The sequence below is a fragment of the Notolepis coatsorum genome (genome assembly GCF_963971535.1).
Source record: "Notolepis coatsorum genome assembly, chromosome: 1".
NCBI classification, from domain to species: Eukaryota; Metazoa; Chordata; class Actinopteri; order Aulopiformes; family Paralepididae; genus Notolepis; species Notolepis coatsorum.
The window spans coordinates 85,198,549-85,270,637 of record NC_140165.1 but is presented as its reverse complement, the minus strand read 5'-3'; the positions used below and the strand labels follow the sequence as shown (position 1 = coordinate 85,270,637).

At 44.7% G+C, this 72,089-nt stretch overlaps 1 long non-coding RNA gene across 1 annotated transcript; it reads right to left on the bottom strand.

Annotated features, from left to right (window-relative positions):
- Positions 1-15,466: 15,466 nt before the first annotated feature.
- On the bottom strand, positions 15,467-41,561 carry LOC311234328. Its single transcript, XR_014620091.1, has 3 exons — positions 41,443-41,561; positions 15,664-15,818; positions 15,467-15,565 (listed from the first exon to the last, which is right to left on the bottom strand). It is a non-coding gene; the product is annotated as an uncharacterized lncRNA (long non-coding RNA).
- Between the last annotated feature and the right edge of the window lie 30,528 nt (positions 41,562-72,089).

Here is a 72,089-nt window from a genome sequence, read left to right as displayed (position 1 = left end):
TCTGAAAAATATATTCTCTCATTTCCTGATCAGCGCGCACACACACACACATGGGGCACACGCTGATATATAGGTCAAAACAGATCAGATTACCCCAAGACTGGTAAAATAAATTGCTTACCTCAGATCAGATGTTATCCAAAAAGACGCTATATAGTGTTGCTGGCACTCAACTGGCGGCATGAACTAACGGCAAAACACGTCCGTATTTGCATCAACCAAATATTCAGAGAAAATCTTTTAAAACATCCTATTGGAAACCTATTCAATCAATTCACATCTAGACAAGTGAGGTGAGAAGGAACTAGACTCTTGTGAATATGATCACACGTTCCATGTTTCACATCGCTACACTGCAAGAAGCACAAATGTACAAATTTAGGCTTAGGTATTAAATAAAACAAGTCTGATACACATTATTAATGACTATAGAAAAGTATTTTTTGTTAAACCCAGACAAAACAAATTAACAGACACGCATCCAATTGTATGACATTTGAATGCTGAACGTGACTTATCCTTCCCTGTCCAATCACATACTAAGGGCTAGATACACAAAGAATGGATTGCACAGAGCAAGTTGCAAAACTTTCAATCAATCAATCTGAATGGGTACAATACAGTACGGCTCAATACACACAATTGTTAAGGGGATGCAGACCAGAGAAAGACTTTCGTCTCGTTTACATCAGGGTCCCCCATTTTCAATTCATAATGAATTGTAAGTAAGGGTGCAACTTGCTCCATGCAATCCATTCTTTGTGGATGTAGCCCTAAGGGTCCCAATTCCTATTAACGGGAAACAATATATAGAAATTATGTACACCTTATTGCCATTATTAATTATAAGAGTGATCTGCCTCTCATAGAACTTTATGTACATTTTTTAAATGCTTCTTTAAGTGACCCGACTGTGAAAACTTCTTGGAGCATTCCGGGCAGGAGTGGGGTTTCTCCCCTGTATGTGTGTATGTGTGCCTTTTCAAATTATTAAAGTCTAGAAAGCCTTTCGGGCAGTATAAGCACCAATGCCTCTTCTCCCCGTTATGCCACCTCAGGTGTACATTAAGTTCCACTCTCCTCTTGAAGGCTTTGGGGCAGAGGTTGCAGTGGAATGGTTTCTCCCCTGTGTGCACTCTAATGTGGGATTCCACGTCGCGTTGGGTGAAGAAGCCCTTGTCACATATTTGGCAGATGAAAGGTTTGACTCTGCCGTGGACCATCTGGATATGTTTGGTGAGGCCAAAGAGGTAGACGAAGCCCTTGTCGCACACGGAGCATATGTGGATCCTCCCATTGCGGTGCACCCTGCCGTGACGCGCAAGACACTTGGCGTCGGGGAAGTTCTTCCCGCAAAGTGTGCAAAAGAAAGGACGGCGGATGTCATGGAGGCTGACGTGGCTTTGTAAGGCAGCCTGGTTGCTGAGCACACAGCCGCACGTGCCGCATTGGTTCTTGAGGAGATGTTTACCAATAACGGCCAACGGCTCCATCGGTGATTGCATTGGTGGCGCGCGGTAGACAGTGGGGTGCCAGGGAGAACCATGACTTTGGGTAACTGCCAGGGATAGTTTTTTTGGGGTGGAGGGAGATAGATTAAAGGGTATACCCATCAGAGGGCTGGAACTTTGGGGACGCCATTGGGGAGTTGTGGATGCCTGGGCTTGGGATCCTTTACCTGGCTTTGGTGATATGAGAGATGTGCTCTTTCCTCTAGTCGTTGGTGATCTACTGGATGCCAGCCTGGGCGGGGTCCACACAACACCAGTCTTAGTTTTCTTCAGTACCTCACAGCTAGCACCATTCTTTGCCGCATCGGCAGCTCCAGCGCGATTTTGTGTCGGCTTTGGCTGGTCGACATTCTTTGTTTTAGCCAATTTCTTAACACTTGCCGCTTTTGCCAACTTCTTTGCCTTAGTCGCTATGGGTGATGTCTTAGCACTGGCCACTCTGACAGACTTTCTAGGACTAGCAACATCTTTAGCTAACCTGTTTCTTTCACTAGGAGTCTTTTTAGAATTAGAACTCGCTTTAGCCAATCTGGGTTTTTTAGCACTGGCAGGAGTGTGTTCCCTAGTATTGTTCTTGGGACTAGAGTCTTTTTTAGCTAATCTAGGCTTCTTTGCACTGACAACACACTCACGAGTAGCCTTTTTAAGACTAGAGTTTTCTTCGTCTAATCTGGGATTCTTAGGGTTGACATGAGTGTGCTTACTAGTAGTCGTTTTAGGACTAGAGGTTTCTTCATCTAATCTGGGTTTTTTAGGGTTGACATGAGTGTGCTTACTAGTAGTCGTTTTAGGACTAGAGTTTTCTTCATCTAATCTGCGTTTCTTAGGGATGCCAGGAGTGTGTTGACTAGTAATCGTTTTAGGACTAGAACCCTCTTCATCTAATCTGGGTTTTTTAGGGTTGACATGAGTGTGCTTACTAGTAGTCTTTTTAGGACTCAAGCTTTCTTGATCTATTCTGGGATTCTTGGAGCTGTCAGGGGTGGGTTTACTAGTAGTCTTTTTAGGACTAGAGCTTCCTTGATCTAATCTGGGATTCTTGGAGCTGTCAAGGGTGGGTTTACTAGTAGTCTTTTTAGGACTAGAGCTTTCTTGATCTATTCTGGGATTCTTGGAGCCGTCAGGGGTGGGTTTACTAGTAGTCTTTTTAGGACTCGAGCTTTCTTGATCTATTCTGCGATTCTTGGAGCTGTCAGGGGTGGGTTCACTAGTAGTCTCTTTAGGACTAGAACTTCCTTGATCTAATCTGGGATTCTTGGAGCTGTCAGGGGTGGGTTTACTAGTAGTCTTTTTAGGATTTGAGCTTTCTTGATCTATTCTGGGATTCTTGGAGCCGTCAGGGGTGGGTTCACTAGTAGTCTTTTTAGGACTCGAGCTTTCTTGATCTATTCTGGGATTCTTGGAGCTGTCAGGGGTGGGTTTACTAGTAGTCTTTTTAGGACTCGAGCTTTCTTGATCTATTCTGCGATTCTTGGAGCTGTCAGGGGTGGGTTCACTAGTAGTCTCTTTAGGACTAGAACTTCCTTGATCTAATCTGGGATTCTTAGAGCTGTCAGGGGTGGGTTTACTAGTAGTCTTTTTAGGACTTGAGCTTTCTTGATCTATTCTGGGATTCTTGGAGCTGTCAGGGGTGGGTTCACTAGTAGTCTCTTTAGGACTAGAACTTCCTCGATCTAATCTGGGATTCTTGGAGCTGTCAGGGGTTGGTTTACTAGTAGTCTTTTTAGGACTCGAGCTTTCTTGATCCATTCTGCGATTCTTGGAGCTGTCAGGGGTGGGTTCACTAGTAGTCTTTTTAGGACTTAAGCTTTCTTGATCAATTCTGGGATTCTTGGAGCCGTCAGGGGTGGGTTCACTCGTAGTCTTTTTAGGACTCAAGCTTTCTTGATCTAATCTGGGATTCTTGGAGCTGTCAGGGGTGGGTTCAATAGTAGTCTTTTTAGGACTTGAGCTTTCTTGATCTATTCTGGGATTCTTGGAGCCGTCAGGGGTGGGTTTACTAGTTGTTTTTTTGGGACTAGAGCTTTCTTGATCTATTCTGGGATTCTTGGAGCTGTCAGGGGTGGGTTCACTAGCAGTCTTTTTAGGACTAGAGCTTTCTTGATCTAATGTGGGATTATTGGAGCCGTCAGGGGTGGGTTCACTAGTAGTCTTTTTAGGACTCAAGCTTTCTTGATCCATTCTGCGATTCTTGGAGCCGTCAGGGGTGGGTTCACTCGTAGTCTTTTTAGGACTCAAGCTTTCTTGATCTAATCTGGGATTCTTGGAGCTGTCAGGGGTGGGTTCAATAGTAGTCTTTTTAGGACTTGAGCTTTCTTGATCTATTCTGGGATTCTTGGAGCTGTCAGGGGTGGGTTCACTAGTAGTCTTTTTAGCACTAGAGCTTTCTTGATCTAATCTGGGATTCTTAGAGCCGTCAGGAGTGGGTTCACTAGTAGTCTTTTTAGAACTAGAGCTTTCTTGATCTAATCTGGGATTCTTGGAGCCGTCAGTGGTGGGTTCACTAGTAGTCTTTTTAGGACTAGAGCTTTCTTGATCTAATCTGGGATTCTTAGAGCTGTCAGGGGTTGGTCCACTAGTAGTCTTTTTAGGACTAGAGCTTTCTTGATCTAATCTGGGATTCTTAGAGCTGTCAGGGGTGGGTTCACTAGTAGTCTTTTTAGAACTAGAGCTTTCTTGATCTAATGTGGGATTTTTAGAGTTGACAGGAGTGGGTTTACTAGTAGTTGTTTTAGGACTAGAGCTTTCTTTATCTAATCTGGAATTATTGGGGTTCACAGGAGTGGGTTCACTAGTAGTCTTTTTGGGACTACAGCTTTCTTTATCGAATTTGGGTTTCTTAAGGTTGACAGGGGTGCTTTTAGTGCTAAGATTGCTTTTAGGGCTAGAGTAATTCTTAGCCAATCTGGGTCTCTTTGCAACGACAGGGGTGGGCTCACTAGGAGTGCTTTTAGGGCTAGAGTCATTTTTAGCCAATCTGGGTCTCTTTGCAGGGGTGGGCTCACTAGCAGTCTTTTTAGGACTAGAGCTTTCTTGATCTAATGTGGGATTCTTGGAGCCGTCAGGGGTGGGTTCACTAGTAGTCTTTTTAAGAATAGAGCTTTCTTGATCTATTCTGGGATTCTTGGACCCGTCAGGGGTGGGTTCACTCGTAGTCTTCTTAGGACTCGAGCTTTCTTGATCTATTCTGGGATTCTTGGAGCTGTCAGGGGTGGGTTTACTAGTAGTCTTTTTGGGACTAGAGTTTTCTTGATCTATTCTGGGATTCTTGGAGCTGTCAGGGGTGGGTTCACTAGCAGTCTTTTTAGGACTAGAGCTTTCTTGATCTAATGTGGGATTCTTGGAGCCGTCAGGGGTGGGTTCACTAGTAGTCTTTTTAGGACTTGAGCTTTCTTGATCTATTCTGGGATTCTTGGACCCGTCAGGGGTGGGTTCACGCGTAGTCTTCTTAGGACTCAAGCTTTCTTTATCTATTCTGGGATTCTTGGACCCGTCAGGGGTGGGTTCACACGTAGTCTTCTTAGGACTCGAGCTTTCTTTATCTATTCTGAGATTCTTGGAGCTGTCAGGGGTGGGTTTACTAGTAGTCTTTTTGGGACTAGAGTTTTCTTGATCTATTCTGGGATTCTTGGAGCCGTCAGGGGTGGGTTCACTAGTAGTATTTTTAGGACTAGAGCTTTCTTGATCTAATGTGGGATTATTGGAGCTGTCAGGGGTGGGTTCACTAGTAGTATTTTTAGGACTCAAGCTTTCTTGATCTATTCTGGGATTCTTGGAGCCGTCAGGGGTGGGTTCACTAGTAGTCTTTTTATGACTAGAGCTTTCTTGATCTAATGTGGGATTATTGGAGCTGTCAGGGGTGGGTTCACTGGTAGTCTTTTTATGACTAGAGCTTTCTTGATCTAATGTGGGATTCTTGGAGCTGTCAGGGGTTGGTCCACTAGTAGTCTTTTTAGGACTAGAGCTTTCTTGATCTAATGTGGGATTCTTGGAGCCGTCAGGGGTGGGTTCACTAGTAGTCTTTTTATGACTAGAGCTTTCTTGATCTATTCTGCGATTCTTGGAGCTGTCAGGGGTGGGTTCACTAGTAGTCTTTTTATGACTAGAGCTTTCTTGATCTAATGTGTGATTCTTGGAGCTGTCAGGGGTTGGTCCACTAGTAGTCTTTTTAGGACTAGAGCTTTCTTGATCTAATGTGGGATTCTTGGAGCCGTCAGGGGTGGGTTCACTAGTAGTATTTTTAGGACTAGAGCTTTCTTGATCTAATCTGGGATTCTTGGAGCCGTCAGGGGTGGGTTCACTAGTAGTCTTTTTAGGACTAGAGCTTTCTTGATCTATTCTGGGATTCTTGGAGCTGTCAGGGGTGGGTTTACCAGTAGTCTTTTTAGGACTAGAGCTTTCTTGATCTATTCTGGGATTCTTGGAGCTGTCAGGGGTGGGTTCACTAGTAGTCTTTTTAGCACTAGAGCTTTCTTGATCTAATCTGGGATTCTTAGAGCCGTCAGGAGTGGGTTCACTAGTAGTCTTTTTAGAACTAGAGCTTTCTTGATCTAATCTGGGATTCTTGGAGCCGTCAGTGGTGGGTTCACTAGTAGTCTTTTTAGGACTAGAGCTTTCTTGATCTAATCTGGGATTCTTAGAGCTGTCAGGGGTGGGTTCACTAGTAGTCTTTTTAGAACTAGAGCTTTCTTGATCTAATGTGGGATTTTTAGAGTTGACAGGAGTGGGTTTACTAGTAGTTGTTTTAGGACTAGAGCTTTCTTTATCTAATCTGGAATTATTGGGGTTCACAGGAGTGGGTTCACTAGTAGTCTTTTTGGGACTACAGCTTTCTTTATCGAATTTGGGTTTCTTAAGGTTGACAGGGGTGCTTTTAGTGCTAGGATTGCTTTTAGGGCTAGAGTAATTCTTAGCCAATCTGGGTCTCTTTGCAACGACAGGGGTGGGCTCACTAGGAGTGCTTTTAGGGCTAGAGTCATTTTTAGCCAATCTGGGTCTCTTTGCAGGGGTGGGCTCACTAGGAGTGCTTTTAGGGCTAGAGTCATCTTTAGCCAATCTGGGTCTCTTTGCAACGACAGGGGTGGGGTCAGGAGTTTTGGTGCGTTGTAAGAGTGGTCTGAGGCGATTACGGAGTCGGTCGACAAAGCTTTTCTTGTCGTCGATGTTAGTCTCTGTACCAACATTATCCTTGGATGAAGCCTGAAATGAAAAAGAAAAAGTAAATAATCAAACAAGAAAAACAGAAACATGCTAAAGTGGCACACATGGTCACACAGATTTTAGCCATAAATTGGTTTGATTCCAATAGCTTTTCGTGTATTTTGAAGATGTAATTGAAAAAGGTATGTGATGAAACTGTTGGTAAGTGTACAGAATTTTACAGAGTTATTGGTCCACAGCATTATTTCTTATAAATGACTTCCATGAACAAAATGTTCTATGAATTTTGTTTCCAATTTTACAGAAATTATATGAAATACCTGCTGTTGGGGTGTTGGCTGAACTACAGGTGACACTGCCAACTGCGCCAAGAACTGGGTTTTTGTCATTTGTGAGCGAGGATCAGATGTTCTGTCCTGGGAGACCACGGCAGTCAGCCGTAGAGGTGCTTCGGCTGGTTTCTTTGTGGTGGTAGATGGCACAGCAGTTTGCACAACTCTGGTGATTGGTGACTCTTTCAAGGTGGAGGATGATTCGGTGGTTAAATTGGCCATCTTAGAGACTGTAGCATTTTCTTTTGTACATACAGCTGCTGATGGTTTCTCTTGGCCAGATGCTGGAATCTTTGTTGGTGAAGTGATTGGCAAACATATAGGCGACTCTTTCAAACTGGAGTGAGCTTCAGTGGATGAGGTCTTAGTAATTGTGGGGTTTTCTTTTATAGAAGCTGGCGGAGTGGATTTTACTGCCGTTGATGGTTTCTCTTGGCCAGATGCTGGAATCTTTGTTGGTGAAGTGATTGGCAAACATATAGGCGACTCTTTCAAACTGGAGTGAGCTTCAGTGGATGAGGTCTTAGTAATTGTGGGGTTTTCTTTTATAGAAGCTGGCGGAGTGGATTGTACTGCCGTTGATGGTTTCTCCGGGACAGCTATTGTCACCCTTGGTGGCAAAGACACTTGCAAACGCCTGGTGATGGGTGACTCTTTCAAACTGGAGCGAGTTTCAGAGGATAATGCATTAGAAACTGGAGCATTTTGTTTTGTGGATGCAGCCATGGATGGCTTGGTTGTTATAACTGCAGATGATGGTTTCTCTTTCACAGAAATTTGCATCTTTAGTGGTAAAGAGATGGGTGACGTTTTCAAACTGGAGTGAGATTGAGTGGATAAAGTTGATGTCTTAGAAACTGGGGAACTTCCTTTTGTAGAAGCAGGTGAAGGTGTCTGAGTCGATTGGACTGCTGCTGGTGGTTTCTCCGGGACAGAAATCACCACCCTGGGTGGCAAAGATACTTGCAAACGCCTTGTGATAGGAGACACTTTCAAACTGGATTGAGCTTCAGAGGAAGGAGCAGCAGATGCATTCGAAACTGGGGCATTTTGTTTTGTGGATACAGCCAAGGTTGGCTGAATTGATACGACTGCAGATGATGGTTTCTCTATCACAGAAACTGGCAACTTGAAACTTAATTGAGTGGATAAAGTTGATGTCTTAGAAACTGGGGCACTTCCTTTTATAATGTGTGATGATGGTTTCTCTCTCACAGAAACTGGTACCTTTGGTGGTACCAAACTGGAGTGAGATGCAGTGGATAAAGTTGGAGTCTTAGAAACCGAGGGACTTGCAACTGAAGATGGCTGAGATGCATTAGAAACTGGCATATTTTGTTTGGTGGATGCAGCCATGGTTGAATGAATTGATATGACTGCAGATGACGGTTTCTCTTTCACAGAAACTGGCAACTTTAGTGGTAACGAGATGGATGTTTTCAAACTGGAGTGAGATTGAGTGGATACAGTTGCTGTCTTAGAAACTGGGGAACTTCCTTTTGTAGAAGCAGATGAAGGTGTCTGAGTCGATTGGACTGCTGCTGGTGGTTTCTCCGGGACAGAAACTGCCACCCTTGATGGCAAAGATACTTGCAAACGCCTTGTGATAGGAGACACTTTCAAACTGGAGCAAGCTTCAGAGGAAGGAGCAGCAGATGCATTCGAAACTGGGGCATTTTGTTTTGTGGATACAGCCAAGGTTGGCTGAATTGATACGACTGCAGATAATGGTTTCTCTATCACAGAAACTGGCAACTTGAAACTTAATTGAGTGGATAAAGTTGATGTCTTAGAAACTGGGGCACTTCCTTTTGTAGTGTGTGATGATGGTTTCTCTTTCACAGAAACTGGTACCTTTGGTGGTACCAAACTGGAGTGAGATGCAGTGGATAAAGTTGGAGTCTTAGAAACCGAGGGACTTGCAACTGAAGATGGCTGAGCCAATTTGACAACTAATGCCGATTTTTCTTGGACAGCAGCCGGCACCTTTGGGCGCAAAGAGACTTGAACATGACTGGCAATAGATGACTCTTTTGGACTGGAGTGAGTTTCAGTTGACATCTGAGACACTGGGTAATATTCTGAAGACTGTAGAGTTGAACTTGAACTAACCACACATAATGCTTCCTCTTGGACAACAGCTGCCACACCAGATGGCAGAACGCACACAATAATAGGCAAATCTTGCAAACTACAGAAAGAGTCGGTAGATGAAGTTGATGCCTTAGAAACTGGGGCTTTTTCATTTGTAGCCATCGCGGACTGCTGATTTGCTTTGATAGCAGACGATGGTTTATCTTGAACAGCAACCATAACTTTTGATGGCACACTCGCTGCAATTGATGACTCTTTCAGACTTGATAGTGTGTCTGGTGATACGGTTAATATCTTAGAAACTGTGGCATTTTCATTTGTGTCTAGAACTGGTGTTTGAGCAGACTTAATTGTTGCAGCCGGTATAGTCGCGGTAACCACCAACCGTTGTAATGGCGAAAGAGGTGGCTGGGTTGTCGACACTGCTACAGTTTGAGGTAGTTGTGCCGACTGAAACACAAGCGTCTGTGGAGCTCCAGTGGACTGCCATGGCGCCACCGGCCTCGGGACTAGAATTGTTATTTTAGGGCGAGCTAAGGTCACTGGCAGCTGGTCGGTCGAGGTGGTGGAGGTGTTGGCGGACTGCCTGGCCATAACAACCGTTGCTACTGGAGGAGCCTGGTGTAAGCCTGTAGCTGTAGAGGCAGGTGGTAATCCGCTTCGCTGTGCAGATACGACTGTCGATACAACGTTAGAGAGCTGTGCTGGGGACAACATTGTCACTGTGTGGGGAGTGGAGAACATTGATCGGGGCACAACAATGAATTTCTGATGGGTCAGACTGGTTGACCGTTTTGCTACCACTGATATTCGAGGTGGTAAAAGGTGCTGCTGTAGAGACTGCATGCTTGTTTGAGGTACTGAAGATCCAATGATTCTGGGAGGGATAACAGAATATTGTAGTTTTGTCAGAGAAATCGTCGTAATCTCAGCCTGAGCTACAGTAGACTTCTGGTGCTTCGGAGTCACAACTGTAGTTTGAGAACTGACCGGCTGTACTAATGATGTAGCTGGTGAGCGATTCAGATGTACAGAATGCTCTCCTGAAGGCAGGCTGACGGTTGTTTGGTCAGATACTGTAGGAGGCTGTGGCGTTGCTGCCAATGCTGAAGCAAGAGATACAGGAATAAGTTGTTGACCCGAGGCCAGAGTAATAATGTGGGAAATAAGCAGAGGTGGTGGTGACTGCCGTGTTTGTGGTCGTATTGCAGTTGTTGATTGCTGAGAGTATGACGTGTTTTCCATTTCTGTCTGGTGTTCAGACGTTTGAGCATTTACGGCATCGATTAGCAGCATTGCATCCTGAAGAGTCGGATGTGAAGTGTGGCCTTCCCGAGGAGGAACTGATGACGGTTGCTTTGGTAACTTTGTTGAAGGAACATTGCGTGTCTCGACCACTGAAGAAACTTCAACAGGTGGACGTTGCATTTCCTCTTTAGCCACTTTCACTGGAAGCTGTAAAGATTTTTCTGCAGATCGTCCTTTTCTGGGAGGTGTGGTTGGAACAGACAAAGAACTGACCCCAATCTCCGTTGTGCTGATTAAAGAGGCATTCACTGACTGAGAGTTAGAAGACATAGAAGTTTGTTTCTTTGGTGGTCGTCCTCTTCTGGGGAGTGCTGCTGGAGGAGACTGAGAACAAACCTCAGTCTTCACCTTTCCTATTGGACTGGTGTTGACCGTCTTCTCCTTTCCTATTGGACTTGTGTTGACCGTCTTCTCCTTTCCTATTGGACTTATGTTGACCGTCTTCTCCTTTCCTATTGGACTGGTGTTGACCGTCTTCTCCTTTCCTATTGGACTGGTGCTGACAGTCTTCAGATTTCCTATTGGACTGGTGTTGACCGTCTTCTCCTTTCCTATTGGACTGGTGTTGACCGTCTTCTCCTTTCCTATTGGACTGGTGCTGACCATCATCTCCTTTCCTATTGGACTGGTGCTGACCGTCTTCAGCTTTCCTATTGGACTGGGGTTGACCGTCTTCTCCTTTCCTATTGGACTGGGGTTGACAGTCTTCTCCTTTCCTATTGGACTGGTGTTGACCGTCTTTGGTGGCCGTCCGCTTCTTCTAGGGGATGCGACTGCAACGGGCAGAGAACTAACCGTAATCTTCTCTGCTCCCGTTGATGTTTTGACTGTCTCCTGGGCTGCAGGTTTAGCACTCGACAGGGATCGTTTTTTCTCTTGCTGTTTTTGATAGATTTGTTCATAGAGTATTGATCTCATTGGTGGACGTCCTCTTCTACGACGTATCGATGAAACGGGCTGGGAACTAACCTCTATCTCTGCCACGGCAATTACGGGCTGGGAACTAACCTCTATCTCTGCCACGCCAATTTCTATTTCTTGAGGCGCTATAGATGGTTCCGCCTTTGTAACAGGTGTTCCTTTCGTTTGCTCTTCAGTTGCGGAGGGTACAACCTTCACCGTGCTGGTTTCTAATCCTCGAGGACATACAGATGGCTTCTCTTTTGTCAGGGGTGTTACCTCCGATGGCTGTTCATGTGCGGCGGGGACGACTGCAGGTGGTTTCATGGTAGCACCAAGGTGTTCATTTATATGGGCATCATCCTCCACTTGCAGTTGCTGGACGACCGGCAACGGTTGATCTTTTTCAGGGGGTGCTGCCACGCCAATTTCTATTTCTTGAGGCGCTATAGATGGTTCCGCCTTTGTAACAGGTGTTCCTTTTGTTTGCTCTTCAGTTGCGGAGGGTACAACCTTCACTGTGCTGGTTTCTAATCCTCGAGGACATACAGATGGCTTCTCTTTTGTCAGGGGTGTTACCTCCGATGGCTGTTCATGTGCGGCGGGGACGACTGCAGGTGGTTTCATGGTAGCACCAAGGTGTTCATTTATATGGGCATCATCCTCCACTTGCAGTTGCTGGACGACCGGCAACGGTTGATCTTTTTCAGGGGGTGCTGCCACGCCAATTTCTATTTCTTGAGGCGCTATAGATGGTTCCGCCTTTGTAACAGGTGTTCCTTTTGTTTGCTCTTCAGTTGCGGAGGGTACAACCTTCACCGTGCTGGTTTCTAATCCTCGAGGACATACAGATGGCTTCTCTTTTGTCAGGGGTGTTACCTCCGATGGCTGTTCATGTGCAGCGGGGACGACTGCAGGTGGTTTCATGGTAGCACCAAGGTGTTCATTTATATGGGCATCATCCTCCACTTGCAGTTGCTGGACGACCGGCAACGGTTGATCTTTTTCAGGGGGTGCTGCCACGCCAATTTCTATTTCTTGAGGCGCTATAGATGGTTCCGCCTTTGTAACAGGTGTTCCTTTTGTTTGCTCTTCAGTTGCGGAGGGTACAACCTTCACCGTGCTGGTTTCTAATCCTCGAGGACATACAGATGGCTTCTCTTTTGTCAGGGGTGTTACCTCCGATGGCTGTTCATGTGCAGCGGGGACGACTGCAGGTGGTTTCATGGTAGCACCAAGGTGTTCATTTATATGGGCATCATCCTCCACTTGCAGTTGCTGGACGACCGGCAACGGTTGATCTTTTTCAGGGGGTGGTCGCTGAGCAACTACAATCGGTCGCTGAGCAACTACAGTCGGTTGCTCTTTGTCTAGCGTTATGACTTCTGTCTGAGTTTCAGAGGGCACTGGAGTCTCTAGAGTTTGCAGAGTAAACTCAGACTGCTCTTCCGTTTTATCTGCTCCTGTAGGTGGTTTCATGGTAGCATCAAGGTGTTCATTTATATGGGCATCATCCTCCACTTGCAGTTGCTGGACGACGGCCAACGGTTGATCTTTTTCAGGGGGTGGAAGCACCGACGGTCGCTGAGCAACTACAATCGGCTGCTCTTCATCTAGCATTATGACTTCTGTCTGAGTTTCTGAGGGCACTGGAGTCTCTAGAGTTTGCAGAGTAACCTCAGACTCGACCGGGGGATTTTCAGGTACAGGGATTTGGCTCTGGGCACCGCTTCGCTCACTGGCTCCAACTGGATGGGGTGTTTCTGGGTCCCAGGAGGTCTCCTGGTCTTTCTGACGGGGAGCCACCTCACCATGTGAAGATGGCTGGGTGAGGAGAAGCCCCTCAGGGGTGCTGTCATTTATAAGGTCCTTGAGTGCATCTGAGGACAGATGAGATTGGGGGAGAAATGTGTAGAAGATGAGAAGACAAATTGAAAGAAAGGGAAGGTTACTTAAAACATAATCGGCTGGATTCATTGTCTAAGAATCAGATAACAGGAGTCGAGTCAACTTTGTTTATGATTCTGATTAGGGGTTGGAATCACCAGTTTCATCGCGATACGATACGATATCAATTCTTTGGACAACGGTACGATATTTTCCGATATCACAAAGTCTGCCACGATACGATACGATTCGATTCAAGTGCCTGCGATCGATATGAGATGATATTATATGCCCATTTAACACAATCAGTAACATTTAAATCAACAAAAAAAAAGGCAATGGAAATGTCATTTGACATTTTTATTTTTGGGCTCTTCCAGACATTTAAATGAAAAACAATCTATTGTTTTTAATACAAATAGACCTCATGTTCACTGTTTTTGGTTTGTTTTCATTTTTCTCTCTCGATATTAACACTTTAACTGCCGGGAAACGCTTTACAGCGTCATTCCCGGCCATGCTCAAGTTGCCGAAGGACGCTTTACAGCGTCTTTAATATCAATATTTCAAAAATCTGTGATCGGATTCATATTTCCCCTCCGCTGGCCTGAGATCCACCAGGAGGACCCACTGAGCTCTCTGGCGGTTCAGGAGCGCCATCTGGTGGCCGATGGGCGCAATCGCCAAACAGGAAGTGCTGTGGAGGTTGTGCTGGTCGGCCATATTACTTCCGGGCACTCGGTTTGGCTGCCGGCACTCTGGCTCGTCACAATATATAGCGATCCATTGCCAATAACTCGATAAACAACATGATTTGGACGTATATAGTATTATACAAGCTGGAAATGGTTCATCAGGATAAACATCCCATAATCGAAAACGGTCTACACCACGCTGATCGTCCAACGGCGCGAGGAAGATCCGGTAAGATTCAGCGTTATTCTTGAACGTGTTCCATATAAACTGTTATGATGAACATATGACCCACACTAGATGAATGATATAACGCTGCCCACGGAATTATAAACGATCCCCCGCCCATCCGGTCATCATCAGATCATACGTAGATCATTCTAGAAGTACGTCCAATTGATATCGCCCCGATTGCCATCAAACTGTATTTCATCATCAATATAATGCATTTGGGGCTATAGATCACGTTCTGGAAAAAGCTGCAGAAAGAGATGAAAACATACTTATACATTAGACCATACTTTACTATGAATATGTGAATGAAAAAGTTTAACGTTGCTACACAATGAACAATACATATAGGACTTTGAATGGGCCCTAATAATGGCAATGTAGCAATAGAATTTAAAAAGTTATAGCCATGCAAAGAAGGGGTACTTATCCATAGACAAATAGAGCTGGCAACCCATGGTATATCATGAATTTAACCTCCGGCACCCATATATATCCTATTCACTGTCACAGAGCTGTATTTTGGCTGGAAAAGGCATATTGGGAGTCCGAAGGTGCAGTACCGGCCAGATCCTGGTAGTGGCGCTGTCTTGAGAATGCAGTAACCCCCCTCCTTCCCAGTCCCCACTTCTCTCTGCCTATGGCTCTGGGTTAGCTTGTTGTTAGCTTACGCTAACGTAATGTTAATTTCGATCATTAACGCGACGTGGGCATAATGGAATGGCGAGGATTGCAAAGCAGGTTAGATGCATTTGACCCGTTGCGGAATAAAACAGCAGGGACATGTTTTGGGTCGCAGAATAGGCACACAAGCCTTGCTCTATTGACGCTCTAGACCAGGGGTGCCCAACCTTTTTTGAACCAAGATCAACTTTTTTATTTACCACCTAGCCCGAGAGCTACCAGCCAAAATTGTATATTGTAAGCAGTCATTTGAGGCTTTATAAAAGCAGCATAATGAACACAAATCTGTCAGTGCCGAGTCCGACCTCATCTTAAATAACAAACAGCATTGCTTGTTGTAGTTAACAAGGAGAGGAAGAGTTGATTTAGCACAAAAAAAAAAAAAAATGTTTTTTTAATAATCGAATTTTATTAATCAAGATCTACTTGAAATCAGCCCGCAATCTACCCGTCGATCGCGATCGACTGGTTGGGCACCACTGCTCTAGACGCTACTGCTGTGTGCTCTTGATCCGAGCCGAGCGGATACGACACTCCATGGGATTTTCAAAATAAGAGTATCGCAATATGAATCGATCTTTTTACGTTGCATCGATCCTATTTGATTATTGATAATCGATGTATCGTCCCACCCCTAATTCTGATGTATGTCTTTCTTCCTGTACCTGGAATTTCACTTAAGACTTGTCGGCAGACTAAAGTAGGTTCACCGCCCTCTTGCTTCAACATCACATAATGAGGAACACAGACACCACCATCCGCCTCCTGTGAGGGACAGAAGACAGACGCACACATTTATCAAAATCACACAAACCAAAATGTAAATCAAGAGAAAAATATGGCATTGTGACACGCACACAAACCTCCGGCTTTATGAGTATGAGTGCCATTTGAGGGTTGTCCTCCCCTGTGGCGTCGTGGTGCTGGTCTTTCTCCTGACCTTCCTCCATCTCCTGCTGCTGCTCCCCTTGCCTCTGCACTGATCTCTCCACCGGCACGGTGCTCAGAGGAACCGGGTCTGTAAAAGCAAATTCAATCTTTATTCAATCTCGAAAGATCACCAAGAGCAAACTCTCATTTACAATGACGTAGAGAATAGCACACAGTCAATACAAATAAATGATATACATACATATAGGACTATATATAAACAATGTAAATTAATTAAAACAACTACAAACGGAGGTGATATGGTTGGCTATTATAGATTTACATTGATCAATGGCTATTAAAGTATTGAGTTTTAAGGTGCTTTGCAAAATGTTCCACACGTCAAGGGCAAGCCAATCACCAGAGTGAGTATGATAAGGTCCAGAGTCCTGTCCAGTAATGAAGTGATGTGTCTGTAAATGTAATGTAAATTAAGTGATGTAGGGTGGAAGATCATCAATAATGGTTTTATACAGAAACAGATTCCAGTACAAGACAAGTCATGTCTGCCTCTACCAGACGTTATCATCTAAGATACAATGATGGAACCATAACTGTCACCGGTGATAAACCCAAGGGAAGAATGATATACAGAATCCAGCTAATTATAAACCGGGCCACAGATGACGATTTGATGAATAGTATACTTTTGATTAATTAATTGAGTTGAGTAGATATTCCTGCCATGTGTAGATCTGTACTTACTATCCTAAATTTGACCACATGATCTGGACAACAGTTGAAGAGATCACTCACTCCACAGGTAGGGATGGGAATCGAAACTAATAGTCCGATTCCTGGAATCGCATGCCTCCGTGACTATCGATTCCTCTTATCGCTGCCAGGTTTTCCCTACAGTTGCGCATAACGTTAGCGTTAGCATGCAGCCATAGAGCAGACTATTTGATTCCTTAAGGGCTCGAAATTGCCTGGTTTTTGGTCATATGCTCCCGAAATGCTCTCGCTGTTTGATTGTTTCTAAGTGCAGTGATTGAAAACTACTCGAATGCTTTAGAACCGAGTCATTCATTTAATTCGGGGCAACCTACCAGCCGCGGAGCTAACGCTAGCTCATACAGACACACAGAGAGAGATAACAGCTGACAGCAGGTAGTACAGTCAGGTACAAATACAAAAAAAAGGGGTGGGGGCTGTTGTGTAAACCTTGTACTAGGCTTGGGCGGTATGACGGTATTACGGTATACGAGGGTATTTAGAAATCCCGACGGTATTGAAAATCAATACCGTCAAAATCACAGATGCGTTTCAGTTTCTATTACACTGAAACAGAGTTTTGACAGGGACGGCATTGGTTGTAGTGCACACACACGCGCCAGCAGAGGGCGAGACCAGTCCTCACTAGTGGAGCGAGCACACGCAGAGCTGGTTGTCTGGTCTACACACAGGAGGACGCAATCGATAGGGGTGGAAATTAAATGAGACACGCTTACCGTTGCTGGTGCTGTGGGCTAACTGGCTACCGCTCTGAGAGCTAACGTTACTAGCAGGGAACAAAATAACTGGGCGCCCATCGCCAAATGCGTGTAGATTTACCGTCTGGCGTCTAACAATAATAGTCTGCCCGCCAGCTGGCGGGTGTAGTTCATATCGATACTCTTATTTTGAAAATCCTGTGCGGGTCTCATTGCCGCCCCAAGCGCAGCTCCAGTCATAATATCTGGGCTCCGGCAGCTAGCAACGTTCAGGTTCATATGATACTCTTATTTTGAAAAACCCTTAGCAACTCCGCAAGTCATATGATATCCGCTAGTGTTGTCACGATACTGGAATTTCGACTTCGATACGATACCTTGAAAAGTATCGATACTTCGATACCATTTCGATACCAAAAAAAAAATATATATATATATATATATATATATATATATTTTTTTTTTTTATTTTTTTTATTATTTTTTTTAACAAATGTAGCTTTTGTTGCTGGTTGATTCTCCTCAGCTTCGAGTCTGGTACTATAAGAGAAGATAAATATAACACTTTTAAAACCCTTTGTTTATCTTTAGATCACACATTTAAAAATAACTGTTCATCTCACTTCAATCATTTTTATTGCAAATGCAGAACATGGTATTTTCTCAAGCAGACAGATGTAAACACTGTAATCTGTGTTGCATGTACCTCACAAACTGAACAGTTAGTAACAGTTTTTATTTAAAGATAACGAGAGCAAGCGAGAGAGAGAGAGAGGTATCGGTAGATAGAGAGAGAGAGAGAGAGAGGTAGCGGTAGATAGAGAGAGAGAGAGAGCGAGAGAGAGAGAGAGAGGTAGCGGTAGATAGAGAGAGCGAGAGAGAGAGAGAGAGAGAGAGAGAGAGAGGTAGCGGTAGAGAGAGAGCGAGAGAGAGAGAGAGAGAGAGGTAGCAGTAGATGGAGAGAGACAGAGAGAGACAGAGAGGCTATGCTCGGAGCATTTTAGTAATGTTACATTTTCAACAAGATTGCTGCTATTTAAACACTTGGTGGAAACGGGGTAACGTTAACCTTATGTCGACTGTAGTATTGTATGACCTCGACATAACGTTTACACGTTAACGTTACTCCGTTACCATGCAGTATTTATAACTGTGGCCAGCTAAGCTAAGGGGGCTAACTTTAGCTGGTAGCTGTAACGTTACAACGAAGCAGCTGTTGATATTATGCGCCATCAGTAGACAACGTATCATGTATTAAACTAGAGTTAATGGTTTAATGCTTCAGTCACAGTGACGTTGAAAGAGCAGCTGTCACGAACCTTTCATTTCTTTATGGAGATCGGCGCTGGCACTGCTATAACCGCTTGCAAATAGCATTGGGGCATTTGTAGCTTGTCCTTCGTTGTTTACTTGAAACCCGAAGTACCTCCAAACAGCACTTCTGCTGCTTTCTTTATCCACAAGCACAAGTTGCGGAGGCTCTGCATTTACCATCTTCAGCTAAAATGTTTGTTTACTAACTGAAGAAGACGGCTCTCTGTGACTCTGTGAGGGGGAGGGCTGGACTCGGAGGAGCCGGGGGGGCGAGCGCTCTGAACAGCGCGTCAACAACTTGCGGTAGAACACTCGCCAGCTGGTGGTACCGATACTGCAGAAAGTATCGGTACTTCGGGAAATGAGTATCGAAGCCTTTTTAAATATTCAGTATCGATATGTATCGATACTTCGATATTTTTGACAACACTAATATCCGCCCACTCAGTGTTGTTTCTTGAAAACAGAGCAGCGTTAACACAGCAGTGCGCCTACAGACGCGAGATAAGTCTGTGATGTTTTTTTTCTTCTCACGAGTCCAATGCAGCTACATGCTTTGCACCGTCGCCATTCCTTTATGCCCACATCGCCCGAAATTAACGTTTATGTACCAATCACTACAACGTTAACGTCAGCTAACAAGCTAATCCTGATGATCAGACGAGACAGAGCCATAAACAGCACTGAGGAAAGGGAAATGGGGGGGGGCACTCTCCCCTTCCCTGTGTGTGTGTGTGCGTTTGGAAAGACGACAGAGTCACTAGTCAGGACTCAGGACAGGAGTATATTATAGTAAACTGAGGATTACTGAGGATGGACAGATAATGTTGATATTCAAATATAAAAAATGTTGAGAGGAGTGGAAGTTTGAAGACAGACTACAATATGATGCGGGGTGGTGAGTTGAAACACAGTGTGTGTGTGTGTGTCCCGACCCCACTTCTATGTTTCAATAAATTATTTGCATTTAAAACTATTAACGCCGACTCATTCCTTCAGTCCACTCAAAATTATGCTAATATTCCATATGTTTAGTGATGCACGATATATCGGCCGCCGATATAATATCGGCCGATATGGCAGTTTTTTTTGCACATCGGTATCGGTCCGATAAAGATAGGGCCGATATTTATTTATAAAAAAAATAAAAAATTACATGTTTTGGCCTTAAATAGTTTAAAAATATCAGTCATTTCTGAAAATAAGTTACAAAAGTAAAAAAAAATATGCGTTTTGGAAAATAGCTCTTTATTTGATTATCATAAAAAAGTGTTTTCTATACAGAGATATCGACATCGGTAACTATCGGTATCGGCCAGAACAGCAATATTAATATCGGTTATCGGCATCTGCCACAATTTTCACATCGGTGCATCACTACTTATGTTGTTTATGATATTAATTGAAAATAGCATATGAGAGTATTATAATGTAATAATAACACATGGCGATATACTAAAAAGCTATTTATAATTTTTGGCTAGTAAAAAATCTGCCCGGCTGGTACTTTTAAAAATCTACCAGCCAAATGGCTGGTAAGTCAAAAAGTTAAGTTTGTTCCCTGGTTACTAGTACTAGGATGCTGCGGGCTTCTGGCTACCGTTCTGAGAGCCAACGTTACTAGTACTAGGATGCTGCGGGCTTCTGGCTACCGTTCTGAGAGCTAACGATAGTAGCACTAGGATGCTGCAGGCTTCTGGCTACCGTTCTGAGAGCTAACGTTAGTAGTACTAGGGTGCTGCAGGCTAACTGGCCATCGTTCCGTGATTTGTTTACTTGGAAACACGGGTTGCCTAGTTTTCTTTTATGCCTAGGTAAGTCAGGAAGTACCGTGCAACATACAAACATGTCCGTGTACCTTACAGGACAGGGGCGAGCGGGGACCGGGGAGGGAGCTGTGTGTGTGTAGGTGTGTAGATGACAGAGAAGTCAGAGGAATAACGACCAGTTGAATGCAACTACGGTGCAATAGATTAAATTAGTTTAAGATATTGAACTGTAGTTATATTCAACAGGTTGTTATTCAATAGATTCAATTAGTTTAAGAATAAAACATTTTAAAAAAGAAAGATTTTAAGAGAATCTCAAATAAATTATTTTATTTAAGTGTAGGCTCTAGTTAAAAAATGTTTACAGTGTTTGTATTTTTCTGACATGGGGGCTCAACAATAAATGACAATCAGAAATGTCAAGTTGCATGTTGTTATTCTAACCAGCTTAGTTCTGTTGCATTTCCAATTTATTTATTTCATGTCTGTGCTGAGACAGCGAGTGAGAACTCCGCTAAAGAATTGGATCATGATTTTCGGTTTTCACATGACTATTTGATTGCCCGCCACACGGCGCTCAGATGTCTCAGTGGGAGGTGCCTGTGCTAATACAGAAAAATATTTGGGGGGACCCATGCGAGTACTGATTTCACAACCCTTTTAGCAGAGCCATATGAAACCTGCGATCAAAAAAATTGAATCAAATGTAAAACGTGGAATATTGCAGAATTTGCCATAATTTGGACTGAAATTCCGTTTTCGGGAGAACGATGGAACGTTTGGTGCAAAGCAAACATGACCGGGACGCTAAAGCGGGTTACAACGCACACGTCACTGCCATACTGCTTCACAACAACACAGCAATGTCCAAGCGTGTAGCTGCTTCGGTACTAACATCATCTAAAAAGCTACGAAATACCACACTAAACCCTCAATTCAGAGCAGAGCAGTATCCGAATGATTTTTATGCCTCCGGCGATAAGTGTTTTGTAAATATTGTCAACATACTGTGGATTGGACCCGCAAAAATACGTGCGATGGTCATTTAGTCTCGAAAAGTCATGTCAGAAACAATGGGAAACGCCGTGCTTCCCAAAACACACCAGCACTTCAAAACAACAATTACAGCAAGTACCTAGTCAGCAGATTCAAGACGAGAGTTTGTGCAGGACTTTGTAGCTGTTTGCGCCGAGTCCGACATCCCTTTAGCAAAGCTGAAGAAACTGCAACCATTTCTAGTTAAGCACTGCAAGCAGGGAGGAGTGCTGCCCGAGAACGAAACAGCCCTTTGTCATTTTCCTATGCCTTGTTTGGTGCGAGTTCAGCTGACACTAATGACACGCCCATTACGCAAAGCGTGCGCTCTCACACTCACACTGCTCCGGTCAGGGGGCGAAATTAAAGCCTGCCACCCGCCATTTGCGGGCAGTTTTTACGTTTGGCGCCTCCCACTGAGAGGTCTGCCCGCCGTGTGGCGGGCAATAATAGTCATGTGAAAACCGAAAATCATGATCCAATTCTTAGCGCAGTTCTCACTTGCTGTCTCAGCACAGACATGCAGCGCACCGCGCACTGTTCCCCCTACCCCTCCCGCACCCGTTTCTGTATGCTGCATGTAAACAGAGGCTATTGCCTCGGACAGTCACCGTGACATTAGTCTAGTCAGAGGGACCTCCGTGAGCTAATGTTAGCTACTGTTACAAAATGACCCAGTCAACTATTCACTTTTAGTTTAATACATGAGGCTAGAGCTGCCGCGGTATTGATATTTTCCTTACCGCACGAATTTGCGAAATATTTTCTACAAAAAAAAAAAAAAAGTTTGAATGCATTTTTTTTTTTTTTAGTAGTCTACTCTTATAGCCTGCCTCTAGTCTAATGGCGCTTTTCCACTGCATAGTACCTACTCGACTCGACCCGCTTTAGGCACCTGGTACTTCGTTCCTTTTCCACTGCAGCCAGATACTACTCCGTTTGTCTCCGTGTGGGGAGTGGGGACGCAGGCGGCGCCGCTTGTGTACACTGAAAGCTCCGTGGGCATAGATGTCCGAGGGCTTGCAGCAAGCCAGAGTTTAACACAGTTTCAATCAATCAATCAATCAATAACAACATTAACCAGACTCTCGTTGCGTCTATTCTGCCAAAGCTAACGTTACCGCTCATTGTGTATTCTACCAAGCAAACCCGGGTTTAACGTTACCTCTCGTGTACATATCGGCTGACGGTAGCATTAGGCTAATAACAACAACAAACTTAACACATCAGCGATCTTGTTGTGACACTAAACTCTCCGCTCGGTGGTAAATTGGGTTGATGTCGGTTTTGTTTCATCAATAAATAAGGCAGAATACACAGTGAATCCATTCTTTTTTGTTTATTGCACTTGAATCCTGAATGAAATGCATCCTTAGCGAGGCAGTAAAGATGGCGGCGCGGCGTTCTGTTTTCGTTCAGAGGCTACAAAGTGTGACGCGTCGAGTAGGGGGTATCTGCAGAGCCGCAGAGCCAGGCTGGACCAATAGGGTCGCTTGGAACCGAGTAGGGTATATCTGCAGAGCCGCAAGCCAACTTTATTATTATGATAAAAAACAGCGGTGACGCGGTATTCAGCCTAACTCTGCGGTGAGCGTGATGCAACAGCGATACCGCGGTAATGCGGTTATCGCGGCAGCTCTACATGAGGCATTGTGTAACGTTATCCAGCCGGCTAGCTAGAGCTGCCGCGATTACCGCGGTATCGCTGTTACATCACGGCCACCGCAGAGTAGGCTGAATACCGCGTCACCGCTGTTTTTTATAATAATAATAATAAATTACCCTCCTCTCGTTGGGCTTGCGGCTCTGCAGATATACCCTACTCGTCTATCGAGGTTCCAAGCGACCCTATTGGGTACCAGAAAAGTCACGTGAAACATTGCAGACCACTGATTGGTCAGAAGAGAGACGCGTCACACGTTTTTACGTCCTGAATGTCAGGTCATCACAACACGGCTAATAACGTTAGCTTTAACTCTCCGCCGGAGTGGACTAACATCGCGCCTCAGGAGTACTAAACGAGACATAATGATTTTACTGTCTGCAACGAATGTTATAATAAAAGCCCTTCGTTCTATACACTTGTCTGATTGAAAACTTTATTAACAGACCGCAGAATGGGACAACTCAGCACGCTCTGAGCAAAGAAAGGAACTGAGATATGAATAGAGTATTGCTTGCTATGGTCCGGTAAATACGCTGATGTTATTGAACGTATAACTATATAATGTCAATGCCACAAAACGAATGCCTTTATTATAAAGTAGTAACTTTATAGTAATAATAATAAGAAAGGGTCGGGGGGGGGTTAGGGGTAACCACCCCTGCCCGCGACACAGAGTGAACTGCGCATCCGTGTTTCACTTTCAATAACTAATGCGTGCTTGCCGAATCCCAAACAATATTCATGCTGCAAAGTCATCCTCTAAAGATAGACATTTAGACTAGAGGCAGGCTATATGCTATAAAGAGTAGACTACTACTAAAAAAAAAAATGCATTCAAACTTTTTTTTTAAATTTTTTGTGTGCGTGCGGTAAAAACCGCGGCGGTAGGAAATATTTTGCAAATTTGTGCGGTAAGGAAATAATCAATACCGCGGCAGCTCTACGGCTAGCTCCCGACATCAACAACTGCTCGAGCAAGTGTCCAGTGCATAATACCTCCGTTGGCTAGGTAGCTACAAAATGTCCCAGTAAACTAAATAGTTCAGAGGCGTTGTCCCAACGCCATCCAGCAGTAGCTACAGATAGCTCCTGACATCAATGTCCTACAACATGCGTATTCGAGGCCCTGGCTTACATCGCATGAGGGCTGCTGAATAGGGTCCAGGTGCAGCGCAGGAGAATCCTTTCATGCTGAATGTAAGAGTTTAGGGTCCAGCTGCAGCGCCGGAGAATCCTTGCTGGAGCTGGAGGCCACTCGAGTATACACACAGACAGTGGAGCTGTTTGCAGACAGCGAGGTGGCGATGTCTCGCAGATAATACAACTACAAGTATGATTAGCCACAGACTCATCCCCCCCCCCCCCCCGACACTCAACTAACCGCCTCGGACAGTCCTTCATACCAGCGGCCATCAGGCTCCACAACAGTGGGCAGCGACTAGCGGCCTCCAGGCCCCACAACAGGGGGCAGCGACAGCGACTGCTACCAGACATTGACCTGGGACTTATAGGAACCCAAGGGGGACAAAGTAGACTACCCTGGTACTTTGATTAATGTATACTCAGTAGATAGTAAATTATAACACTACCTCATGCATACTGCACCTCATGTGACACTGTGAATAATGTGAATATTCCTCAGCTAGTCAGATAGTAAATTATATTGACCATATTGATCAAATTGTTTACACTGCCTGTGTTGTCTTTTACTACCTGTATACTGTGTTGTTTTACTACCTGTACCCCTCCCCCCCTCCCCCCCATGCTGCTATGATGCCTGAATTTCCCCAAGGGGATCAATAAAGGAATATCTTATTATATAATATATATATTTTATTAAAAAAAGATATAAAATAATTATTATTTTTTTAATCAAAAAAAAAGTTGGCAGGTAAGAAATATGCTTCCCATCTACCCGCCACTGGCCGGTGAGTCAAAAAGTTAATTTCGTGCCATGGCTCCGGTCATGCATCCACTCAACTCATGGAAAATACAGCATCAGGCTATTGTTCTAAAAGTATCTACCAATAAAACCGTTTTTAACAGCTGGGTATTGGGCATAACAAAAAATATTGTTTGTTTCCGGTTGCCGACAGACCCTGCCGATTTAGGTGCGACCCAATATATTTTAAAATTTAAAAAAAAATACAAAAAAAATGTTTTCTTTTTTTTTTTAAATAAAGTTTCATAGAAATCTTAGTCAAACCTTTAGTATTATGGATATTAAACATGCTGGCAGAGTACATGCATCCATGTTGTTGTGAACATTTTAATTAAATAAAGAAATTCCCTATCCATAGTCACCGTGGGAAAGAATAAAATAAAAAAATAAAATAAAATAAATTCCCTACCTACCCATGCCTTAACTGACAACCAACAGGAAACAAACAATATTTTTTTTATGCCTTGGGTGGGACATTCTGATTTAAGAATTTTCTAAATAAAATAGAAAGTCCCAAAATAGTTTAATTTATCCGACTGCTTGTATTAATTGATCAAAAAGTAGCCATGTGCAGTAATAGTTATATAAAAGAATAATAAAGCAATGTCGATTCTGTTCTTAATAAAAAATTAAATTTGCAAAATAATAAGAGATAAGAGTATCGATAAAGTACCGAATCGTTAAGCAGTATCGATAAGAGTAGTGGTATCGATAAAATCCTAACGATACCTGTAACTGAGGGGTACAATTCCCTGACTGTATTACTAGATATGATACTTACTACCACTACCTTTGTACTTAATATTCGGCCACCCAGTACACGGCATAAATATATTATGATGAACACTGTCACGTAGATGAAACGGATCCAACACAAATGTACGAATTAGAAATAGGTCTTTATTTCTACACAGCGATGGTGTGTAGAGCAAGCACTTAATCAAATCAATCACATTTATGAATGGGAATTAGTATGCACTTTTATGGCAAGAGTATTCGTCGGTATATCAATAGAGAATGTCCAATCTCTGAAGGCGCAGGTGGTACATATACGACCTGGAATAGTTTAAGGAATAACAGCAATGATACTTTAATGATTATATACTGGATACGCTAGGGGGGGTTAATCCGGTCGCTTGTAAGCCGACAGGAGTAGGAGGGGGGGGGGGGTAGAATCCGGCTGCCTCATCCGGCCAAGGGTATCCCAGGTGAACCCACTGTAGTGCCGTTCAATGCGCCGGCGATCCTTGGACCACAGATGAAAGCAGGTGGACTCTTTGTGGGCCGGCGTCATCCGGTCCACGGAGGAGAGACGTGAAGCGACCTCGTCTTGCAGAGCGTCTCCTCACCTTGCGTCCTCTCCAGGGGGGGGGGTTCCAACACACGGCAGTGTCGGGGGTCTTTATCCATGGAATAATCAAAGTATACAAAGCATAATCCGTGCCTGGGAAGGCGGGCTGTCGTCGGCAGAATAATCCGGTATACAGGTCCACTCGCTCGTCGGCTCTGGGACTCCTCGGGTGCAGCTTCACGTGGGGTCAACCACCCTGGATAAGCAGCCAGTTCTCTGCCCGAAACGATGGGGTACTGACTACGGTAGTATTCTCACCGCACGAAGCACTATATATTAACAGACTATTATTAGCTTAATAGACTACGTCCAACTCGACGATATAGTGCCAAATATGACTATTCAAATATTAATATACACGATGTCTCAATACCGATGGTAGGCGAACTTGGCCTTACTCCCACACGTGGCGTCGCGGGGAGGCTTTACGTCTGTGACTCTATTGGAGGGTAAGAAACTGGACTGAAAAGAAAGTCCTACTTTAGTAGCGCAGTATATATACGCACTATGAACAAATAGTCCCATTAGTGGTGCGGTAGTCAGATTCCTACGCGGAACTAGGACTTGTTCGTACATGTGGAGCGGTACGTTTGAACTGGGTCTGAGGGGTATGGCAGCCTGGCACCAAGGTCTCGACCAATAGTAGAATGGAGACTATTATGGGATGTTCAGTAGGCTAGAATGGATATTCAATGCATATTGTACAAGGAATATACAAGGGATATCAGGGAATATTAGAGAATATACAAATACAATTAAATATATATATATAAATAAATATATATATTCGGTTTAATCTGGCCCTTCACAACAGCCACCCCCTGATTGGTCCCAGACCTAATCAGTTAAACAGAGACAGATTAATCGCGTTGTCTATTTACACATAAGGGTTTGCTGTAGGGGTCAGTCAACTTCACAAAGTCATAGGGTTATAGGGTCATGGTCATCATCGATTGTGTCTGGGAGTCGGGGCAGTTCTATGAGCCTCGCCACGGGACGGGTGTAAGTGCGACCCTGGACGAGCACTTCAGCTGCTCGGACCTTGCCGTCGGCACCGGTGATCACTTTGCTTACGCGGCCGGCCGGCCACATAGCTCTGGGCAGTGATTGATCAATAATCATGACGACTGTTCCTTCTGTCAAATTGTCTCTCTGGGCTCGCTGCAGTAGAAGCAATTCTGCTTCCTCGTAGTTAGCTGCTGACATATCAGCGGGGGACTTGCACTCCGGGTGGTACCGCAGGAATGTTCTTTGTTGTGCACTCTCTATGGACGTGCAATCGTCTATGTTAGGGTCGGTGGAGGCTACGGTGCTCAATCCACAGAACACAGACTTCTTATTTTCCACCTCCTCTGGACTTGCTTCCCTCGGGATAGGCATGGGCCACTGTCCTTCCGGGAGTCTTAGGAATGCGGGGCCGTCACTGTAGACATTGCGACGGGTGAGGTCATCCAGGGGCACCCCCCGGGTGATGACGTCAGCTGGGTTCTGTTTTGTATCAACGTAGCGCCACTCTGTTTCTCCGGTTAACTCTTCGGTTAAGTCTTGAATCTCGGTGACTCCGACTCCCACGAAGACTTTGTACTTGCATGAGTCCGATTTGATCCAGGCGAGTACCGTCGTGGAATCTGACCACAGGATTGTTCTAGACACCGGTATGGTGAGCTCACGTTGGATGAGCGTGGCTAGGTGCGCTCCGGCTAAGGCTGCGCAGAGCTCTAGACGTGGGATAGATTGTTGCTTGCGTGGGGCTATTCTCGAGCGGGCGAGGACAAATGCTGTGTAGATCTCTCCCCCCTGGTCTTGGGCCCGCAAGTAGGCTACTGATCCGTATGCGACCTCTGAGGCGTCACTGAAGACGTGTAAGTCCATTTTACATGTCTCTGGCCTCACCGTGGGTGGGAAGTAGCTTCGGCGCATATTAACGCCTGGGAGTGAGTGGAGCTCCATCTCCCACTCTCTCCAGGTGGATGCAAGGTGTGCGGGAATGGGGTCGTCCCAGCCCTGGTCCTTGTCCCACAATGCTCGTACAATCATTTTTGCCCTGGTGGTGTACGGTAGAATACATCCTAGCGGGTCATATTGTCGGGCGAGTGTTGTGTACACACTCCGTCTGGTGGTCGGCGCCGCCGCCGGCCTTCCCTGCTCCGTAGTCAGGGGCTTGTGTCTGTAGTGAAGCGAATCTGTTTTGAATCGCCACACCAATCCCAGGGTCATCTCCTGGGCTTCTCCCGGGATTGTAGCCATCCAGGTCTCGCTGCTGGCTGCCTTGTCCTCGGAGGAGAGGCTGCGCAGTACTTGCGGATCGCTGCTGGCCCACTGCCTGAGATCAAAGCCGCCTTTGATCAATGAGGCGCGGAGTTTAATCAGGAGAGCCTCGGCTTCTTCCTGGGTTGAAAGGCTTTGTAGACAGTTGTCTACGTAGAAGCTGTTCTTTACGCTGTGTCGGACCTCTTCGTCCGCTGCTGGGTCCTCTGCTACATGTTTCTGTAGTGCAAATGTAGCACAGCAGGGGCTGCACGTCGTTCCGAAGGGGAGGACTTCCCATTGGTAGATGGCTGGGTGCTCATCTCCTGGCTTCTCTCTCCATAGGAACCGTAACAGGGGCTTGTCCGCCTCTACTAATCTCACCTGCAGGAACATTCCTTTAATGTCCCCGCTGATGGCCACCTTTTCCTGGCGGAAGCGGAGTAGAACGCCGAGTAGGGAGGGGCCGAGTGTGGGACCGGGCAGTAACTCTTTATTCAGATTTTGGGATCCGATCTGGTAGCTGCAGTTAAATACTATGCGGTCTTTACCGTTGTGATGGACCTTGTGGTGAGGCACGTACCACGATTCAGTGGTCTGGTCAGCCTCTTTAATGTCCATCTTTGTGACGTGTCCCGCTGTGATGAGCTTCTCAATCTCAGCGCGGTATACACTCTCTTGGGCGGGGTTCTTGGCTAAGCGCCGCTCCGTGTTCAGCAGGTACCGTTCTGTGGCGTCTGTCTTGGCGTGGAAAGTAGGCATTCCTTCTCGCCGCAGGAGTGGCGTGGCGTATCTCAACACGCCGTTGACCGGGACTCTCTTGGTCCCTGTCTCGAGGAGGTGAATGGCGTAAATGTCATCTTTAGAGCGAATGTCTTTCTTTCCGTTCTTAAAGGGCATTTGTTCCAAGGTCCATAGCCGCTCTACGTGTTGCAGGAGTGCAGTTTCTCCCTCCGTGACTCGGGAGTGGAGACATCTAGTGGCTGTACTTCGGTTGAGAGATTTGGCGAGCGGGCCTTGGAGAGTCCATCCCAAACAGGTCTCGACTGCTGCAGGACAGCCTCGGGGTCCGGTATGAACCCGGTCTATCGGGACAATGAGGTCTGCATGGTCGGAGCCTATCAACAGGGTCGGCATAGCATTGTCTATGAGCGGGATCGGTAGCTTGCGCAGATGTACATATTTCTCCATCAGCTTGGCGACGGGGTATGTGTACCGCGACAGTCCTATTTCTTGGCTGGTGAAAGCGTCTGTAATCTGGTACCGTCGCTCAGGCTGGCCGCTTGCTGCGATAGAGAATGAGACATTCTCGCCCTTTATCGTCTTCAAATCTCGTCTTATTGTCCGAATTGTCATTTGGGTTTCGCTTCCCCGCAGCCCTAGCTGGGCCGCAGCGGAGGCGAGCAGAAGGGTCTTCTCTGACCCGTCATCGAGGACGGCGTAAGTGTCCAGGACTTTATTCTGGTAGCTTAGTGTCACACGCACTACTTTTAGGAGTACTCGGGCTCCACTGCTGCTGGCGGGATCGATGTACATGACGCTCGCTTTGCGGCTGGATGGTGCGGGTGAAGGGCGCCGTCTGTTACTGTCGTGAAGTATGTCCAGATGGGCTCCATCGCACTTGGTGCACCTTTTCTTTAAGCGGCATTCGGCTGCCATGTGTGAGCGCGCACAGCGAAAACAGCGCTTGTTGGACTTTATCCATTGACTTGCTTCCTCCGCGTTCAGCTTGGGGAAGGAGTCACATTGCGCTAGCCAGTGTTCTTTCTCACAGTAGGGGCACACTATCTTCCACTTCTCCGTTCTGGAGGGGGTACTGTGGCTCCTGCTGCTCGGTACTGACTCCGATTGGTGCATCACAGTCACCGATCTTCTTCCATCATTTAGTCGTCTGGTTCCTTCTCTGGAGCCAGGGGTGCTCCGTCCGAATGTATCTAGCCGTAGGCTGCTGACTTCTCTCGCCAGGAAGTCTGCTAGATCGAGGAGGTTCGGTTCGGGGCCATTCGGGTCTCGTGGTCCCTCTGTCGCCTAAAACGCTCCTGTCGAGCGGGCGGCAGCTTCTCCAAGATCCTTTCCACATTTGAGTTGGCGTAAAGTTCATGCCTCCCCTTCTCTCTCTGCGCTCCCAACATCCCTACCAGGGACTGCACTCTGATGGACAGGTCGTCCAGTGCTCGATTGTCTATTGCTGGGGGTAAGCGGTCGATGTGTCGGATCTCCTGGATCACGTAATCCCATATGCGCCCATACCTCTGGTCCAATGCTACCAGCGCTGCTGTGTATGGGGTGGTGGAAGTCGCGTAGGCGAGCGCTATATTATGTGCGCGGGGTACCTTTAAGTGCTTCAGTAGGATGGCGTATTTATGGCGTTCATCCAATACATCCACCAACATGGTCTCCAGACACATGCGGAGTTCTGTATACTGGGCCCGGTTCTCTTGGGTGAAGTCGGGTACCATAGGCGGGCCAATGTATGACGCTGACTGTGGATACATCGGCGAGCGTTGGGGGAGAGGCCTCCTAGGCGAGTCTCCTCCCGCTCCTTGGTATGGGCTGGTACCGGCAGTGTACCATGGCCCGCTTGTCCAGGTGCTGTTCTTCGGTGCGGGTCGTGCATCGTGCTCACCCGTGTATAGAGTCGGGGGTCTGTAGCGCAGCTCCGCGGGAGTATAGCCTGGGCTGTACCGGACCTCCTGGTCCGGTAGAGTACTGTGCTGTCGTCGGGCGTGGTTCTCCTCCTCTTCCTCTTCGTCTTCAGTTAGGTCATCCAGTGCTTGTAGTCTCTGGTTTAGCCTCTCCACAGGATATGCTGCTCCTTCCCGGTTGCTAGGTCTCGCTTGGACCGGTGGGGGGAGGTGGTCTGTGGGGGGTATAGACCTCGTCTGTTGGTCAAGTTCAGGGTTGTTTACTCGGCTAGGGGATGCCGCCCTGGAGGTGTGTCTAGACGAGTTCCTGGAGCCTCTGGCGGAGGGAGAGGGTGTTGTCCGTCTGATCAGCTGTTCTATTAGTTGCGCTTGCTGTCTGTCGCGCTCTGCGTCCCGTAGAGCACCAGCAGCTGCTCGCTGGCTGTCTGCTCGGTCTCGGGCCACATTCTCTTCTCTCTGAATGCGTCTTAGTTCTAGACGTATATGCTCTTCTTCGCTCCGCTGCTGGATCTGCAGTCGGTCGCGTTCAGCAGCGGCGTTCAGGCTGATGAGGAAGGCCTGCTGTAGGGTCCTCTCTGCCTCGCTGGGAGAAGGCGGTTGTATAGGGGAGCCTTCCCTCGGGGTACTCCTTGCGGAGCCTTGGAGCTCTATCTCCACGGTGCTCTCCCCGTCTTCTTCCGTGCCGAGTTCTCTCTCGGTAGCGTTGTATTCCTCCCGGGACTCATCGGGGACTACTTCTTCAGTACTGGCGGGGTGTGAAGTCATGTCTGGTTCCCACTGGTCCCCACCGTGAACTTGGTCAGTTACGTTAGAGCCTGTAGGGGCCTCTATGGTCGGGGTAGTCTGGGCGTTGGGGTTAGACATACTTTTACTTTCTAGTTTTACCGCGTTTACTGTTAGTAGAAGACTAGGTTGTTGACTGACAGCGTAAGCCTCTAAGTACTGAGGGAGCCGTCGTTCGCGCTGCGGGCGTTGGTTAGGAGGATCGTTTCGTGGAGTGTTCATCATAGGCCATTTCAATATTAATAACACTATATTAATATTACACTAATTACCATCCGGCTCGAAGGACCAATTGTAACTGAGGGGTACAATTCCCTGACTGTATTACTAGATATGATACTTACTACCACTACCTTTGTACTTAATATTCGGCCACCCAGTACACGGCATAAATATATTATGATGAACACTGTCACGTAGATGAAACGGATCCAACACAAATGTACGAATTAGAAATAAGTCTTTATTTCTACACAGCGATGGTGTGTAGAGCAAGCACTTAATCAAATCAATCACATTTATGAATGGGAATTAGTATGCACTTTTATGGCAAGAGTATTCGTCGGTATATCAATAGATAATGTCCAATCTCTGAAGGCGCAGGTGGTACATATACGACCTGGAATAGTTTAAGGAATAACAGCAATGATACTTTAATGATTATATACTGGATACGCTAGGGGGGGTTAATCCGGTCGCTTGTAAGCCGACAGGAGTAGGAGGGGGGGGGGGGGGGGGGGGGGGTAGAATCCGGCTGCCTCATCCGGCCAAGGGTATCCCAGGTGAACCCACTGTAGTGCCGTTCAATGCGCCGGCGATCCTTGGACCACAGATGAAAGCAGGTGGACTCTTTGTGGGCCGGCGTCATCCGGTCCACGGAGGAGAGACGTGAAGCGACCTCGTCTTGCAGAGCGTCTCCTCACCTTGCGTCCTCTCCAGGGGGGGGGGGTTCCAACACACGGCAGTGTCGGGGGTCTTTATCCATGGAATAATCAAAGTATACAAAGCATAATCCGTGCCTGGGAAGGCGGGCTGTCGTCGGCAGAATAATCCGGTATACAGGTCCACTCGCTCGTCGGCTCTGGGGCTCCTCGGGTGCAGCTTCACGTGGGGTCAACCACCCTGGATAAGCAGCCAGTTCTCTGCCCGAAACGATGGGGTACTGACTACGGTAGTATTCTCACCGCACGAAGCACTATATATTAACAGACTATTATTAGCTTAATAGACTACGTCCAACTCGACGATATAGTGCCAAATATGACTATTCAAATATTAATATACACGATGTCTCAATACCGATGGTAGGCGAACTTGGCCTTACTCCCACACGTGGCGTCGCGGGGAGGCTTTACGTCTGTGACACTATTGGAGGGTAAGAAACTGGACTGAAAAGAAAGTCCTACTTTAGTACAGGGCTGTACGCTAAGCTTTTTCACTAGGGGCACACTTGCCCCTAAATGAGAAATTTAGGGGCAAAAAATATTTTTTAGGGACAAATTTTTAAATAACAATTTTACCATTATTTATATCGATTGTTTTTGATTAAAAAAAAATTATATAATTATTATTTTGAATAAAATATATATATTATATAATCATACTTGTAGTTGTATTATCTGCGAGACATCGCCACCTCGCTGTCTGCAAACAGCTCCACTGTCTGTTTGTATACTCGAGTGGCCAGCTCCAGCAAGGATTCTCCGGGGGTGCAGCTGGACCCTAAACGCTACATTCAGAATCAGCATGCAAAAGAATTCTCCGGCGCTGCACCTGGACCCTAATCAGCAGCCCTCACTCATGCGATGTAAACCAGGGACTCGAATACGCATGTTGTTGTTGTAGGTAGCTTGCAGGACGCTTGTAGGACATTGATGCCAGGAGCTTTCTGTAGCTACTGCTGGATGGCGTTGGGACAACGCCTCAGTGAACTATTTAGTTTACTGCGACATTTCGTAGTGACTAGTTACCTAGCCAACCGAGGTATTATGCACTGGACTATTGCTGATGGATTTGTTGATGTCGGGAGCTATCCGTAGCTAGCCGGCTGGATAACGTTACACAATGCCTCAAAGTCATGTATTAAACTAAGTGAATAGTTGACTGGGTCATTTTGTAACGGTAGCTAACGTTATCTCACGAAGGTCCCACACTGACTAGACTAACGTCACGGTGAGGCAATAGCCTCTGTTTACATGCAACAGGTGGGGAGGGGGTAGCAGCAGCAGCAGTGCGCGGTGCGCGCTTCATGTGTGCTGAGACAGCGAGTGAGAACTCCGCTAAAGAATTGGATCATGATTTTCGGTTTTCACATGACTATTTGATTGCCCGTCACACAGCGCTCAGACGTCTCAGTGGGAGGCGCCAAACGTAAAAACTGAGCGCAAATGGCGGGTGGCGCTCTCTAGTTTCGGTCCCTGAGTCTACTAGACTTACTGGAGCATTTGTTGATAGCTATCAGTAGCTAGCCGGCTGGCAGGCTCACCGAGGTCCCAGTGTCCCACTAGAGACTAGTGTTTACAACAGCCACGGGTGCGAGAGGGCTGGAGGAGGAGCAGACGCCGCAGCTCTCTCCGTGTGTCTGAGTTCAGTTCAGTTCGGCTCACTATAGGAGGTCGAACGCGACGAAAATATGAAGCAATACTAACTTTACTTTTCTTCATAGCTAAATCAGACAGTCAGCCAGTCTATCAGAGTGAGTGCTCAGTCGATTGTTCCCGCTGATCATACCTGCTGAGTGCTCACTGCTCAGCTCACGTGAGTGGCGTCATCATACGCCTTGGATAATTTAGGAGTGAAATGCGAATCCAAGGCTTGAAAGCACTACTCGCAAGCCCGCCCCCAGATAATATTTACCAATCGCAACGGCCAATTAAAGGGGCAATTCGCGATGATATCATCGCAGTGTACAGGCCTGTAGTAGCGCAGTATATATACGCACTATGAACAAATAGTCCCATTAGTGGTGCGGTAGTCAGATTCCTACGCGGAACTAGGACTTGTTCGTACATGTGGAGCGGTACGTTTGAACTGGGTCTGAGGGGTATGGCAGCCTGGCACCAAGGTCTCGACCAATAGTAGAATGGAGACTATTATGGGATGTTCAGTAGGCTAGAATGGATATTCAATGCATATTGTACAAGGAATATACAAGGGATATCAGGGAATATTAGAGAATATACAAATACAATTAAATATATATATATAAATAAATATATATATTCGGTTTAATCTGGCCCTTCACAACAATACCCATCCCTAATGAACACTGTTATCAATGAAAGAAGAAATGTTTGCAGCTGTGGTAATACTTCAGTTGGTTCATTATAAAAGATACAAACCTGAAAACAAAAGCACTTAAATGTTAAATAAAAGAACCACAGTAATGAGGCAGGAACAACATCTTTTTTTGCACTATAATGGTCAATTGTTATTTAAAAAAGTGCCCCTGTGCCCCTAGTGAAAAAGCTTAGCGTACAGCCCTGAAGATAAGGGTTAGTTAGGTTTATAAACAGTGGGGTTAATGTTACAGTGAGGGTTAGGGTTATAAATAGTTGGGTTAAGGTAAGGGTTAGGTTTATAAACAGTGAGGTTAAGGTAAGGGTTAGGTTTCTAAACAGTGAGGTTAAGGTAAGGGTTAGGTTTATTATAAACAGTGAGGTTTAGGTAAGGGTTATAAACAGTGAGGTTAAGGTAAGGGCTATGTTTCTAAACAGTGGGGTTACAGTAAGGGTTAGGTTTCTAAACAGTGGGGTTAAGGTAAGGGTTACGTTTCTAAACAGTGGGGTTTAGGTAAGGGTCAGGTTTATAAACCGTGGGGTTAAGGTAAGGGTCAGGTTTATAAACCGTGGGGTTAAGGTAAGGGTTACGTTTCTAAACAGTGGGGTTAAGGTATGGGTTAGGTTTATATAAACAGTGGGGTTAACTTAAGGTAAGGGTCAGGTTTATAAACCGTGGGGTTAAGGTAAGGGCTATGTTTATAAACAGTGGGGTTACAGTTAGGGATGCACGATAATTATCGGGCCGATATCAGCAATTATGACGTCATCCCGATAAAGTTATTGATAGCTCCGATAACATATAGTAAATGTTTTGGTTAAAAGAAATCCGGTGTGGGTGGATTTGGATGAAGGGCGCTTGTTTTTATTATAGCCTCCTCCCGTTTTGCCAGTACTGTGGTAAAACTGATAGCGTGTGGTTTAGGAACAGGGAGTTTTTCACAAATCCAGCGCTCCCCTTCTTGGCTGTGACGTAGTCACGTTACATTCGGAGACAGACAGTCGATCTGCCAATTACGTCCTACGGCTTGCACCCACCTCTTCTTCTTACCACCAATCAGAAGCTCTCGTTCGTTTATTTACCTCCGTATTGTCAGCCATTACTCTACTCGGAGCTAACGTTATCTCCCCGCCAGCCACATTGACAAGTACCAGCGTGTATACATTACTGGCAAATGTCTTGTTGCACTTGTGTCAACGAGCGTTGTCAGCATCGACTTTAGTAAAATAGACCCAGACTTTTGAACATTTCGTTCTGTCCATTATGAGAGCAGAGCTGTCTGTGGCAGCGCAGCACCCGTGTCTGTGTGTGTGAGTGTGTGTGTGGGAGGGAGGGGAAGAGAGAGCACAGCAGGCAGAGACACAGGCAGGAGAGATAATAGACTAGAATTAGACTAGACTAGAAGTCTTTATTTGTCATGCAGTTTAACACACACACGTGAGATGGGCGACCCACAGGAACACACACACACATGCACTGAGTCGCCGATGAAATGTCTCTCTGCACTTTTCCCATCCCGTTGTCCTTCCCCCCATGGGCAGCCGGGAGCAGATAGGGCGTCAACGTGAGCCGCGCCCCGGGGACCAATCCAAGTGCTCCTGTCCGTCTTCGTCAAGGACGCCACAGCGTTAGCGATCTGTTGTTGTGCATGTTTTTCCATTGGGTTTATCTTATCGGGGGGGAAACCCTTGCGAGCACGGGGAGAACATGCAAACTCCACACAGAAAGGCCTGGGAGATACCCCACCTGAGTACCTGGCATCATGGAAACCTGGTCCCCAAGCGGGAATCGAACCCTGGACCTTCTTGCTGTGAGGCGACAGTGTTAACCACTACACCACCGTGCCACTTAGACAACTGCCAACAAGATTAGTTTGCGACGTTTAAATTCCTAAAAAAAAAACTCCATAATTTCTCGAGTACCGATGACGGCGGAGCTTATAAATACCCAAAAAAAATGTTTGATTAAAAAAAAAAGATATATATATATACAGTTAAAAAAAATATTATAATACAATAAATATCGGTTATCGGTATCGGCTTGAGGAGCCTAAAGTTATCGGTATCGGTGTCAAAATCAATATCGTGCATCCCTAGTTACAGTAAGGGTTAGGTTTCTAAACAGTGGGGTTAAGGTAAGGGTCAGGTTTATAAACAGTGAGGTTAAGGTAAGGGTTAGGTTTATATAAACAGTGAGGTTAAGGTAAGGGTTAGGTTTATATAAACAGTGAGGTTAAGGTAAGGGTTAGGTTTATATAAACAGTGGGGTTAAAGGAAAAGCCAATTAGCTTATTTGCCATCTACCCTGGAGTTAGACAAGAAGATACATTCCTTTTTCTTCTCTGTGCATGCAGTAGGAGTAGGAAGACGCTGGGAACTAGGCTAATGGAGGAACCTACTTCCAGTGGCTGACGCTAAGGTAGGCTAACAGTGTGCGTCTTCCTACTCCTACTGCATGCACAGAGAAGAAAAAGGTATGCATCTTCTTGTCTAACCCCAGGGTAGATGGCAAATAAGCTAATTTAATTTCCCAAAATGTTGGAGTTTTCCCTTTAAGGTAAGTGAAGATTGGTGAAAGTTAGGTTTGCACTTCAATCCCAATAGGGACATTCATCTTGGTTTGATACTTTTTTTGTGTCAAATAAAAACAAAGGTTATTTGAATGATTTCCTTGGCGTTTCTAGTTTAAGAGAAAAAAATCGATTAAAATCGTAAATCGGATTAAAAAAATAATAGTCTGGGATTTTATTTTTAGGCCATATCGCCCAGCCCTAGGTTAAGTTAAGGGTCAGGTTTATATAAACAGTGGGGTTAAAGTAAGGGTTAGGTTTATAAACAGTGGGGTTAAGGTAAGGGTCAGGTTTATAAACAGTGAGGTTAAGGTAAGGGTTAGGTTTATATAAACAGTGAGGTTAAGGTAAGGGTTAGGTTTATATAAACAGTGAGGTTAGGCCTGCCGCGATAAGCAATAAATCGATTAATTGCCGCGATAATTAAAATTAATGCAATGATTTTGACGGGCGCGATTAATTGCTATTTGCGCGTTTGTTTTAATGAGGCGGAAAAAATCATGATCCAATTCTTTAGCGGAGTTCTCACTCGCTGTCTCAGCACAGACATGCAGCGCGCACCGCGCACTGCTGCTGCTGCTGCTACCCCCTCCCCACCTGTTTCTGTTTCTGTAACTATGTAACGTTAGTTAGCACTGCTGCTGCTGCTAATGCCTGCATGTAAACAGAGGCTATTGCCTCACCGTGACGTTAGTCTAGTCAGTGTGGGACCTTCGTGAGATAACGTTAGCTACCGTTACAAAATGACCCAGTCAACTATTCACTTAGTTTAATACACGAGGCATTGTGTAACGTTATCCAGCCGGCTAGCTACGGATAGCTCCCGACATCAACAAATCCTCCAGCAATAGTCCAGTGCATAATACCTCCGTTGGCTAGGTAACTAGTCACTACGAAATGTCGCAGTAAACTAAATAGTTCACTGAGGCGTTGTCCCAACGCCATCCAGCAGTAGCTACAGATAGCTCTTGGCATCAATATCCTACAACAACAACAACAACATGCGTATTCGAGTCCCTGGTTTACATCGCATGAGTGAGGGCTGCTGACTAGGGTCCAGGTGCAGCGCCGGGGAAAAGTCTAAAACACCGGAAAAGACGGAGCGGTGGGCTTCAAAATAAAAGTTTGGGGAAATAAATGTCTAAAAAAAAAAATCTCTAACCGGTCCGGTCGCAATAATATCGCTTATCGCGATATTTTCGGGGGCAATTAATCGCCCAGCAAAATGTGTTATCGTGGCAGGCCTAAGTGAGGTTAAGGTAAGGGTTAGGTTTATATAAACAGTGGGGTTAAAGGAAAACGCCAATTAGCTTATTTGCCATCTACCCTGGAGTTAGACAAGAAGATACATACCTTTTTCTTCTCTGTGCATGCAGTAGGAGTAGGAAGACGCTGGGAACTAGGCTAATGGAGGAACCTACTTCCAGTGGCTGACGCTAAGCTAGGCTAACAGTGTGCGTCTTCCTACTCCTACTGCATGCACAGAGAAGAAAAAGGTATGCATCTTCTTGTCTAACCCCAGGGTAGATGGCAAATAAGCTAATTTAATTTCCCAAAATGTTGGAGTTTCCCTTTAAGGTAAGGGAAGTGAAGATTGGTGAAAGTTAGGTTTGCACTTCAATCCCAATAGGGACATTCATCTTGGTTTGATACTTTTTTTGTGTCAAATAAAAACAAAGGTTATTTGAATGATTTCCTTGGCGTTTCTAGTTTAAGAGAAAAAAATCGATTAAAATCTTAAATCGGATTAAAAAAATAATAGTCTGGGATTTTATTTTTAGGCCATATCGCCCAGCCCTAGGTTAAGGTAAGGGTCAGGTTTATATAAACAGTGGGGTTAAAGTAAGGGTTAGGTTTATAAACAGTGGGGTTAAGGTAAGGGTTAGGTTTATATAAACAGTGGGGTTAATGTTAAGGTAAGGGTCAGGTTTATAAACAGTGAAAAGTCTGACATTGAGCAGAAAGCTATTATCTGCAAGTAATGTCGAGCGAGAGTTGTTACAGAATGCGTGCAGTCGCAGACACAAGCAGTCCCTCCACAAACCACAACACACATCGCTAGCAGAGTAATTTTCCAGTGTCTGTATGACAAAAAAAAACAGGCAGTGGGAGGACAATACATCACAAACTCCACGTTCAATGACCTAAACTAATGTTAACTGCTAATGTCAACTAAGCTGGTCCCAAAACAGTGAGGATGGCTGCTGGGTAGGGATGGGCATTTTAAAGAAAAATCCAGATCGATTGATCGCATGCTATACTCGATTGATCATGTATTACTCGAAAAGGGGAAAAGCGTAAATATATTAGTTTTTTTTTTTTTACTTATCTTTGTTCATTCACGTATATATGTTTAAGGAAACCAACAAACAGTTATAATCTTACACATACATGTGAAAAGATATGTAAAAAATAATAATAATAATAATAATGTCATAAAAATGTATAATTTCGTTTTTTTTGCTACGAGTAATCGATTACTCACGCCCATCCCTACTGCTGGGCACAGTGCCCTTTCTCTCTCTTCCTCCGCCTCTCTCTCTCTCTCTCTGTATGTTCAATGATTTTAAGTAGCCAAACGTTACTCTATCAAAACGAACTGAATAGTTGATGATAACAAATATCAAGGTCTTGCCATAAAGCCATTCCCCCTCTCTTGTGTGTGTGCGCACATAATAAATTGTTACCATCCCAGAGTCTTGTATGGCTCCTAAAGCATTTTCTATTATTATATATAAGAAAAACAAATATACAGTTATACAGTTATCGTCCACATTTCTAAATATACCATGATGTACATTTTAGGCCATACATTGTATGTCCCAACCCCTTCCAATGTACAGTAAATGACGAAGTATGGTTGTCAATATTCCAATGTACAGTTTTAGTTGTACAGTGCCCCCCCCCCCCCACCAATGTACAGTCCACCCCACCTACCCAACCTCCTCCAATGTACAGTTTCTACGTCAAATGTATATACTCTCTTTTCTGGACTATTTTTGTATAACAAACAGTACTGTATTTGCAAATCTGGTATGTCATAAATGTATAGATGTAGCAGTACTGTCTATCTGTATGTCGTGTATATGTCATATATGTTATGATGAATTGAAAATGGGGGACCCTGATGTAAACAAGACGAAAGTCTTTCTCTGGTCTGCATCCCCATAACAAGTGTATGTATTGAGCTGTACTGTACTGTACCCATTCTGCAATCTGTTAATAAAGTTGTCAATCAATCAATGCCCACCCCTACTGGAAAATACACTTAGCTAAAGTAAACAATATACACTGTAGTGACTAAATGTGACGCAGTGTTGCCCGTGGAAAAATAACTCTGAAAAGAAGTATAAAATTAACATGATGTACTCTTTAGGCCACAGATGGATGTAAACAACAGAAGGGTGCGCTGCGACCTACCCAGAAGACAACGCGTCATCACGTGGTTTGTCCGTTCCCTATTGTATGGTTTTCCTACATAAATTGATACGCATACCTGGCTAAATGATATCCCATCATATCTTTTAAAGGGTTGATCACTAACGTTACTCCACATGATGCACAACCACTCGGATGGTTTATTTTGGAATAGCGTCACAACAACAACGACGACCCGTAACGGCATGCTAGCTGACGGTTAGCTAATAGCTCGTCTTAGCTAATAGCTTAGCCAACTCACCACATTGGCTACCAGTAGCACTTCGTTTGGTCGACGTCGTCGGTTCTCTCTTCGCGTTCTCAAATTCCTGACATTTCGATTTCAGATCGGCGTTCTCCTTCGACAAACCCGAGATCTCCTCTTTCAGCTCCTCGACCATAGTTTGGAAAAGTTTCGTCGTCTCGGAGACCGCGCTCCGCAGCATGCCGTCCATGACGGAGGCGTAGCGGGTCTGAAACTCGTCGCCCGACATGATGAAACCGTTGAAATTAGTCAAGTCTAACGTGAGCTATATCTTTTTTTCATTCCTTATTCGTTAATATATGGGTTTACCGTTTGCTAGCAAACGTTAAATAACCGCTATGCTCTTCGTCAATATGGCTTCTTCTTCGAGACACGGTTCTCTCTGTGTTCTATGACGCAGGGTGGCGTCGTTGCGTGAGGGAGGAGTTTGTGTGTTCAAACAATAATACTTCCGGCCGTTTTCCCCCCCTTCAAAATAAAAGAACGATTCTGCAAAAGCACATACGTCTAAAAGCACAGGGTCTGAGCCTCTGAGGCGGCCAGAATGAATGAATGAAAACTTTATTGAACAGATTGCAGAATGGGTACAATACAGTACGGCTCAATACACACAATTGTTAAGGGGATGCAGACCAGAGAAAGACGTTTGTCTTGTTTACATCAGGGTCCCCCATTTTCAATTCATATTGACATTTATGACATACTCAACATACATGACATTTATGGCATAGGGACATACAGGTATTTAGTACTGATACATTTGTGACATATACGGTATTCAAATATACAGTACTGTTAGTCTGTTACCTGTTACCCATAGATCCTGACAGAGTATATACATATGATGGGGATTTATTGATTGATTGAAAACTTTATTAACAGATTGCAGAATGGGCACAGTACAGTACAGCTCAATACATACAATTGTTAAGGGGATGCAGACCAGAGAAAGACTTTCATCTTGTTTACATCAGGTTCCCCCATTTTCAATTCATCATAACATATATGACATACAGATAGACAGTACTGCTACATCTATACATTGATTTATGACATACCAGATTTGCAAATACAGTACTGTTTGTGATACGAAAAGAGTCCAGAAAAGAGAGTATATACATTTGACGTAGAAACTGTACATTGGAGGAGGTTGGGTGGGGGGGGGGCTGTACATTAGGAGGGGGTGGGTGGGTGGGAGAGAAATATACATACGGTGGGGAGATAATATATACATACGGTGGGGAGGAGACTGTACATTAGGAGGGGGTGGGTGGGTGGGAGAGAAATATACATATGGTGGGGAGAGAATATATACATACGGTAGGGAGGAGACTGTCTATTAGGAGGGGGTGGGGGGGTTTGGACATTTACGGTGGCCAGTTTCGAATTGCAGCCTCCCGTAGGTGCTCTTTTAGAGCGGTTTTGAATGTGGGTAGGGATTCACATTCCTTTACAGCTTTGGGTAGGGCGTTCCACATTGATGTGGCATAATTGCGAAACGTGTTTAGTCCCTTGTTTGAGCCGAATCTGGGTTTAACATGATTTGTTGAGCTTCCTCTGGTGTTGTGGTCGTGGTATTCACTGACCTTTGGGAAGTATTTTGACATGTACATGGGTACCTTAGTCGTATAATGTATCTTGTAGACCAGGCCCATTGCAAGTTGCTGTACTCTGTCGTCTACTCTGAGAAGATGCGTAGTAGTGTAATGAAAGGTTTCACAAAGTACATCTCAATACCCGGGTAAATGCTGTTTATTGGAGTGCACATGCTATATGGCAGAATCTGCAGCTGGCTCGCTGATCCGCTCTGAGCGCCTGGATACTGGACTTTCTGAGTGAAAGGCCTCAGGTGGTCAGGGTGGGGGGCCAGACCTCCAACACCATCACCCTGAGTATTGGGTCCCCCCAGAAAATGCCTACTGGGAGGAGGTTGATGCACTGGCACTCTGGAGAACACAGCAGGGGACACACACACCACTGTGGATAAACGGGGCTACCGTGGACAGGGTGAGCAGCTTTAAAGGAAAACTCCAACATTTTGGGAAATTAGCTTATTTAACATCTTCCCTGGAGTTAGACAAGAAGATACATACCTTTTTTGTCTCTGTGCGTGCATTTAGCTTAGGGAACAGTCGCTCCATTAGCGTAGCTTAGCTTCATCACTGGAAGTGGGGGAGGGTTAGAGCCTGACGTTCCCTACAGTCACGAAATACACTCCAAATACAACTCCAAAACGTTCCTGTGTATTTACCACGTGGAGAAATAAAAAATAATTGAATTAGACAATTACGTTTTCTAAGCAGATATACTCTGAACTATTTTTTGCAGAACGACTCCTCTCTGAGCGCAGTCAGTGATTTCTACGTGAAGCCCCGTTTGTTTACATTCTCATTAATTCAAAGGATCCGAACCGATTGAAGTTTATGCATACCATGACTTAAAATCCTCTTACCTTGACGATTAAAAGCCTCCCCAATTTAGAAAACAGTAATCCAATGGCTGGTATTGATATACTACTAACTACTGCATGCTAACGGAGCTAACCACGTAGAAATCACTGACTGCGCTCAGAGAGGAGTCGTTCGGCAAAAAAAAAATCAGAGTATATCTGCTTAGAAAATGTAATTGTCTAATTCAATTATTTTTTATTTCTCCACGTGGTAAATACACAGGTCACAACATGTTTACAGGAACGTTTTGGAGTTGTATTTGGAGTGTATTTCGTGACTGTAGGGAACGTCAGGCTCTAACCCTCCCCCACTTCCAGTGATGAAGCTAAGCTACGCTAACTGAGCAACTGTTCCCTAAGCTAAATGCACGCACAGAGACAAAAAAGGTATGTATCATCTTGTCTAACTCCAGGGAAGATGTTAAATAAGCTAATTTCCCAAAATGTTGGAGTTTTCCTTTAAGTACCTGGGGGTCCACAGCTCAGAGGACCTGACATGGACAACACACATAGACTCAGTCAGTCGTAAAAAAAAAAAAAAAAAAGGCAACGCAGCGCCTCTACCACCTGAGACAGTTAAGGAAGTTCAGAGTATCAGGGAAGATACTCCAGTCCTTCTACTCCGGAACTGTAAAGAGCATCTTGACTGGAAACATCACTACCTGGTATGGAAACAGCAAGGCACAGGACAAGAAGGCCCCACAGAGAGTGGTATTGCACTACTACCCCTGCAGGACTTATATAACAAGAGGTGCAAATCCAGAGCCTGCAGAATAATGAAAGACCCTCACCACCCCAACAACAGCCTGTTCAAGCTGCTGAGGTCAGGCAAACGCCTGCGCACACCAGCAACTAGGACAGAGAGACTTGGGTGGAACGATACATCGATCCAGATCGATATATCGATCTATTATCAATTATCAAATAGGATCGATGCAACGTAAAAAGATCGATTCATATTGCGATACTCTTATTTTGAAAATCCCCTCGTGAGCATATCCGCACGGCTGCAACAACAACAATCTCCGTGGCGTTATTTTTTTTCCTAGCCGCAGTTCTGGCAAGACGCTCTATGATTGACCGACGCCTGTTTCTACACTGGTTAAGCTTAGGCACTCAAGTTGGTTAAGGTTAGAGTTTCTCTTAGAGCGTGACAGCAAGTTCTTTCGACGGTTATAGGCACTCTTTCGAAGTTGGTTAAGGTTAGAGTTTGTCTTAGAGCATGGTGATAAGGGCATCCAATGTAATAAAAAAAAGTCAACCAACGAACTAGATTCTTGTACCGGATCTCCTCTCTGGTAAACAAGAATACCCTGAAGACTCTGGCAGGAGCACTCATTCAAGGGTACTATGACTATGCGTGCACCTCATGGTACCAAAGCACCTCAAAGGCGCTTAAAACAAAATTACAAACATCACAAAACAAACTGGTCAGACTACTACTTGACCTGAACCCCAGAACCCACCTCACCCCTGCCCACTTTGACAACCTAGGATGGCTTAGAGTAGACGACAGAGTACAGCAACTTGCAATGGGCCTGGTCTTCAAGATACACTATACGACCGGGGTGCCCATGTACATGTCAAAATACTTCCCAAAGGTCAGTGAATACCACAACCACTACACCAGAGGAAGCTCAACAAATCATGTTAAACCCAGATTCGGCTCAAACAAGGGACTAAACACGTTTCGCAATTATGCCACAACAATGTGGAACGCCCTACCCAAAGCTGTAAAGGAATGTGAATCCCTGCCAACATTCAAAACCGCTCTTAAAGAGCACCTACGGGAGGCTGCAATTCGAAACTGGCCACCGTAAATGCCCAAAACCCCCACCACCTCCTAATAGACAGTCTCCTCCCCACCGCATGTATATATTCCCTCCCCGCCGTATGTATATTTCCCTCCCACCCACCCACCCCCTCCTAATGTACAGTCCCCTCCCCATCATATGTATATACTCTGTCAGGATCTAGGGGTAACAGTACTGTATATTTGAATACCGCTTATGTCACAAATGTATCAGTACTAAATACCTATATGTCCCTATGCCATAAATGTCATGTATGTTGTGTATGTCATAAATGTCTATATGAATTGAAAATGGGGGACCCTGATGGAAACAAGACAAACGTCTTTCTCAGGTCTGCATCCCCTTAACAATTGTATGTATTGAGCCGTACTGTATTGTACCCATTCTGCAATCTGTTAAATAAAGTTTTCATTCATTCATTCATTCATGGTTTGCAGGCTGTTCGACGCGGAAATGGGCAAAGACACAGCTCGTCACGCGATTGGGCAAACATGTCAGTGGCCAATCAGAGAGCGTCAGTCAGTGGCCAATCAGAGAGCGTCTGCCAGAAATGCGGCTAGGAAAAAAAATAACGCATCTCCGTGTGTGTAGACGTTAGACAGTATTGCTTCAGAGTCCGCCTATTTTGCCCGAAATAAGTGCCTGTTGTTTTTTCCCCCACAAGGGGTCAAATGCATCTAACATGCTTTCCATCCTCGCCATTCCTTTATGCCCACGTCGCATTAAATACCGAAATTAACGTTGCGTTAGCGTGAGCTAACTAAGCTAAGCTGATCAGAGCCATATAGAGAGAGTCAGCAGAGGTCCACTAGGGACTGGGAAGGAGGGCGAGATGCATCCAGCTGCAGGCAGACAGCACCCACCATAGACATAGATATATATAGATATATCTATGGCAGGCACCCACACTCTTCTTCTTCTTCTTATTGAGGTTTAACGGCGGCCGACCACTTGTTAGGGTATGTGCCGCCATCTACTGGTATCCTTTACCTCCTACAAAATCCAATTCCCCTCACCTTCATGGAGTGCAACTAATGCTGCTACTTCCCAATTGAGCCCCCCTCTGCGAGACACTCCTTGCACCCTGCTGCCTGACTCTGTACTCCTTGGTCACCCGCTGCCCCCTTATTCAATTCCCTAACCACCTCCTCCAATGTCAGACCTTCCATACCCAAATGTTGAACCGCTATCCTAACAATCATTTTCGTTCTATCTGTTCTACCCTCAATCTTTGCCGCAGTATTAATTACCCCTGCCACGAAGCCCACAATACTCAATTTCTCCTCCCACACCCTCTCTCTATCCTCCTGCCCTTTCTGCCAACTGCCCTTCTACAAACCCCTGCACCCTAACTTGACTTCCTTGTCCTACCCTCCTAGCCGCCTCTGCATACGATAACTTACCCTCCCTTCTAACACTCTGAACCACTACCTCCCTCTTCATCACCTCACACCCCCTAAACGCTACACTATGCTCCCCTCCACAACTACAACACCACAGCTTCACTCCCTCCCCACACTTCCCATAGTCATGCTCCCCGCCACACCTAGCACACCTCTGTCCCTTCCTACATGAAACTGCTATATGACCAAACTCCTGGCACCTGTAACATCTCAGAGGACTCTGAACAAATTCCCTAACCCTATACACCCCACTCCCTACATACACCTCACTTGGAACAACCTCACCTTCAAACTTAATCACAACCGTCTCCGTCACTACCCTATCTGCCCCCCTCTTCATCCTTTCTGCACCATTAACTTTCCCATTACGCACATCTCTCCCTAACTCTTCCACCAGCTGCTCTACGCTAACCTCCACCGAAACCCCAGCTATCACCCCCTTACATCCCCCCTCCCTCTTCTCCCCTACTCTCACCACCTTACTTATACCCACCCCTCCAATGCTCCTCATCTTCCTAGCCCTCTCCACCTGATCCATACTAACACACCCTACGGCCAGATTCCCATCCTCCAAAACTCTCTCATACTTTACCTCCCCTAATTGCTTACCTATGAGTTTGGGCAACTCGAAGTACCATAATTTCCGCACTCCCCCCTCCCCCTCAAACCTAACCACTATATGAATCACTTCTGCAACAACATTTCCTCCACCCTCGCCTTCTGACCCACTCGAGCTATCTCCCCTACCCTTCTTCCTCTTTATCCCCTTCCCACTGTCCCTGCTCCTCTTCTCCACCTTACTCCACCCTTCTCCCCCGCTCTCACCCCCCTCCATACTTTCACCATCTGACTCCCTTCCCCTGTCACTACCATCCCCGTCCCTACCGACACCTCCCTCGCTCTCACTACCCGACCCAGCTCCCAACGGCGAAATCAGTTCATCATGGATCAGCAAGGCGGCCACATCCATCTCCTCGTAACCGATAAAGCCGTCTAACTTGACCCGGCACTTTTTACCGTCGATCCAGGAAACAACCCCCGGATACTTCGCGCCTTCCCCCGAAATGTCAGCAAGACAACGGGACCCCACCCTCCACTCCGGTGCCGCCTCCACTTCTCCGCATAACTTTCTGTCATCAACTTCCAAACTCCGCGCCAGCATCCTCTCGTCTATGCTCTCGTCCATCCGCCGACACACTTCCTCCCAATTCTCAGACCCTCCCCCGCCATGCTTCGACTCCGCTTTCTCTCTCCCTCTCTCCCTCCGAGCGACCAGGTCCAACCCTCCTCCGGCTCCGTGCCTTCCTCCTCTCACCGACGCCATCCGCACCCACACTCTCAGGAAGGACCCACACTTTAAGGATCCTCGCTTCCATTGGCTGATTTGGGTCACGTGACCGTCCCACCCAATGGCTGAATTGGAGTATTGCACTGCGGGATTGATTGATTGATTGAAAACTTTATTAACAGATTGCAGAATGGGTATACGTGACCGTCACAGGCCCGAATTTGGGTCACGTGACCGTCCCACCCAATGGCTGAATTGGAGTATTGCATTGCGGGAATTGCGAAACGTGTTTAGTCCCTTGTTTGAGCCGAATCTGGGTTTAACATGATTTGTGGAGCTCCCTCTGGTGTTGTGATTGTGGTATTCACTGACCTTTGGGAAGTATTTTGACATGTACATGGGTACCTTGGTCGTGTAGTGTATCTTGTAGACCAGGCCCATTGCAAGTTGCTGTACTCTGTCGTCTACTCTAAGCCATCCTAGGTTGTTAAAGTGGGCAGGGGTGAGGTGGGTTCTAGGAGTAAGGTCAAGCAGTAGTCTGACCAGTTTGTTTTGAGATGTTTGTAATTTTGTTTTTAGCGCCTTTGAGGTGCTTTGGTACCATGAGGTGCAAGCATAGTCGTAGTACCCTTGAATGAGTGCTCCTGCCAGAGTCTTCAGGGTATTCTTGTTTACCAGAGAGGAGATCCGGTACAAGAATCGAGTTTGTTGGTTGACTTTTTTTATTACATTGGATGCCATTTTGTCACAGGATAGATTAGCCTCTAGGATGGAACCCGGGTAGGTAATTTCATCTTTCCTTGTGACAATATTGTCACGCACTGTAACTGAGAAGCCGTCGGTCTTGCTGAGTTTGTTATTTGAACCGAAGAGAATGGACTCTGTTTTGCCCATGTGTAATGATAGTTTGTTATCAGCGAGCCATATGCAGATTTAGCCTAGTTCCGAGCTGAGGGTTTTTTCAACCTGTAACTTGTTCTTGTCAGAGACCAGCAGGGCTGAGTCGTCCGCAAACAGGAACAAGTTGCAGTCACAAGCTGACGACATGTCATTTGCATAAATTAGGAACAGTAGCGGTCCTAGTATGCTTCCTTGTGGGACACCACAGCTCACTGTGAGGGGGGGGGGGGGGGGGGGGTAGGGTACCGTTTACCTCCACCATCTGTTCCCTCCCCTCAAGGTAGGATTGCATCCAGCTCACTGATAGACTATCAAAACCAATTGCTTTTAGCTTGTCAATCAGAATGGAGTGATTGACAGTGTCGAAGGCCTTTTGTAGGTCCAGCATGACCATGCCGCAGTATTTGCCCGCATCCACCTCTTGTTTGATGTGGTCGTTCAAATAGAGAAGGCATGTGTCAGTGGAGTGGGATGTTCTGAAGCCAGATTGGAATTCGTAGATTAGATTTTTTTCCGCTAGGTACTTTTCGACCTGTTCGTAGACTATTTTTTCCATGACTTTCGAGATGGAGGTGAGAATAGAAACAGGGCGGTAGTTGCCTGGGTCTAATTTGCTGCGTTTTTTGTGCAGAGGGGTCACCCTCGCAATTTTGAAGTCCTTGGGTGTTACTGATTGTGTTAAATGGGCATATAATATCGTCTCATATCGATCGCAGGCACCTGAATCGAATCGTATCGTATCGTGGCAGACTTTGTGATATCTGAAAATATCGTATCGTTGTCCAAAGAATCGATATCGTATCGTGATGAAACTGGTGATTCCCACCCCCATCAGAGTCTTGAACACTGAACTCTCCACACACAAGCACACATGAGAACACACACAACACACACACACTGTATACGCTCACACACTAACAGTCACTTTAGCACAAACACACACACATACACACACATGCTGCACACGCTCACACTCAACGGTCACTTTACAAAATGAAAAGGTCACTTTAAAAGGAAAAAATAAAGAACGGGAGTGGTTCTTGTATAGTAAATAGATGGATATAGCAAGATAGCATAAGGATATATAGTATAACTGTAGATTGTATAGTATAGTATTGTATAGTAGTGTACATAAGACTCAGTGCCTCATCCGTAGCTAACATTGTATTGCACTATCGCAGGACCTTAGCATGTCTTTTACCATGCTTTTTGTAAACTTTATGTACATTATACCTGTTATGTCTTATTCTTATTACTTGTATTATTGCACAAATGTTTTATCTTATTACTTGTATTGCACAATCGCTGCGGGCATGACCTCCCGCATTTCACTGTATGCTTGTATGCCGTGACAAATAAAACTCTTGACTTGACTTGATAATAAACTATCATCATTACACCTGGGTAAAACGGAATCCATTCTCTTTGGATCAAATAGCAAACTCAGCAAGGCAAACGGCTTGATTGATTGATTGATTGATTGAACACTTTATTAACAGATTGCAGAATTGTTACAATACAGTACGGCTCAATACACACAATTGTTAAGGGGATGCAGACCAGAGAAAGACTTTCGTCTTGTTTACATCAGGGTCCCCCATTTTCAATTCATAATGACATTTATGACATACGCAACATACAGATATATATCATGACATTTCTGACATACAGGTATACTAGGGGTGTAACGATTCAACCTCACAACGATTTGATTACGATTCTTCAGGCAACGATTCAATGCATCATGAAATCTCTTCATTTGACCACGATTCGATTAAATAGATTTTCGATAATTTTTGTATCAGGTAATTCCCCAAAACATTTTGAATACACAAATGTGGCTGGGGGAACTGATTCACTCAGCATGAATGGACTATAGGTCAATAAAAACAATACACACATTTTTTGTGTGTGATTATAATCTATTATAATAAATTCTAACCCATTCAAATCGATGCATCGAATCGAACACATTAGAATCGATGCATTTCGATTAATCGATGCATTGTTACACCCCTAAGGTATACAGTACTGTTACATTTGTGCAGGGGTGTAAAGTACTTGAGTAATTGTACTTCGTTACAATACTTAAGTACTGTTTTGGGGGATTTGTACTTTACTCGAGTATTATTAGGTTTGTATACTTTGTACTTTTACTCCATTACATCTCAGAGAAAAAAAACATACTTTTTACTCCTTACATTTAAAATGCAGACCTATAAAGTACAAAGTACAAATCTCACAGGTCCAACCATTTAAATTAGTATATTTTAATTGTTTATCTGGCCGAACTAACGTTAACGTTATTAATCCTGCGACCGTAGGTAAACAGCCAATCAAATCCCCATCAATGGAAAATGAACCTGCCCATACCCATGCTGATTGGTCCTTGTGCAACACTAGAAAGTGGGGATCTTTGATTAAACACCTGCTATCAGAAGAATAGACAGATCTGCATTATGCTGTGGTTAATATTGTGATATTATTCAGGGTACTCCAGTATTCTGTCTTTAATATTCTGATATTATTCAGGGTACTCCAGTATTCTGTCTTTAATATTGTGATATTATTCTGGGTACTCCAGTATTCTGCCTTTAATATTGTGATATTATTCAGGATAATCCAGTACACTGTGGTTAATATTGGGATATTATTCAGGATACACCATTCTGTTTTTAATATTGTGATATTATTCAAGCTGTGATGTGAATGCCGTCCATGTTATTTTACCTTCATTGTCTATCGCAGCACACATTCCATTGTGGGCAGAGTGTCTACTTGGTTTCATTCCAGCCTTGCCTAAACACCAGCTGATGATTTCACTAATTGGCTCACCTCTTCAACTAACTCACCTGGTGCAATGTGTAGTTAAAATGAAAACCTGGCCCACGATGGAATGAGTTTGAGACCCCTGGTCTATCCCTTTTTCTTTTTCTTTTTTTTATTATTTACTTTGACTTTTTAGTACTTAAGTATATTTAAAAGTAGGACTTTTTTACTTTTACTCAAGTGTGTTTTTAGCCAGATACTTTGACTTTTACTTGAGTCAGATTTTGAGACGGTACCCATACTTTCACTTAAGTATAATTTCTGGGTACTTTTTACACCCCTGCATTTGTGACATACATGATATGTCATTTGTCAGCTTCTGTGAGGAGGTGTGTGTCCCCTCCCGCTCCAGGAAAGTCTACAACAACGACAAGCCCTGGTTCGCAGCCCAGATGCGACGGCTGAGGGTTGGGAAGGAGAAGGCCAGGCGAAATGGGGACAATGCTAGTTTTAAGGAGGCCAAGTGCAGATTTGAGAGAGCAGTGAGCAGTGGAGGCGAAACAGCGCTTCTCGGGGAAATTCCAGCAGCAGTTCTCCGAGGGGAACTCCTCCTCTGTCTGGAAAGGCCTCAAAACCATCACCAATTACAAACTGAAATCCCCACAGACGTCTGCCAACCTTCTCCTTGCAAATGAGCTCAATGAGTTTTACTGCAGGTTTGACAAGGAAGTGTTCCACCTAGCCCCTTTTGTGACTGTGATGCACGCCAACAAGGTCACAGTCACTTGCTAGCCCATAGCCAACCAACCTAGATTTACCATTAATTTATTAGCAACGCCGAGCTTTCAATCCATCACGTATCTCTGTCCGAAACCCTTGTGCAACTGTGAGTACCTTTGAAATGTATCTGTGATACTTGTATAACGAACGGTTCGGGCAGAACCAGTCCTTCATGGTAAATCTAGGTTGGTTGGCTATGGGCTAGCAAGTGACTGTGGATTCACTCGGCAAAACCTTGTTGACGTGCATCACTTGCTTCCCTCAACCCCCCAGACCACAATCCCCCCCCCCCCCCCCCCGGTCTCCCCAGTGGTAACCCTGTCTCCCCTACCACGCCCACCCCCCCCCCCCCCTTCCCCTTCCCCTCTCCCGCCACCCCTCCTCCCTCTCTGTCACAGAAAGAGAGGTGAACCGCCTGTTCAAGAGTCAAAACCCCCGGAAGGCAGCCGGCCCTGTGACTCTATTTCACCTGCCACCTTGAAGCACTGCGCCGACCAGCTGTCCCCAGTGTTTACCAAATTTTTTAACACCTCACTGGAGCTGTGTCGGGTCCCAGTGTGTTTTAAGGCCTCGACCATCATCCCCGTCCCTAAGAAGCCATGGTCACAGGCCTTAACCCTTTCACTGCCGCACTACCAAACGGTTAACCCTTTCACTGCGACAATACACAGAAGGTTAACCCTTTCACTGCCACACAACAGCAGGTTAACCCTTTCACTGCCACACTACAGAAGATTAACCCTTTACTATAACCGTCAGTAGTGTGATAGTGTAATATGTCAGCTGAGGAGTTCAGGCTGCCGAGGACCATGATGGTCCAGTTCTACACTGCCATCATCCAGTCCATCCTCACCCTCTCCATCATCACCTGGTTCCCTGCAGCCACGGTCAGGGACAAGGCCAAGCTGCAGCGGGTGATACGCTCGGCGGAGAGGGTGATCAGCTGCTCCCTTCCCTCCCTCGAGTCCCTACACTCCACCAGGGCCTTGAGGAGGGCGAGGAAGATCATGGCAGACCCCGCCCACCCGGGTCATAACTTCTTCACCATGCTCCCCCACGGCAGGCAGCTTCCATTTGTACAACAATATGGTGAATAAAGTCATCTGAATCTGAATCTGTTAAACAAGTTTCAAGTTTCTTTAATAGTTGTCATACAGAAGTACAGAATACTTTTATACAAAATGCTTCTTACTGTTACGCTCCAGAGACTGCTAGACAAGATAAGTATGAAATAAAATAGTATAGCATGTAAAATAGAAGTAAAAATAAAGGTCACAGTGTTCAGTATAGACATATGTACAATGTTCGATGCAGAATAGAAGTAACTGAGTTACCATACAATATACAATATACTATGCAATGTACTAATATACAATACTATATAGTGCAGAGCAGAAATGGGATGAGGTACAATTTAGGTACAATTTACAGTAAGGTGTACGAGTTGTAGTGCAAATCCTTTACCAATAAATATAAAGTGTAAAGTGTGTTTAGGTGATCTAAAGTGTGGAGAGTGGGTGCTGCAGTGTGTTGTTTGTTTAAGTGAGTGTGTGTGCTGTGTGCATTTGATGGTTGTTGCATAGTGTTTATTGTTCGTTGAGCAGCCTGATGGCCTGGGGATAGAAGCTTCTTCTGAGTCTTTCTGTGCTCGCCTTAAGACTCCGGTATCGCTTGCCTGACCGCAGCAGTTCAAAGAGGCAGTTCGGGTGGCTGGAGTCCTTGATGATTCTCTTAGCCTTACCCCTGCACCGCTTGTTGTAAATGTTCTGGAGGGTGGGAAGCCCCCCTCCAATTGTGCGTTCGGCTGAACGTGTCACTCTTTGTAGTCTGCTACGGTCTTGTGCAGTGCTATTCCCAAACCAGGAGGTGATGTTGCCAGTCAGGATGCTCTCTATTGTACATGAGTAGAAGTTCTTAAGGATCTTCTGACTGACTTGGAACTTCCTTAGGCGCCTGAGGAAGTAGAGGCGTTGTCGTGCCTTCTTCACAACACTGTCAATGTGTGTGGTCCATGTCAAGTCCTCGGATATGTGGGCTCCGAGGTACTTGAAACTGTTCACTCTCTCAACCGGTGCCCCGTCGATGCTGAGGGGGCTGTAGTCCTTGACCCCCGACCTCCTGAAGTCCACAATCATCTCTTTTGTCTTGCTGACGTTCAGGGAGAGGCAGAGATCCTAACAGAAACTATACATACGAGGGGGAGGAAACTGTACATTAGGAGGGGGTGGGTGGGAGGGGAGGTTTGGACATTTACGGGGGGCATACATATCATGACATTTATGACAATACATGACATACAGGTATACAGTACTGTTACATTTGTGACATACAAGATATGCAAATACAGTACTGTTAAACAGTGATCCTAACAGATAATATATACATACGAGGGGGAGGAAACTGTACATTAGGAGGGGGGGGGGGGGGTTGTACATTTATGGGGGCCAGTTTCGAATTACAACCTCCCGTAGGTGCTCTTTGAGAGCGGTTTTGAAGATGGGTAGTGATTCAAAAAAAAATTCGGCTGTGGGTAGGGCATTCCACATTGATTGGCATAAATGCGAAACGTGTTTAGACCCTTGTTTGTGCCGAATCTGGGTTGAACATGATTTGTGGAACTCCCTCTGGTAATTGTGGTTGTGGTATTCACTGACCTTTGGGAAGTATTTCGACATGTACATGGGTACCTTAGTGGTGTGTAGTGTATCTTGTAGACCAGGCCCATTGCAAGTTGCTGTACTCTGTTGTCTACTCTAAGCCATCCTAGGTTGTCAAAGTGGGCAGGGGTGAGGTGGGGTTTAGGAGTAAGGTCAAGCAGTAGTCTGACCAGTTTGTTTTGTGATGTTTGTAATCTTGTTTTTAGTGCCTTTGAGGTGCTTTGGTACCATGAGGTGCAAGCATAGTCGTAGTACCCTTGAATGAGTGCTCCTGCTAGAGTCTTCAGGGTATTCTTGTTTACCAGTGAGGAGATCCGGTACAAAAATCTTGTTCGTTGGTTGACTTTTTTGATTACATTGGATGCCATTTTGTCACAGGAAAGATTTGCCTCTAGGATGGAACCCAGGTGTGTAATTTCATCTTTCCTTGTGACAGTATTGTCACCCACTGTAACAGAGAAGCTGTTGGTTTTGCTGAGTTTGTTATTTGATCCAAAGAGAATGGACTCTGTTTTACCCATGTGTAATGATAGTTTGTTATCAGCGAGCCAGGTGCAGATTCTGCCGAGTTCTGAGCTGAGGGTTTTTTCAACCTGTAACTTGTTCTTGTCAGAGACCAGCTTCTCTGTTACAGTGGGTGACAATATTGTCACAAGGAAAGATGAAATTACCTACCTGGGTTCCATCCTAGAGGCAAATATTTCCTGTGACAAAATGCCAACCAATGTAATAAAAAAAGTCAACCAACGAACAAGATTCTTGTACAGGATCTCCTCTCTGGTAAACAAGAATACCCTGAAGACTCTAAGCACTCGTTCAAGGGTTCTATGACTATGCTCTTAAAGAGCACCTAACCGCTCTTAAAGAGCACCTACGGGAGGCTGCAATTCAAAACTGGCCACCGTAAATGTCCAACCCCACCCCCACCCCCTCCTAATAGACAGTCTCCTCCCCACCGTATGTATATATTTTCTCCCACCCACCCACCCCCTCCTAATGTACAGTCTCCTCCCCATCATATGTATATATTTTCTGTTAGGATCGCTGGGTAACAGTACTGTATACTTGCATATCGTATATGTCACAAATGTAACAGTACTGTATGTCATGTTTTTCCCTATGTCATAAATGTCACTATGAATTGAAAATGGGAGACCCTGATGTACACAAGACAAACGTCTTTCTCTGGTGGGCATCCCCTTAACAATTGTGTGTATTGAGCCGTACTGTATTGAACCCATTCTGCAATCTGTTAAATAAAGTTTTCATTCATTCATTCATTCATTCATTCATTCATTCATTCATTCATTCATTCATTCATTCATTCATTCATTCATTCATTCATTCATTCATTATGCTTGCACCTCATGTCACCTCAAAGGCCCTAAAAACAAGGCTACAAACATCACAAAACAAACTGGTGAGACTACTGTAGTAAATTCCCACAGACTTTATACAATAATTTGAGGTTATTGTAGCACAATACAATGAGATTGGTTATCTGGAAGGAGGAGGAAAGATTCATACTTGATAGAATGGTTGGTCTCCTCATCTGGCTTAATGCAGATGAAGAATAAAACGTGTACGCCAGACAAACCAGAATTGTAGTTCAACTCAGCTGATTTATTTGATCAGAGCCAGGAGTCCAAGGTGAATAGAAGGTTGACTTCTACATACAACAGATGATCAGAGAATATTTAACAGCTGTCTGTTGTACAGAAATATCACAATCAGGTTTGCATCTCAAACCTAAATACTGCACATCAAACAGTCACTTGGTTAACATAATTTGAACATACATGGTTTACTGTACACATTATACATGAGTAAATCTGGTTTACAGATCAGGGATCTGTACAACATTACTCTAATCTATAAACAACCATTTGGTGTTTCCCATGATTTTACTCACGTAAAATGCAATCAGCTCACAGTTGTTTCTGGGTGGTTTAGCGGTGGGGGAGCCCCCAGACCCCCTTTTGGTGGATCCGGCCTGAGAGCTCCTGAATAACCCTATGTAGGGCCTTATATCCTATCATTTCTAGCCAATAATACATATGGCTGGTCCAATCCTAGCGTCTTCTTGTGGGGGTTGATCTCTTGTGGGGGGTGTCCTTGTGGGCGCTGGCAGCCCCCCCCCCTTGGGGTTGTGGCGACATGATGGGACAGACAGAAGGGGCCCATCGGTGGCCCACGTCCGTGTGATCTTTTGCTGAGATGAAGGGACCTGGCTTGTCTCACGAGGGGGGGTGTGACATGATCGCTTTAACCCTTTGGTATGGCTATAGATGTCTAATATCATCCAAGTACAGTCAGTGCTTTCTAAGACTGATACCAGACATCATATGAGACCTTTTGATACTAAACAGTTGATTAATCGATTACTTTGTCTGTGAGTTAGTGTCCATGCTTCAACAAGTCTAAACTGGTCTGCCCTGTGGTCAACCCAGCTCTCTCTGATCAGCATTTACATACAGTCAGTTCGAGAAGGTGTCGTTTGTTCTCTAATTTAGTCATTGCTTGAGTGGGGGTTGAAATAACTGTTGCAGCTGTTATCTGATGCAGCTGTCTCAACTGACAGTTGAGACTGTTTAGCCACTGAGTCCACTCTGCTATTGAAAGGTACATCTGGCTTTATATTTATGGTTCTCCAATTTATTCACACATATTAATTATGAAATTCCAAGGCAATATTACCACATTTCCCCACTTTGACAATTCTCATTGTCACATACTGTATATTGACTTGATTTTCTATACATACTAACCATACAATATAATAATAAAAATCATTTTTTTTTTTTTTTTTCAAATTTCTCAATTTTTTCTTTTTTCTCACATTTCTTTTTCCATTATTCTTTGGTACATATCATCAATGAGTTTTTTCTTGTCTTCTTCTTTTCTCCCCCACATTCCCCTGACTATGGCCCCCTCCCGGGGAATCCTGGTGACCCATTCATCCAGCTCCCCAATTAACATATTCTGCCTTAATGAAACAGTGTTTACCACCTACTATCATCAGGCTTTGTTCCTCTGGGCTCACAGCCAGAGGCTTATTTGTTGAAAACAATTAAAACAATGTAATCTAAACATTACACATTAAAGTAAAACACAATTTTTTTTAAATTATGGTATCCGTTGACATGATCTGTGGAGACACAGAGATTATTCTTCATTCTTTCATACATTTTGCTTCTCCTCTCCTGTTAATTCTTTTTCCAAGTCAGCCCAATCACATTTTGCACAATCAACTCAGTTGGTCTTCTCACCTCTCCCCCCTTTTATGAACATCCCTATGGACATAAACCTTACCACCTCCGCGCACAGACGGACAGGGAGGGAGGAGCATCACGCAAGGGAAAAAAAATTTCACCATATCGGCCATAACCTACACCTTACTTTTTACTCTACCTATGTGTATGTGTTTAGTTTAGTACTCTCGCGTTGTGTCATAATCTATATCAGTCGTTACCGTTCAGTCACTTCCCGTCCAACATACCAACCAATCACACAGAGGCCCTTGTTCAACGCTTTGGTTGCACAGTCTCCGACCGTTTTCGCCCCCCCCCCCTTCACCCCATGTCGGCCAGCCTCAGCTGAAGCCAACGTTTGTAGGCCTGGACCTCGTCACATTCTGTCCCATGACTGTATTTCCATGGATCTACAGACGAACGACTCCGTCAGTCTGGAGGTTTGTCTCAACCTCCGGCCTTTGTATTCGGGGCTTATATTGAAGGAGGGGTAGAGTCCCAAGCGACCTCTCTTCATAATCCAACAATCTCCCACAGGAACTGACTGAACGGGTCACACCATCGTGTCATAATCTAATGAAATGTATTCCTACACATTTTCCCCATGATCCCCCCACTTGTGATGGTCCATCCTCCCTCTCCGACTGAACTGCAAGGGAACAAAAACACAGAACAAATTTTCCTTATACAATATGTCAAATATTTCTCAAGAGACGCCAAATGGTTAATCATTATGCAAAACGTAATGGGACCACTTAACTGCCATTGATCTGATCCAATGTATCTCACGCTCCAACCGTCCTCTCCCCAGATCATAGAGAAACAACAAACAAAACGCAAATAATCAAAAAAACATTCCAACAGATGTCACATGTAGACCACCTCAATGGTTATTAAAAAAGAAAAGAAAAGAAATTTAAAACCTTTCAAGCCAGCACAGTCACCCTCTACAGGCTCCATTCACACCCATTCAGGCCACACAATCATAGATAAAAATAGAAAAGAAATCCAAAAATTTAAATTCAATACCTCATCCCTACAAAACATTCAACAGAAATCAAATCAAATGCAGTAAAACAAATGATATGAAACAAATGATAATGGTATAACCCAAGTGGTTCGATACACTCCTTACCTAAACACATTTTGTTATTTTTAAGACTAGTCTCACCTTAAGTGAAAGCTAAGTTGCGTGTGTGCATGCATGTGTGACCAAATTGTGTGAATGTGTGTCTGTGTGTGTCTGTGTGTGTGTGTGTGTGTCTGTGTGTGTGTGTGTGTGTGTGTGTGTGTGTGTGTGCGTGTCTGTGTGTGTGTGTGTGTGTGTGTGTGTGAATGTGAATGGGTGTGTGTGTGTGTGCCTGTGTGTGAATGGGTAGACAAAGCCTCCTTGCCCCCATCCCCCGCTCAATCATTCACTAAAGGACATCTCAATCTCACACATACATACAAAAATTAAATTTAAATAAAAAATACCATCTGTACCAGCTCAACCAAAATTACGAGCTCCAGTAATCATTCATATTATAAACATATATTTCTCTCATACACTCGTTAATCAACCACAGACCGACAATGGGTTAGTTCCCCTGCGCTCATCTCTTCTACTCTCTCATCCGGCTACACTCATCCCTGGCTAATACAATTCACACTTAATTTCTACACTCCTACCTACTGCCAGAGAGAGTCTAGGAACTCTCCCTCAACGACAGAACCTCAAAGCAGTCCTAGTACCCTGAGAGTCTACCGCTATTCCCCCTAACCAAAAAGCTAGCCCTCCAAAAGTCATAATCCCATTGAACGACTACCTCCCTGATTGTCTCACTCACTCACCCAGCTGTGTTCTGTATTAGCGCTCTTCCTGTCTCAACATTTCCCTCGTCATAAAAATAACTGCCAACTGTTCTCTCACTCTACAACTGTCTCCTTCATCTTCACCTCTGACCCTCTCCTGCTGCATCTAATCTCACTCCATCCTGTCATAAAAGAACAAACAGCCATTGTAAACAACCGCTGTATGCACGACCCCCCTCGGGCCCTCCTGTAAACACCAAAAAGGGTAACACTCACACATTTCATTCCCCAGGGGCAGCTGTCCCCTAGAGTCTAAACGTAGTACACCATCATACAGTCATCAAAATAGCATATAAACCAAACGTAGCTACCATACAATATACAATACTGTGCAGTGTACTAATATACAATACTATATAGTGCAAGGCATAACAAGCATCAGTAAATTATCCTGCTCCACAACCGGGCTTGTATCAAATTTCACTATAAAACATTTAGCAACTAATATAAACATTATCCTATTTAAATCAATGGTGTCATTAAAGCTATATCAAGTATCAACATCTGACATTTCAACATCCATGCATTCTATACAAGCATCTTTATTCAAGCTACATAAAACACAACATTATTATCCTCAAGCTTACCATTGTACACGTTACACAAATTAAAAAACTGGAAATACGCTATCAACTATAGAACATTTTACATGTAAGCATGTTTCATCTCAGCATAACATTTATAGTGGTTAGTCCTAAATTGATTTTACTGCAAGCAACATGTAACTCTAGTGTAGAGCCATTTTCCAAATTCAGCCCATAGCCACTCTCAATTTTAACACGGGTGACTGAATTTGCAAATCTGGTATGTAGTTGTAGCAGTACTGACTGACTATCTGATGAATTGAAACTGGGGGACCCTGATGTAAACAAGACAAAAGTCTTCCTCTGGTCTGCATCCCCTCAACAATTGTGTGTATTGAGCTGTACATATTTCTAATCAATCCCTATACATGTTACACCTCTTCCCCTGCTCACACAAAAATACAGTGCACAATATACAAACACCGCCATATTACAAAATGCAGAATATTCTCTTACCCGTTTCTATCCCCTGAGCGAACTATTCCGAATGCACGAGACCCCATCCACGTTGTACCGCGCATGCGCAGTGGCAACCGATGCGGCTGTTATAACGTTGCTATGACAACCAAGGTCTGCCACGACAATCATAATAACCTGCCACGATATTCATAATCTGCCACGACATTTATCACGTTTCTTTACCCCTTCCCCAACATCTTTCTCAAAACTCGAAACGTAACATATGCCGCCCCCCAAACGCCACAAAACAACGGCATGCAAGCTAACTAGCTTTAGCCAGCTCTAATGCGACGTTCAAGGCCCTCACGGGAGCCGTGCCTTTCAAGATCCGTTCATCCACGCAATTCGCTCAGTACCATCCAAAGCATAAACAATTCACACAAGCTTAAAATAGCCAACCACTCTAACAGAAAATAATTTTTAAAACATTTACACCAACCAACGCCGCACACATAGTTCAACACGAACCCTTTCTCCTACCTTCTCCGCCTCACTCCATAGCACCGCGAACGTTACATACTCTCCACAACACCATGACGTCACCAAGCAGCGAATCCTTAATATCATTTACCACGTTACCGCATTAATAATAACCCTCAAAACGGCCACAATTTTGCCACCCTGCGTCTCAACCGCCTCTTACTTGTAATCGCCGCCACAGTGTTTAATCAATTCTCTCATAACGCCATCGTAACGTCCCCAGCTTCACCGCGGACTTTTCCACAGAGCTAGCCAGCTAGCCCCAACCAACAGCAGGGACTCGCCTCAAACATAATATGTCCGTTGGTCATTAAAATATCATAACAAAACCATTAAGTACTTATCAGTCAGTTCGACCGAATCGTTTTTGTATCACAGCGAACGTAATTAATCAACAGGCCGGTTTCGCTCAAGCTTAAAAAGGATACTATGCCTAAGGACGGCAAATATATCTACATTTAATTTGTGCTATAATCCTACCATAGAACGTACTACGCACCCTGAACACGCCGGCACCCTACATTTCCATTAACTACTACGTTTTAATCCTGCAATCGCACAGACCCCTGCGCTGATCATGCCAGGGCCTAACAATCTTTCACCATACTTGACTTTACATGTTCTGAAATAGTAACAGAGCTCACTTACATCGAGCCCGACGCATTTATGCCCACACTGTCCACTCACTCACGGTCCCCGTCCCGCGTATCTGCGACTAAAAGCAGGGACATAATGCACCTTGGACCCAGCTCCCCTTCCATTTCAGAACAGTCAAATCTCCTCGTCTTACCTGCGCCCTCTTCCTGAGAATAATTTTAGGGCAATTACATACTCAGAACGCGCTCCTGTCGTATACAACAGAATAACCGTGCTTCCTAGCAAGAAAAGCCTTTTACCTGCCGTCATGCGACGCTATCTTCCTTCACAACATGACCAGATAGTCTGTGCGCCACCACCCTTCTTGGTGCAACTCCCCCGTATAGTTCATAAAGTACATTCCATACGAGGTAACTAACCCCCGTGGCCCGCTGGGCCGAGACCGGCCTCCTGTGTCTGAATGAACACACAAACACAAAAAGCCTACGTTTGCATGTTCACTGCACAACAAGCGCGATCGTCATACCTCCGGACACACAAGCTAAGACACCGCAACCCCCAACCCTGCATGCAGACGCCATATTCACCGCGGGCCCCAAACAGTGGCGTACACAACCAACCTCCATCCTGCTCCTCTCCCTCATCCATTCAGACAACAAGCCCATCGTTAATCACTTCAAACGCAGCAACACCCCAGCTCCTCGCCCCGTGTCCCCAACACACAGCAAGATCCAGATATGATACATATTACAAGACCCTACCGCACCTTTTCAGGGGGAAACACAAAGGGTAGGGAAACACGGCACCATTTCTGTAGTAAATTCCCACAGACTTTATACAATAATTTGAGGTTATTGTAGCACAATACAATGAGATTGGTTATCTGGAAGGAGGAGGAAAGATTCATACTTGATAGAATGGTTGGTCTCCTCATCTGGCTTAATGCAGATGAAGAATAAAACGTGTACGCCAGACAAACCAGAATTGTAGTTCAACTCAGCTGATTTATTTGATCAGAGCCAGGAGTCCAAGGTGAATAGAAGGTTGACTTCTACATACAACAGATGATCAGAGAATATTTAACAGCTGTCTGTTGTACAGAAATATCACAATCAGGTTTGCATCTCAAACCTAAATACTGCACATCAAACAGTCACTTGGTTAACATAATTTGAACATACATGGTTTACTGTACACATTATACATGAGTAAATCTGGTTTACAGATCAGGGATCTGTACAACATTACTCTAATCTATAAACAACCATTTGGTGTTTCCCATGATTTTACTCACGTAAAATGCAATCAGCTCACAGTTGTTTCTGGGTGGTTTAGCGGTGGGGGAGCCCCCAGACCCCCTTTTGGTGGATCCGGCCTGAGAGCTCCTGAATAACCCTATGTAGGGCCTTATATCCTATCATTTCTAGCCAATAATACATATGGCTGGTCCAATCCTAGCGTCTTCTTGTGGGGGTTGATCTCTTGTGGGGGGTGTCCTTGTGGGCGCTGGCAGCCCCCCCCCCCTTGGGGTTGTGGCGACATGATGGGACAGACAGAAGGGGCCCATCGGTGGCCCACGTCCGTGTGATCTTTTGCTGAGATGAAGGGACCTGGCTTGTCTCACGAGGGGGGGTGTGACATGATCGCTTTAACCCTTTGGTATGGCTATAGATGTCTAATATCATCCAAGTACAGTCAGTGCTTTCTAAGACTGATACCAGACATCATATGAGACCTTTTGATACTAAACAGTTGATTAATCGATTACTTTGTCTGTGAGTTAGTGTCCATGCTTCAACAAGTCTAAACTGGTCTGCCCTGTGGTCAACCCAGCTCTCTCTGATCAGCATTTACATACAGTCAGTTCGAGAAGGTGTCGTTTGTTCTCTAATTTAGTCATTGCTTGAGTGGGGGTTGAAATAACTGTTGCAGCTGTTATCTGATGCAGCTGTCTCAACTGACAGTTGAGACTGTTTAGCCACTGAGTCCACTCTGCTATTGAAAGGTACATCTGGCTTTATATTTATGGTTCTCCAATTTATTCACACATATTAATTATGAAATTCCAAGGCAATATTACCACACTACTGCTTGGCCTTACTCCTAAAACCCACCTTGCCCCTGCCCATTTGACAACCTAGGATGGCTTAGAGTAGACGACAGAGTACAGCAACTTGCAATAGGCCTGGTCTACAAGATACACTACACCACTAAGATACCCATGTACATGTCGAAATACTTCCCAAAGGTCAGTGAAGTCCACGACCACAACACCAGAGGGAGCTCCACAAATCATGTGCAACCCAGATTCGGCTCAAACAAGGGACTAAACACGTTTTGCAATTATGCCACAATAATGTGGAATGCCCTACCCACAGCCGTAAAGGAATGTGAATCCCTACCCTCCTTCAAAACCGCTCTCAAAGAGCACCTACGGGTGGCTGCAATTCGAAAATGGCCCCGGTAAATGTCAAAATCCCCCCCTCCAACCCAACACCCTCCAACGTACAGTTTATTCTCCTTCGGATGTATATATATTTCTATGATCTCTTTTTCTTACACAGTACTGTATATTTGTATGTCTTGTATGTCATAAATGTCTTGATGATGAATTGAAAATGGGGGACCCTGATGTAAACAAGACTAAAGTCTTTCTCTGGTCTGCATCCTCTTAGCAGTTGTTTGTATTCAGCCGTAGGCCTACTGTATTGTACCCATTCTGCAATCTGATAAAGCTTTCAATCAATCAATCAATCATAGATCGACTTGTCGCGGGTCGGCATGAAAACGATATCGCACAGTTCGGGAAGACCACAGCTTTCATTAGATACACCTATCTAATCGTTGCTGGCTTTTATAACCACCCATAATAGATACAACATATTTGCAACATAATTGGACACAGTACAGTGGTGTCCAAACAATCGTCAAAGCAGAACATACTGACATCTGTCCGTGAAAAGTGTACATTGGGTGTGAACAGCTTCTCTGACATGAGCCCAGCTTTTGAATCACTACTGCCATCTACAGGCCAGTCTCTCGGCTCTCTTTTCAAACACGCCACCATGGAGTGTGATTGATTGATTGATTGATTGATTGATTGATTGATTGATTGATTGATTGATTGATTGATTGATTGATTGAAAAGTTTATTAACAGATTGCAGAATGGGTACAGTACAGTACAGCTCAATACATACAATTGTTAAGAGGATGCAGACCTGAGAAAGACTTTCGTCTTGTTTCCATCAGGGTCCCCCATTTTCAATTCATCATATGACACACATGACATACAGATAGACAGTACTGCTACATCTATACATTTATGACATACCAGATTTTCAAATACAGTACTGTTTGTGATACTAAAAAAATCCAGAAGAAGAGTATATACATTTGACATAGAAACTGTGCATTGGGGGAGGTTGGGTAGGTGGGGTGGGGCTGTACAATGGAGTTGGGGGGGGGGGGGGGGGGGGGGGTTGGGTAGGGGGGGGGGACGACACTGTACATTGGAATACTGACATACATTTGACATGGAAACTGTACATTGGAGGAGGTTGGGTAGGTGTTGGGTTGGGTGGGGCAGGGCTGTACATTGGAATACTGACAAAGCCATGCTTTGTCTTTATTGTACAACTGGGTTAGGACATTTGTAGGGGCCAGTTTTGAATTGCAGTCTCCCGTAGGTGTTCTTTGAGAGTGTTTTTGAAGGTGGGTAGTGATTTACATTCCTTTACAGCTTTGGGTAGGGCGTTCCACATTGTTGTGGCATAATTGCGAAACGTGTTTAGTCCCTTGTTTGTGCCGAATCTGGGTTTTACATGATTTGTGGAGCTCCCTCTGGTGTTGTGATCGTGGTATTCACTGACCTTTGGGAAGTATTTTGACATGTACATGGGTACCTTGGTCGTGTAGTGTATCTTGTAGACCAGGCCCATTGCAAGTTGCTGTACTCTGTCGTCTACTCTAAGCCATCCTAGGTTGGCAAAGTGTGCAGGGGTGAGGTGGGTTCTAGGAGTCAGGTCAAGCAGTAGTCTGACTAGTTTGTTTTGAGATGTTTGTAATTTGGTTTTTAGTGCCTTTGAGGTGCTTTGGTACCATGAGGTGCAAGCATAGTCGTAGTACCCTTGAATGAGTGCTCCTGCCAGAGTCTTCAGGGTATTCTTGTTTACCAGGGAGGAGATCCGGTACAAGAATCGAGTTCGTTGATTGACTTTTTTTATTACATTGGATGCCATTTTGTCAATCATTTTGATTGATTGATTGATTGATTGATTGATTGATTGATTGATTGATTGATTGAACATTTTATTAACAGATTGCAGAATGGGTACAATACAGTACACAGCTCAATACACACAATTGTTAAGGGGATGCAGACCAGAGAAAGACTTTCGTCTTGTTTACATCAGGGTCCCCCATTTTCAATTCATCATAACATGACATACATGACATACAGATAGACAGTACTGCTACATCTATACATTTATGACATACCAGATTTACAAATACAGTACTGTTTGTGATACAAAAAGAGTTTAAAAAAGAGAGTATATACATTTGACGAAGAAACTGTACATAAATACTGCAGCATGGTCATGCTGGACCTACAAAAGGCCTTCGACACTGTCAATCACACCATTCTGATTGACAAGCTAAAAGCAATTGGTTTTGATAGTCTATCAGTGAGCTGGATACAATCCTACCTGGAGGGGAGAGAACAGATGGTGGAGGTAAACGGTACCCTATCCCCCCCCCCTCCCAGTGAGCTGTGGTGTTCCACAAGGACGCATACTAGGACCACTACTGTTCCTAATTTATGCAAATGACATGTCGTCAGCTTGTGACTGCAACTTGTTCCTGTTTGCGGACGACTCAGCCCTGCTGGTCTCTGACAAGAACAAGTTACAGGTTGAAAAGACCCTCAGCTCGGAACTAGGCAAAATCTGCATATGGCTCGCCGATAACAAACTATCATTACACATGGGCAAAACAGAGTCCATTCTCTTCGGTTCAAATAACAAACTCAGCAAGACCGACAGCTTCTCGGTTACAGTGGGTGACACCTGTGGAGGGGGAGGAGTGCAGGCATATGTGACGGGGTTCTGTCTAGACTCCTCAAAAAAACTCCCACAAACAATGGCGTAGTCGGAAAAATGGTCTTGGTGTTGTTTTTATTTCCCAGCCTTCAAGGTGCAGAGGTGACATTACATAACAAGTGACATAAACTAAATAAATAACTAAACTATACTACCTCTGCAGTCTATCAGATGCGTTCCACAATAACTTAATCTGATAGATAAAACACTTACTGGGTGGCGCTTCCCTAGTTACCCATTTTGCAACCGTTATCTGGTGAAGCACCACCTCAGAGACAAACAGACTAACAGACACATACGGCACTTCCCTCAGTCACCTACGTTGCAACTGGTGCAGGGCAAGAACCCAGAACCTTGGGCCCGCAGCCCTCATGACACCTGCACTCCTCCCCCTCCACAGGTGCCACACATAATTAATTAACAAGACTAAACAGGTGCTACACATCAATTGAATTACCGTTTCCTATACACACATTATCTAAAAACAACCTCCAACACCAAATACCATCACAACCCAATAAATAAATACATATACACAACACAATAAATAAATATATGTATGAATGGATATATGAATGTATGTATAAATGCATGTATGCTTAGATTAATGGATATGTATGCATGTTTGATTATGTATGAATGTATATGATGAGTGAATGTTGTGTGTATGTGTGTGTGCGTGCTGCCCCGGCGTCAGTGACAGACCCACTCTGTCACAATTGTCACAAGGAAAGATGAAATTACCTACCTGGGTTCCATCCTAGAGGCTAATCCTTCCTGTGACAAAATGGCATCCAATGTAATACAAAAAGTCAACCAACGAACTCGATTCTTGTACCGGATCTCCTCTCTGGTAAACAAGAATACCCTGAAGACTCTGGCAGGAGCACTCATTCAAGGGTTCTACGACTATGCTTGCACCTCATGGTACCAAAGCACCTATTTCTATCAGGTTTCACTGTCTTTTTCTATCTGGTTTCACTGTCTTTTTTAACTACTGTCTGTTGTTGTTGTCATTTATTTCTGATTTTGTTTTATTGTGTTTTTATATTAAGCTGTAGTGTAAAGCACCCTGTGCATTCGTGCTGTGAAGGGTGCTATATAAATAAAAGTCATTCATTCATTCATTCACCTCAAAGGCACTAAAAACCAAATTACAAACATCTCAAAACAAACTAGTCAGACTACTGCTTGGCCTGACTCCTAGAACCCACCTCACCCCTGCCCACGTTGACAACCTAGGATGGCTTAGAGTAGACGACAGAGTACAGCTACTTGCAATGGGCCTGGTCTACACAACCAAGGTACCCATGTACATGTCAAAATACTTCCCAAAGGTCAGTGAATACCACGATCACAACACCAGAGGGAGCTCCACAAATCATGTTAAACCCAGATTCGGCTCAAACAAGGGACTAAACACGTTTAGCAATTATGCACATCAATGTGGAACGCCCTACCCAAAGCTGTAAAGGAATGTGAATCACTACCCACTTTCAAAAACACTCTCAAAGAACACCTACGGGAGACTGCAATTCGAAACTGGCCCCTACAAATGTCCTAACCCAGTTGTACAGTAAATTACCAAGTATGGCTTTGTCAGTATTCCAATGTACAGTGTACATTTTCGAATTGCAGTCTCCCATAGGTGCTATTTGAGAGTGGTTTTGAAAGTGGGTAGTGATTCACATTCCTTTACAGCAAAAAAAATCTCTATTCTCATCCCGGAACCCGGGAATGTTGAGTACACCCATTTTTTAAGTTAGAAATGTATAGTATCGGTCCCCAGCACTTAGAAACGGCCGGATGCCTAATTGTATAATGTTGGTGTGGTAAATATTGACCTTGAATTCCATGACTAATATGTGTGAATAAAAGAAATGAATCCATAATGTAAACACAGGGCTTAGCCAAAAGTGCAGTCCAAACAATCCCCCGATCAGGGGGAAGACTGGAGTAGAGAACGACAGTTGCCGGTCATAAAAGGCCACAGGGGAAGTCACACCCCACAGTAAACAGTGGCTCACTTTAAATAGCAGAGGAACAAGTGGTATAACACTCTTGTTATGGAAGCCTGGTATATCTATCACAGATAGACAGAGTGTCAGTCTGGTGAATAAAGGTTGTGTGGTTTCATAGGATGTCTCGTATCAGTCTGAGAAAGCACTGACTGTACTTGGATGATATTAGACATCTATAGCCATATAGATTAATTTAGAGGTGTTACATCCCAATGTATATATTCCCCAGTGTGTGTCTCCATGTGTGTGTGTTCTCCATTTTTCTTTCCTCCCTCCAGCCATTGTTCCCTCCACCATTGGTCCCTGCCAGGCCTGCCCTTCCATTACCCAGCACAGCACCGATTGGTGGATGGTTTTCCAGACTCCAACACTCAATCAACACCACCCAATCATGGATCACCACACACCTGTTAAAACATGGCTTCTCACTTCAGTCACTCTCTCTCTCTGGCATGAGGCTAGGCCTAGTGTGATTTTGTAACCTTGACTTTGACAATATTGCATTTCGTTTATTGGCCTTTGTGCTTAGTGGAAATTGCCTTGTGTGTGTATGGCCACAGAGAGAGCATTGCTAGTTATAGTGTATATATTCTGCCTTTGTTTTATGTATCATTAATGTGTTTTTCTCTCTTTCTCAGGAAGCACAGATGGGGTGAGCTGCCATTTCCTTTGGATATTGTTTTCTCCTGTTTTGGTTAGGTAAGAGTAGTTTAGGTAATGTAATTTCTTTTACCATAGATTAGATTGGGTTTATTTGGAGTATAGTGGTGTTTGTTTGTTGTTTTGGCCTGGGCTCACCCTTGAGCTACATGTGCTTCCTTTGCATCTATCAATAAATATCATTGTTGTTTACAAACGTGGTCCATCTTTTCTGTCAATCAACTGTTATGTTACAGCCCTTTACCCTTAGACTCACAGGGGTCGTAACATAAATGGGGGCTCTGCCTGGATCTTGTAACCCGTGTTCAATTGTTGGTTGATGGATTTGGTGAACTGTGTTTGTTTACGCTTGTATAGTAATTAATTAATTTGTGTGTAAAAATGGCATTTGTGTAGAAAAATGGCAGTTAGTACTTTTGATCCGGGGAAATTCTTGAGCAATCTTACTAGGGAAGCGCTGGATAGCTGCCGCAAGGCAGACTTAGTGGAGATTGCCACACATTTTAAACTCTCGGTTCAACAAAAGCATCTTAAGCAGGATATCAGGTGTCTTGTGGTAGATAAGCTGTTGGAGCAGGGGACGCTTGTTTTACCTGTGGTCTCTGATGAACATGCAAGTCCTCCTGGTGAACCTACGGAAGCACAGCCTTCTGAGGAGCAAGCTCATGGTGCTGAGAAGGCAGGTGTGAAAGTCACATTGCCACATTTTCACTTGGCCTCTCCTGTGTCATCTGGGTCTCGAGAAGGGGCCCAGGTCAAGGTTAGAATAGCCCGTCTCCAGATGGAGGCTCAGGAGAAGGCACAAGCACGTGAGGCAGAGTATCGGCTTCGTAGAATGGAGCTTGAGGCGGAAAATGAAAGGGCTGTTAACATTCGTAGGTTGGAGCTTGAGGTGGAAAAAGAGCTCAGACTGCGGGAGTTGGAGCTGGGAGACCAAAGGAGTGGATCCAACTCTGCTACACCGACTCCCCCACAAGGCCCGGGTATGTCCTCCTCCACAGCTTATTCATCACACACTTTTGATATAAGTAAACACATTGCTTTGGTGCCTCCGTTCCGAGAGACAGAAGTTGATACTTATTTTAATGTGTTTGAGCGTATTGCTGCTTCATTGCGCTGGCCAAGAGAGGTCTGGCCTTTGTTGCTTCAATGCAAATTGACTGGTAAAGCCCAAGAGGTTTGTTCAACACTTTCCCTAGAAGATAGTTTACTGTATGATACTGTGAAGGCTGCCATCCTTCGTGCATATGAGCTTGTGCCCGAAGCTTATAGGCAGAGGTTTCGCAGTCACAAGAGAGCTGTCAACCAGACCTTTGTAGAGTTTGCTAGAGAGAAGGGAACTCTCTTTGATAAATGGTGTGCAGCAAGCAAGGCCTCAGATCTTAACTCTCTCAGAGAACTCATTCTATTAGAAGAGTTTAAGAATCGTTTGCCAGAGCGTATTGTCGTTTACCTGAGTGAGCAGAAAGTGTCCACTCTGCAGCAAGCTGCTGTATTAGCTGATGAGTTTGCGCTAACCCATAAAACTGTTTGTAGATACGCGTGACTCGTTTCTCCCCCATGATTTCTCTCAGACA